Below are 72,089 nucleotides of genomic sequence, written 5' to 3'. Positions count from 1 at the left end.
ATTGAAACTGGGAGCAAAGTTTGCTTCCAAAAAATTGAAGCGAACTTTTACTCTCAAAGTTGGTCAATGTTAAAATGGTAGGTTCCAGTCTTTCTTTCTCTTGTTTTTCATTTCATATAAACGAACAGTTTATGTACACATTAAATGCCATTTTCCTACAAAATGTTAAGGCTGCATTTGGTAAGAGTGCAAGTGCAGAGCCAAGGCAAATTTGTCAGTTGATTTTTGCGGTTGTTTGGTAAGAATACATCTTTGTACTGAAATGAAAGTAAATTTGTTTTTTCAACATTTTTGTATTGAAACTGGGAGCAAAGTTTGCTTCCAAAAAATTGAACTTTTACTCTCAAAGTTGGTCAATGTTAAAATGGTAGATTCCAGTCTTGACAATTTGTGTTTGTACCCGTCAAAATCAAACAAAATATTGCAAACCAAAACAAGTTTGCATTCTCACTTTCTGACCAAATTTTCATTTACATTGATATACATGTGCTTTTAGTACTTTGCCACATACAAATAACAAAGACATTCTTTTTTTATTGGTTTATAATGTTAAAATTCAAAAAAATGTGGAGTATTTTTAATAGTCAGTACTTGCTTCTAGACATGTTCATAAAAGTCCTTATTTTTTTGGCTTGCTGAGTCTGACTCCCAGGCACATTGAATTCTGATTCTGGTGTTTGTCCATAAAAATAGTGCTTCTAGCAGGTATTTTGTGCTCCACTTAAACTTGACATAGATGTATAGAATCATGTCAAAGTGCACTTGGGAGATATTACAGGCTAAGTTTCTTTCTCTTGATATGTATTAAGTTTTAATGCATGTATATCCTAGTTTTATCTTCCGTTTCATGTCAAGATTCCATATACCAATCATATTTCTCCATGTTTATACATTACAGGGTGGACATGTTGTGGAAACTCTTGCTTATGATTTGGTGCTTGAAGCTGCTTTGCGAGCTCAGCATTTTCGTCCCCGAAACTTGAGGTTAGATGGACCTTGGAAGTGGCTGATAACTGAATTTTCCAACTACTATGAAGTTTCAGATTCATATACTAAGCTAAGGTATCTTTATATGAAAATCTGTCAAATTAATCCTTCCACATATAACTTGAAGTCATTGTACCAAACTACAAATTCTCATATTGTTTTTAATTCCATTGTAGGTACCTTTCATATGTCATGAATGTGGCAACACCTACAAAAGATTGCTTGGAGCTTGTCTATGAATTACTTCTTCCTGTGGTAAAGGCCAAAAGTGAGAGAAGTCTAACTCAGCAAGAGGTCAGCTTTTCTATTGCCCAACTTTTTTATTTACACACAATATTTGCGTATACATTTAATCATCTGTAAACATGCAACAGAAAATATAGATTTCTAAAGAGTCGCCAAGAAAATAGATCATTTCCTTGGATGTGATCTGTGACAAGTATATTTCTTGAATATGTGGAGGATATCTTCTGTATCAAGTATATTTCTTGAAAATCAGCAGAAACTCAGTCAAGTGATAACTCAGTTTAACCCAATCTTTTTTGATGTATTGATTGGTCCAAAATCTCCTTTGTTATTTTCTTACACAAAGTGGTCATTCTCAGACTCGAATCAATGTTCTCAGGCCTGTCAGCTGAAGATTTTACCATTGTACAAAGTAATGGCTCTTATTCTTAACAACAATTTGGGTGGAGATCTAAGATTAACCTAAGCCGACCCCATATAGTTGGGACAAGGCATAGATGACAATGATGATGATGATCTAGGAAGAAAATAAAAATCCAGCCCAGTTGGGGGGATCCAGCACTCTAATCCACCTGAGTAGAGGTGGCACAGTGGTTTTAGGAGAAAACTAGCTTTCTAGCCAATTTTATTGGTTCAACGTGGTTTTCATCCATATCTGAGGTCTAAGCTCTTGAAAATCAGCAGAAACTCAGTCAAGTGATAACTCAGTTTAACCCAATCTTTTTTGATGTATTGATTGGTCCAAAATCTCCTTTGTTATTTTCTTACACAAAGTGGTCATTCTCAGACTCGAATCAATGTTCTCAGGCCTGTCAGCTGAAGATTTTACCATTGTACAAAGTAATGGCTCTTATTCTTAACAACAATTTGGGTGGAGATCTAAGATTAACCTAAGCCGACCCCATATAGTTGGGACAAGGCATAGATGACAATGATGATGATGATCTAGGAAGAAAATAAAAATCCAGCCCAGTTGGGGGGATCCAGCACTCTAATCCACCTGAGTAGAGGTGGCACAGTGGTTTTAGGAGAAAACTAGCTTTCTAGCCAATTTTATTGGTTCAACGTGGTTTTCATCCATATCTGAGGTCTAAGCTCTTGAAAATCAGCAGAAACTCAGTCAAGTGATAACTCAGTTTAACCCAATCTTTTTTGATGTATTGATTGGTCCAAAATCTCCTTTGTTATTTTCTTACACAAAGTGGTCATTCTCAGACTCGAATCAATGTTCTCAGGCCTGTCAGCTGAAGATTTTACCATTGTACAAAGTAATGGCTCTTATTCTTAACAACAATTTGGGTGGAGATCTAAGATTAACCTAAGCCGACCCCATATAGTTGGGACAAGGCATAGATGACAATGATGATGATGATCTAGGAAGAAAATAAAAATCCAGCCCAGTTGGGGGGATCCAGCACTCTAATCCACCTGAGTAGAGGTGGCACAGTGGTTTTAGGAGAAAACTAGCTTTCTAGCCAATTTTATTGGTTCAACGTGGTTTTCATCCATATCTGAGGTCTAAGCTCTCATGCAGATTGAACCTAGCCTAACCACATTAAAATGTTTCTCCAAATTATTCAATTTATAATCTTACTACTATGAGAACTGAGAAATGATATGCCAATTTGGTATAAGTTCTTAACAGTGACTAATTTATTTTATACCAACATCAGAGAATTCATTCCACCACCTAATTATAGAGGCTTAGAATCTTTGAAAGCCCTTTGCATTATATTGGGTGGTGGACTGAATGAAATAGTAGAATCTTTGAAGGCCACATTACCAGCAAGGAGGTGGTGATGGAGGTGGAAAGAACTATGATCTGTTGGGCATGCATCTTAAAGGAATTTCATGGATTTAGGCATGTCCATTTTGATAGCCAATCATAAATAGCAATGAATTTGAAGTATAAATTGGGCCTCTTCTGAAATTGTTATAGCAATTTCCTTTCTCTTGTTCCTGAAATTGTTATAACTGCTCCCTTTATCTTGTATTTTGAAATTGTACATGGAAAAGCCCTGCAGTCATCATTTCTCTTTTTGATCAAGATAAAATTTCCTTCTTCAAAAAATAAGTTGTTATAGATGTTCTCTTCAAATAGTTGACACTACATATCTTTTGTTCATTGAGAGGTCCTCTTTGTCCTTTTAATACATATGCCATTTATCAAAACAAAAGAAAAAAAAATCTTAGATAGAGTATTGAAGACTAATACAATAGCCTTTTCAACTTATTCTTTTTGGCAGAGAAGTATATTGTTGGACTGTGAAGCTCAAGTAGAGAATCTTTTAGCAAATGTTTTCGAGAACTACAAATCATTAGATGAGCTCTCTCCGACTGGGTTAGTAGATGTGCTTGGCTCAATAGTGGATTCTGCTGCTCCAGCTCTAGTTCCTGCTGTGAAAGTATACACCCTTCTTCATGATATACTTGCCCAAGAAGCACAGGCAATATTGAGAAACTATTTACAGGTAAATTATGTGCAGGAGATGAAAAAATATATAAATACATATGTAGAGATGGATCATGAAAAAGGCCCATTACCCAATATTGGTCCCAGCTATCTGGGGTCATTACATAATCTTAATTTAATTCTTACTGTATTCTTGGTATGCTATGTCTTGGATGGGCATTGCCTAAAGTTTAAATCAGATCAGATAGATCTCAAAATGTGCTATAAGCAGGGTCCACTAGGTCTAGGGTCAAAATAGACAACACAATCCGGACTTAATTCTTATTGGGTTATTATATGTTTGGTATGTTATTTCTTGGTATGTTTAAATCAGATCTGATAGATCTCAAGATATTGACTATTGGATGACCGAGAAACATAAGGGAGTCCTCAATTTGTGTATAGGATCAAACGGAGTTGTCCCTGATGGAATAATCAAGACCATGGTAGTCACTTGACACTTAAAGGAAATAGAATTAGATCAATATATTGACCTAGTCACTTGCCACTAGGTCTATAAAGGAATTAGAATTTTCTGTCAGGGTCATTAGATACTTAATGTTCGTAGTAGTCATTTGATTTGATCATCTTCCATGGGTAGTCTTGCTCGTCATTAGTGAAAAGAAGAGAATCTGATCAAATGAAATTTGTTTACAGACAGCTGCAACAAAGAGGTGTAGGAGACACATGGTAGAGACTGATGAATTCATGTCAACCAACAGTGAGGGTTTCCTTATGGACCACGTAACCATCTCCACAGCATACCTCAAGATGAAAAACTTGTGCATAAACATAAGTAATGAGATCAAGGCAGACATCAAGATTCATAATCAGCATGTCCTTCCAAGGTATTCCAGTTTTATGTTCACGAATGTGATTTATATATGTAGACTTTTACAACTAGTTAATTTAATATCATTTTGGAGTAGGAATTTTGATACTCTGAATTCTTCGGTAGTAAAAACTGGCAACCATGTGAACAGAATAAGAGGATTTATGAAACAGGACATTCTATATCTTCTGGTTTACTGACATTTATTGTCCTCTTTCCAGTTCGATAGACCTATCAAACATAGCAGCTTCTGTTTACAGCACTGAGTTGTGTAACAGAATAAGAGGATTCCTTGCAGCTTGGCCTCCAGCAAGCCCCTTACCACATGTAACAGAACTTTTGATTGCAACTGCTGATTTTGAGAGGGATCTTGAGTCATGGAATATCAGGTTTGTCAGAGAAACTTCAGATTGATCAGAATGTATTTTGTTAGAGAAACACTTCTCGTATTTCAAGGAGGAAAGAGGAGGGGGAAGGAAAAAATACTGGGGCAAAGGGAAGAAAAAGATTTGTATATTGAGAAGTAAACAAAACATATTAGATAAGTTATTCAATGGAATTTAGTAATTACAAAAAAATGTTATTTTTATCTTATAAATGCACTAACTTTGTTCTGCATCAGCCATGTGCATGGGGGTGTAGGTGCAATAAATTTGTTCCACAATTACATAATGGTTTGGATACAAGATAAGCAACTTTATCTCCTGGATCTGTGCAAGGCAGAAAAGGTCTCTCTCTCTCTCTCTCTCTCTCTCTCTGTGTGTTTTTCTTTCGTGATTCAATTGTGTATCCCATATGTGATTAAAACATCCCATCACAGGCACCATGGTCTGGAATAACTACAAATCATTCCACTTCACCATTTGCTGAGGATATGTACGAGAAAATTAAAGATACAATAAATGAGTATGAAGTGGTGATCAACAGATGGCCCCAATACTCGTTGATTTTAGAGAACGTAAGTGTCCATAGTACATTATTTTTACCAAAAACATATTAGATGATGAATTACTGAAAGATATGGAAAATATGGGAATTTTAATAAAAAAAAATATAACATGTGAATGCGCGGATCATTTTCTGTATCTTTAGGATAATTTTTATTTCATGATAATTATGATATAAAATTTGATTATATTTGTTAATATGCATCTTTTAATAGTTATGCATACGTTTACATACAAAACGTATGTAACTTTCCCTGATTTACTTTGTAGTACCAAGCATTCATAGGAGTGATACAATTTTGCATGTTGTTCATCTTTGTGCACGGTGTATTTTTATTTTAATAAACCTTTTCTAATACTTGAGACATTTTTGGTTTGAAAGGCCATCGCCATTGTGGAACGAGCAGTCATCAAAGCTCTGGAGAAGCAGTACAGTGACATCTTAATGCCATTAAAAGATAGCATCCCCAAAAAGCTTGGAATGCATGTACAGAAACTCACGAGAAGACAATCTGTAACACTCTATTCTGTTCCTAATCAAGTAAGCTATCAATACTCTATATTCCATTTCTAATCACACGAGCTTTTATGTTGCCTTAAAGTTAGTTCAAGTTAGACATATTTTAGAAGAACTTCATTCCAAAGTTTGATTTATTTGGTTTGGTGGGTACCTATTAATGGGGTTTTTCCTGATGTTGCAGTTGGGAACGTTCCTGAATACTATCAAAAGAATTCTTGATGTTCTACACTGCAGACTTGAAGATATTCTTAAATCTTGGGCATCCTATCTACCTGTCACTGGAGACAAGAAGTCACTCTTTGGGGAGCATATGAATGGCATTACAGTCCTGCTAAGAACAAAATACAAAAACTACATGCAAGCAACTGTAGAGAAGCTAATTAGTAATGTCAGTTGTCAATGTTACCTCTCTCTCTCTCTCACACACACACGCACACACACACACTTTGATCCTTTACTTTCCAAACATCTAAAATTACATGTGAGCTACAAAGATATAGAAAAGAAGAGATGGAGACCCAACTTCAACTTCTTAAAGCCTATTTAGTCCTCTTGATTATATTTATATATGCACGATGATTTAAAATTTGAAACTTTGCAATTATCTCCCACTGATACAAAGAAGAGTGGAGCTAAAAGAGATCAATGACCATTACAGACACAAGCCAATAGAGGCACACGGCTTAAAAGAATCCTAGAGGAAACAAAGGAAGCAGATGGTGAAGCTGAAGTCCGCGGAAGGATGCAAATGTTGAGTTCACAACTCATTGACTCCATATCAAACTTGCATGGGGTCTTCTCAAGCAGGATATTTGTAGCAATTTGTCGTGGATTTTGGGATAGGATGGGCCAGGTACATAGTTTTAACTCTTTTTCCAAGATGTATGAAGTTACTTCCTTATAAATCTCAGATGCTGTTTTCTAATATGCTTTACTTGTATAGACTGTTTTGAAGTTTCTTGAGAGCAGGAAAGAAAACCGAATCTGTTACAAAGGTTCTTATTATGCTCTTGGTGTAAGTATCTTTATTGCCTGTGATTAATTGCATTATACAAAACAACAATCATTTCTTAATATTGAGAACTGAAAAAGTTAAAAGTTGCATTCATAGTACAACTATAATCTGAATTGTGAACCACCAACCAAATTGGCAGGGTGCCTTGGTTGTAGAAACCCAATCATTTCACGTGATAGTTTTCTTTACTACTACCCGCAAATACAACCAAAATTCCCCATTTGTTATGTCATTGTCCCACCAAATTCCCAGAGTACTAAACTCATATTTATACAAAGAGCAGAAGCTCAGACTAACGGCTTAAGTTATATTGTGTCTTCTGTTGTAGGTATTGGATGATACATTTGCATCTCAAATGCAGAGGCTGCAAGGAAATGCACTGCAACAGAAAGATCTTGAGCCCCCTCGTTCAGTTATTGAAGCTCGTTCAATTCTTTGTAGAGACACACAAAATGTGACAGACTCATCAACATACTTCTATTGAGACTCAGTGAGCTTAAAAGTTTTTTCACGTCTGAATCATAACAAGGGATGGGCAACATGCTAGCAATCTCATTTGTTTCTCACACGAGATTCTTATCCATCCCCAAAAATTTTCATTAATATTCATTTTTTTTTTTGTAAATTTCTTCCTTAAATTACATTGTCTATTTAACGTTCTTTTTTTGTATATTTCTCATTAAATGGCTGTAATCTTTACAAAAACTCTGATAATAAAAGAAAGAAAATTCCAAGAGGAATGATCCTTTCTTCCTGCAATTTGTGAAGTTTTTCAGGCTGGTTAGTAAGGCATGGAGTGAGGGAGATTTCAGGCCCTACTTCAACCCATATTACTGGATGAGGTAAGTGGTATAAAAAGCTATGTACTGGATGCAGAAATCCATCTGGTTCTTCTGAAATTGGATGCAGAAATCCATCTGGATGAGGTAAGGTGGAAAAAGAAATCCACCTTTTTCTTTTCTTCCTCATCTCTAATCCTCCCCCATTTCAGAAGGCCCCCTTCTTCACTGTTTTCCTTTCTTCTATTACAATCTGCAACAACCTTTGCCATCTTCAAGTATGAGAAAAGACTAATGATTAAAATTAATAAGGCGGCCATTGGACCTTATAATCATCTCAATTTGCTATAATCTGTGCAAAAAAATATATCATATTCGCGTCATTCCGTTCTATTCCGTGTCATTCAATTCTCTTCACTGCATTCTGTCAGTCTTGAAGATTAAAAGATTCTATTATGTGTGATTTTTACCCAAGGATGACATCCTGTTGTTGTATTCTCTCCACGTGGATGATGCCATCACCGTGCCACAGTAACTCAGTAAGATAGTACCTTAGACTATGTTGACAATTAAGAGAATAGCCACATCCATAAACTTTTTTGGTAGAAGTCACATACAGAAAATCAAAATGGAGTAAATCCGACCAAATACAACCCATAATCTTTGCGAGACCAAGAACCAAAACCCAACTGATTAGTTTGAAGTGTTTACCGGTTGGTTACTCCGTTGGAGGTCTTTCCTTGGGTGGGGGCTTTCACCTGGTCCTGGGTTTTGGTCTGTTGTTTTCTTTAGGTAGCTGTCTTCTGTTTAGTGTAGGTTTGTGTTTATTTTTGGGGTTTTTAGGGGGAGTTCTTTTTTCAGATTTTGAGAGGGGGAAAGTTGGTCAATGGGATTTTGGTTCCCATCGACCAAGAATCCCATGTTCTTTTTACAAATTTATGTGGGGATCAGGGGAAAGTTTATTTTCCTAGGTATCACTTAGGGTAAGTGATACCCATCTCCTATTTGGGTAAATTAACTTTCCCGCTACACTTGAATGGGACAAAAATGCCCTTTTTAATGATGGATTTTTATGGCTAAAATGGTCATTGCCTTATTTACATGAGAAATAAAAGAACATGGATAAGTGCACTTACCCGGGTAAGTAACTTACCGAAAAGCGAACGGAGCCTTATTGTTCAACCCACCTTAGAAATCTGACCCTCACCGTGCAGGTCAGATGAATACTGCCCATGGATTGATGCCAAATTCACAGGCATGATGCGGTTTATAGGGGTAGGGGCTACTAGTAGACTAGGAGGGGGCTGCAATTTCAGATTTCTGAGGTGGATTGAGTCCACTTATCCCTTTTTTTTTGGTGAATTGTGAGTGTGCAATTGTTTAGTGACTTTTCGCTAATTGACTGGTTATTTACTTTTTGTTTGAATTGTTTCTGTCTCTTGCTCAATTTGAAGAATGGAGGTATTGTATGATTGGTAGAGTTTTTCTAAGGCCTGCAATTCCATTTGAGGAATCAGAGAAGGTGTCATGGGGTTTGGAAGATTCTATTATGGAAGGTTAAGATTGATTATCTACAAATGGTACATTTTAAGGTCTTATTTAGAGAATTTGAGGCAAAAGGAGCTAGTGGTGCAACTTTGGTGGTCTCAACCTGAGCCCGATCTGGCTCACCAAAGCTTTTACACAGGTTGGGCCAAAAAACTCAAGCCTAACATAAACTCAAGTTGGGCATGGGTTGAAGCCAATTTAACCTAATATGAGCCATTCTAATATTTTATGATATACATATCTACATATTACCAATCTATTCTACATAGAAATTTGATTATAAAGCTCAACATGCCTAAGCCCAAGCCTAATCTGCGATGTTGGGTTAAGCTCAGGTTGGGCTTGGGTTGGTAAGCTTATGCTTAATCTTGAGTTGAGCCAAGCTTGAGTTCGAGGTTTGAGACTTGGGGTTGGGCTTGGTTGACCCTCAACCCGACCCAATCCACCCAAGCACCCCCAAGAAAGAGCGTTTTTAATTTCCTAATTAAATTTAAAACTAATAAAATTTTTATTTTTTGGTATTTTTATCAACAAAATTGCAGTATCATTTCATTTTTTTTAAATGAAATTTAGGTGGATATCAAATTATAAGATTTAATTTTGAAATTAAAATTTCTTACTTTTTGTTGTTTAATTAATAAACATGTATTAATTTGTATAAACTTTATTTTTATGAAAAAATTGGAAATTTTATTACATTTGTGTGGTTTTCAAAAGTTTTTGAAATTTATTTTTAAATTGTTATTAGATAATTTATTTCATTTGAAATAATTTATTTACAAAATTGCACTAATTCATCTTTTTTCCCAATATAAGATAATCAATAATTTCCTTTTCCAAAAGTTTCCAAAACTATACTAATTTATCTTTTGAGGAAATAAATTCCTTTTCCAATATAAGTTAATCAATAATTTCCTTTTCCAATACTGATTTATCCTTAATTGATCATTTGAGGAAATTTTCCAAAAGCACACTAAATTATCTATAATTTTCCACTATATAATTTTATGAAAGTTATGGAAAATTTATTACATTTGTGTAATTTCGAAAAATTATTGAAATTTATTTTTAAATTCTTATTAAATAGTTTATTTACAAAATTACACTAATTTGTCTTTTATTTTCCAATATATGTTAGTCAATAGTTTCCCTTTCCAAAATTATAATCTTTTATTTTCCAATATAAATATATTAATCAGTGATTTCCTTTTCCAAAATTGTACTAATTTATCTTAATGCATTACTACATTTTGATTTCAATTTCCAAAATTACAATACATTACACTAATTTTTGATAATTTTCAATACTTAACGATTAAAAATAAAAAATAATAGTTAATTACACTATTGTTTGATAATTTTACACTAATTTCTAATAAATTTCAATAATTATTGATTAAAAATCAGAAAATAACAGTAAATTGTAATAAAAATTAAATATTAAATAACAAATAAATGCCTATATCTATCAATTTAATTAGGGCACAGATCTGTAATTAAATAACCTATATTATAGCTTATATTATAGCTTGTGTATGCTTATAATGTAACTTATAATATAGTAGGTTTCTTTAGTAATATCCTATAGCTTATGGCCAAAGGCTTCGGATCTGACTACAATTAGGGATGTAAGCGATATTCGAAAATAATTACTGTAATCGAATTGGATTCCAATTTACCTCGACATGATTTTATAAATATTCGAATTTCAATAGAATAATATTATAATATATAAATATATTATAGGGTAAAATACAAAAACCTCCCCTGAAGTTTCTGACAATCATAAAAATCTCCTCTATAGTTTAAATTTAACAAATACCTCCCATAAACTTTTGAAAAAATCAACAAAAGCCTCTCTTCCGTCACTAATCCAAATGGAAAATGTTAGACCAATACATCAGTTTTTTTCAAATACCCATTCTACCCTCTTGTCGATCTCTTTCTCTTACAATCTCCCATTCTTGAACTCCATTAACTAGGAACCTTGTTTAAAACTCCATCTAACCTAAGAAGAGAGGAACCCTGGAAGAATATTTATCATTTTCTCCTCTTTCAATCTCCCGTAATTAAAACTTCATCAACTTTTCTTGACTCTATCAGCCCTGAAACTTACTCCAATCAAGAAGGGAAACATGATTTGACCACCAAAGATTGTCTGGTGAAGAAGTGAGGCAACGTTTCTGGTTTATGCACAGGAAAACACAGATAAAATTTGGACTTGAACTATAGATTAGAAGGTGAACTGTTTTAGGTGATTGTTCTTCATCGAAAGGTTGGCTGAGAAGTGCGTTAATCAACTTAAAGGCCGCCTAATCTTTTAATCACATCTTGAATTTACGATACTGGTTTTCTAGCAGAAATGCCAAATGATGAATTCTTGGGTCAGATTGCATATCAGAAATAAAAATAATTGTTACACTGTTCAACTTTTCCCCTTGTTTTGCTTTTGGGTTTTATGTATTTATGGACACTTCTGAATGCATTTTTTTTTTCTCATTTTGGGTCATACAAAATGTCGATGAAGCATAACTCTATTTGGTCCCCAATTTCTTATCGGTTGGTTGCTAGTTACTCAACTTACAAGCCACCAATGATGTTAGTAACACCTTCAAAAGAAAATGTTAACAAATTACAGCATAAAAGAGGAATTGCTTTCTTGTCCATGAGAGCCTTGGTGAAATGCCGGAGACTCTGGGTAGCAGAGTCTCCGTTTTCTATTTGTGAAATGCAATCCTCATAGCAGGAGAAACGAAAAAAAAAAAAAAAAATCTCTGGTGAGAAATTGCTCGAGGGGGGAACTAGATATTGCAGACAATGAAGAACAGTTGCCAATAAAGAACAGTGGCTGATGAAAACGGTTTCTTAGGTGAATGGAATATTTTGAACGATGGTGCCATGCAAGTGTTTAGTGGTGTTAGGGTTTAAACTCTATTCTTTTGCTCTGAAAAGATGTTCAAAAATTTCAAGAGTGATGTTAATTGAATGAGAGCAGTTTTAGAATTTTAATATATTTTCGAAGATTTCTGTTGATTTTTCAAAAATTGGAAGGTTTTTATGATTGTCAAAAACTTCAGGTTTTTGTATTTTACCCTATATTATATATTAATTATCATTGATTCTAATTATTACACGTACGGTACACCAATACATTACCTACCTACAGAAGGTAATGTGTCTTATGCTCCTATACCTATCACCTCATTGCTTTGCTTGTAAGAAAATACATCATTTCAAATCTCAACAAATCCTTCCGCCCTTGTATTTCCACTTTTCATTTCTTGATGAAACCACTGTCGTCTATCTTTTCTCCTCTCATCTTTACCTTCTTTCTCATAAAACCTGAACTCTTCAATCTCTCATTTTTGTTCTACCTCTATGCTTAATTTTTGAAATATTCAACACTGAATCGGAGATATAGAATAGGGACTGATTGCTCTAAGGACAATCCTATTGTTGAAATAAGAAGCAAGGGACATACAAAATGCCAGCATTTCAAACTTCATGGAGGCCATTAACATGCCAAGGAAGATCACAACTTGGTTGTTTTGAGTTTTTTATTTTTCTTTCGTGTTTTATATTTTTTCGTTATTCTTCAACTGTCTTACAAACTTACGGTATGTGCCAAGTTGATTTTAACTTTCTTTTCTTTGCTTCTCTTCAATATCAATACAAACATGTTCGTTTATTAACCTATCAAATTCGAATCGGTTCGAATATTCGATTAAATAATCAAATTCAAATTTGGTTATGAATTTCAAATATCTATCAGATATCAAATCGAATTTGAATCACCATTTGTAAAATCGAATTCAAATTCGAATATGGCCTGATTCTATTCAAATTCGATCCATTTATAGGCCTAACTACAATAGTTTAGCTTACAATCTAGCATATTATAATCCAATATCTTATATTATAATGTAGCATATTATTATATCACATATGTCATGGGCTTCAGACCTGTAGACTACAATAGTTGTAGCTTATAATCTAGCATATTATAATCTGATAGCTTTTGATGTAGCATATGATATTATATCTGGATAGAGGTTTCAGCTGCCCTAATTCAAAGTTCAGTTGTTTGAAATGCAATTGTATACTTTCCATTTAATACCATTTATTTGTTGACACTTGAGAATGACTATATTTGTTTGTTTCTATTATGTAGGTGATGGATGAGGGTAAATATATGTCCATCATCAATTATGGTGCTCATTGGAAGATCACAAATGGGACGTTATCATACCTAAATGGTTAAATTTGATATGTGGATAATGTGAAAAGTGACAGAATATGCTATCTAGACGTTTTGAATGATTTTTATTCTTTGGCTGGTGTACCTCCTAGAAGCATGGTGACCATCAACTATAAGATACCATGGTGCAAGTAAGAGGAGCATTTAGGTGTACTGGGTTGTGAGAATGATGTGATGGTAATTAATGTTTGCCACCCACGGTGACCTCCGTGAGATAATGTTCTATATTACTTATACTGAGGCCAAGTGTGTTAGTATGGATGATGGGTGTAGTGGCAAGGGAAATGACCAATTGCATGATGATGATGATGATGATGATGATGACTGTTATATAGTGGAAGTTGAAAGAGGTGTAGGTGATGATAACTATGGCCATGATGAGGGGTTGGAATGTAATGATGATGTATGTGATCGTCATGATGATGATGATTTAGGTTGTGATGGAGATGTTGATGATGGAGAATTTGAGGGTTTGGATAGTGATGGGGTGGATGATGATGGTGGGGATAATAAGGGATTGGATGATGATGGTGGGGGTCATGATATATTGGATGATGATGGTGGGGATCATGAGGGTTTAGATGATAATGGTAGGGATCATGCGGGTGTGGATGATCAAGGTGGGGATAATGAGGGTGTTGACAATAAGGGTGTACAAGATGGTAGTGGTGATGGTGTGGGTGTACAGGGTGGTGTTGGTGTAAGTGTACAAGGTAGTGGCGGTGATGCTGATTTGTCTGACTATAAGCCAACCAATGATTATGATAGTCCAAGATTTTGGGATAATACAAGGGGTGAGTTTGATTTTGATTTTTCTAAACCAAGATTTTGGATTGGTATGGAGATTTTCACAGTGAAAATTTAGGCAAGCACTAAGACATTATTGTGTGGTGGAAGGTATAGAGATCAAACGAAAGAAGAATGAGAAGATTAGATTTACTAGAGGTTTGTTCTGCAAATGACTGTGTCTAGAGGATTCATGCATCCCTTAGCCATGATGGAAGCAATTTCATAGTGAAGACCCTTAATAATACACATAGTTGTCTTAGGGTGATAATAAATAGGGAAGCAACAAGTACGTGGTTGTCTACAAAGATTGAAGGACTGCTAAGAGTTGATCCTAACATGTCAAGCCATGTTCTTAGGTCTGAAATCAAGATGATATATGGGATAGAAGTCTCCTGGAGGAAAATACATAGAGCCAAATTTAAAGTTGTTGATAGGATCAAAGGGCCATTAGCTGAATCATATGCAAGACTCATTTAATACTATACAACCTTACTTGCAAGCAACCCTAGGTTTGTTGTAAAGTTACATGCCCCACTTGCCTTAGAAGAAGAAACATTTAGCATCTTCAAGACGGTCTTCATATGCCTTGTAGGTCCAAAGAATGGGTTCTTGGATTGTTAAGAAAGATTGTTGGGCTGGATGGTTCCACACTAAGACTGGTGCAATAGGGGGTATAATACTCTCAGTTGTAGGGCTTGATGGTAATAATGGTATCTTTGCTATTGCATATTCTGTGGTGGAGGCTGAAAGCAAGGATAGTTGGATATGGTTTTTGGTTAAGTTAAAAGATGCTTTGGGTATTGATGACCCGCACAGGTGGACATTTATGTCAGATAAACAAAAGGTATGTACATAGTTTATAGTTGTTTGTAATGAAGGCTTATTTTCCTATATTTTGTGTACAACTTGCATTAACAACTCTTATGCTTGTTTGCAGGGTATAGTTGAGAGAGTATCAGTTTTCATGCCTGGTTCAAACTAGGGGTGTCCACGGTTTGGTTAATCAAACCGTGGGCATATTTTACAAACCGAACCGGTATCATCGGTTTTTGCATCAGCCCGAACTGAAACTGAACCAAAACAAGCAGTTAACCGGTTAATCGGTCTTCGATTTTTGTTTTTTTTTTTCATTTTTATCAAAAAAACCAGTGAGACTGTTTACTATCTTCAGTTTTCATTTTTATTAAAAAATCAATGGGTTGCAAAGGGATTTCATGGGGACTATAGTATGGGGAGGTTGTTTATTGTTTAGTATATCAGCCCTGGCCATTTTATGTTTCAATAAGTTTGTAAATCTGTAATAAATTAGTAGACCAGAAACTAGCCATTCAAACTGGCCATTTACCTATCAAAAAAAGAAAAAACACTTGGACATTCAACAAATCATTATTTCTCTCAATAGTGATTAGTGAGAGCTATTCGATCACTGTTTAGTAGTCCAGAAATTGGCCATTTGATGTTTCAAACACTTGGTCATACCTGTCAAACAAAAAAAAAATAAAAAATAAAACACGTGGCCATTCAATAAATCACTATTTCTCCCCATAGTGAGAGCAATTCAGTCAGCTTACAACATGTTTAGTAGATTAGAAACTTGCATTCAAACTGACCATTTGATGTTTCAAACACTTGACCATTTACTTGTCAAAACAAAAAAACAAAAAAACACCTAGCCATTCAACAAATCATTATTTCTCCCCATAGTGAAAGCTATTCGGTCACTGTTTAGTAGACTAGAAACTGGCCATTTGATGTTTCAAACACCTGGTCATACCTATCAAAAAAAAAAAAAAAAAACACCTTGCCTTTCAATAAATCACATTTCTCCCCATAGTGAGAGCAATTCAGCTAGCTTACAACCCATTTAGTAGGCCAAAAATTGGCCATTCAACAAACCACTATTTATCCTTCTCTAAAATAAATATTCAATAATACATTCAAGTCTTTTTCCATTCAACAAGTTTTACAAATCTCTACAAAAAACATTCAATAAGCTATTTCTTTCAACAATTGGCCATTCAACAAGGTTTACAAATCACAAGTTCACAATCATAAATATTAAACAAGATCCACAACCATTAAAGTTTAAATTCAATGAGGTCCACAAGACCACAACCATAAACATTCAAAACCACCTCCAAGGTTAACAAATCACAAGTTCACAACCATAATCCATAAACATAAACAAGGTCCACAAACCACAACCATGAAAATTTAAATTGAATGAGGTCCATAAGACCACAACCATAAACATTCAATCATCAATAGCAATAAGAGGATGCTCATCACTGATACATGATATCTCTGCAAAAAAGATTGAGACAAACACCAATTAGAAGTAACATAACAAAATAAAGATGAATAGGAAAAATAAAATAAAAAACAAAAAGCTTAAATGATTCCATACCCTTTAGTTCTTCTAAACTCACCTCTAAATGAAGGTAGTCATGTGATCTTTGTAGCCAATCTTGTCCACAAATGATAGTTTCCACCATTCTTGGAGTTAGAGAACTACAGAATGAATCAAGCATACGGCCTCCAATGTTAAAAGCCGACTTAGATGCAACTATAGATACTTGCATAGCTAACACATCTCGAGCCATCATAGAAAGCACTTGATATTTAGACAAATTAACTTTCCACCAAGCCAATATGTCATGATTTATTTTTCGGATCTTCACATTCTTCCCCTAAATATTTATCCAATTCTGTTTTGGTATCTACACCTCCTTGGCCTGCTTTTTGCTTTTTATACAGTGATTTCATAAAATCAGCAACATCTTCTACGCTATCAACTTCTATCTCATTTGTGTATTGAATTTGATTGCTTGATTGAACATTATGAGATGACTTAACTGAATTATATAACTCAAACATGGAGACCAAAACATGCTTCACCCTCTCTCTCAACATTTGAGCATTATCAACATCATAGGATTCATTACTAACCCAATTCACATACTCCAATTTACATTGAGGGTCAAGAATCACTACAATGAACAACATAATGTTGATATTCCTCACATTTGCTCAATAATTTTCAAACTTCTTTTTCATCATGGAAGCAATCAAACTAACACTAAAATCATCACTAGCACACCTAGAAATAACAAGCCCAATACCATAAATTTCTTTCATGTATTCATTTTCAGTTACATAAAGTGACCCAAACAATTTCAATGTAGTTTCATAGAAAATTTTAAGAAAAGGAAGCAAACACCGAGCATATTCCCAATCATCATCATTAAGCAAATCCTTATTTTTTGAACTAGTAAGCTCCTCTACGTACTTACTATCAACAGTCTCTAACAAATTAAATGTCTTCTGAAATTTTAAAACAGATTCCAACATCAAGTAAGTAGAGTTCCACCTAGTATCAAAATCTAGGCAAATAAGACTCTTACTCTCTATCTTTTCTTTCTCTACACAATCCTTAAACCTTTGCAATCGTGATGGAGAAGGCCTTGCATACTTCACTGCAGAACGGATCTTAAAAATAGACTCATCCAACTCTAACAACCCCTCTTTGACAATTAAACTCAAAATATGTGCACCACATCTCATATGTAAGAACTCACTCTTTAAAACACTTTCCTTCCAACTGTTGAGTTTCTTTTTCAAGTATCGAATTCCCACATCATTTGAGCTTGTATTATCTACTGTTATAGTGAATACTCGTTCAATGCCCCAATCAAGCAAGCATCTCTCAATTGCCTTGCCAATTACTTCTCCTGAGTGACTAGAAATTGGACAAAATTTTAAAATTATTTTATACAATCTTTAGTCATCATCTATGAAGTGAACAGTGAGACACATATAATTAAGATTTTGACAAGATGTCCATGGGTTTGTAGTAAGGCAGATCCTCGATGGCAATTTCTTAAAATATTTCTTCAACTTCCTCTTCTCCTCCATAAAGAGATCATAACAATCTCTAGTTATTGTTTGATGTGATGGGACTATAAATCATGGTTGCATGGTACCACAAAAAGTCACATAACCCCTCCCGTTCCACATGCTTAAAGGGAAATTCATCTACAATAATCATTCTAGCTAACCCTTCTATAATCTTCTTGCTCAAACTTGTAAGTTACAAGTATTGGTGTGGTGCCCCCCCCCCCCCCCTTTTGCATTTTGATATGAAGACTCCAAAGTTTTTTGTTTATTGTCCACATTTAAAGGATACTTCTTGAATATAGTCAAGTGATTAATCAAGCAACTTGTACCACTTGCACTAGCACAAGCTAAGTCCTTACCACAATAGTTACATGATGCTCTTTGATCACTTTTAACTTGGCAATCTATCTTAGTGAAGTGATCCCACACTTAAGATTTTTTTTCTAAAAATAGAAGAAAGATTAACCTTTGAATCAACCTCCATAATAGGTGGATTTGATGCATTTTGATCATCACTTTGAGGTTTATGAGGAAGATTTGTGCTTGTGTTATTATCACCCATACTTGACATCTAATAAAGAAAAAGGATGAATAAGAATGAATGAATAAGAAAAAGAATAAATAAGAATAAATGAAAAAGAAAAATAATTAATAAGAATGAATAAGTATGAATGAACAAGAAAAATAATTAATAAGAATGAATAAGCATAAATAAGTAAAAAAAAGTTGGAAATTTTTAAGGCCCAAAAAAATTTCAAGAAAAATAATGAATATGTATAAATAAAGATGAAACATCCATTGTTGAATATACAAAGCAAGTAAGCAGTTTTTACTTGATTAAATAGGTATCTGTTAAAGTTAGCAACTGGTAGGAATTGATCTTTCAGCAAAAATCATATTATGCAATAGAAGCCATCCATACAGAATCATCGGAAATCCATAACTGAAGTTTGTAGAAATATTTATCCTATTCTCAAGTAGAAGTGCATTCTATTAAAATAATACAAATATCAGGAAAACCACTAGCACAAGTTTGATTCCGTATACAAGTTAAAGGTGCTAACAACAATGCAAAACAAATCATCACAGCTTTCTCAAATCTCCTTCTGAGTTCATCTTAGTATATTAAGCAGTAGCAAAACCTCTGTTCAAAGAGTAGCATATTGTAAAATATAGAAAGTGGTGGAACAACTCTAATATAACCTATTTGTTCATTCTTGTAAAATACTAAAATATATTAAGTAAATAAGAAGTAGCAAAGCCCCTGTTCATTCTTGAAAATTAATCACATAAATAAGAGTCCGGAACTCCCATTGCATGCCAAACATTCCGTATACTTATAGCCTATTTGAACCAAGATTATTATATCTATAATCTGTAGCATTTTCCAAAAGCAAAACATACATAACTAAGACTAAGAGTCCCGAACTCAAACCAAAAGAAAGATCCTATTTAGTGGTATCATTCAACATTCAGAATTTTAGACATGAGACATTCATAAATAAAACAAATTTATATCAATTATTTAAATATTTTAACTAAAAAAACCATTTACCACTATTGAAGTAGAACCGATGACGGCAATGGCAATGGGGGAGAAATAGAACTAGTGACGACGACTGGAGAGCTCAGAGGAGAAATGGTTCGCAGGTTCAGTATTCTGATTGTATAAGGAGAAGAAACCACAGCCCTAAGCCCATAGCCATAGGAGACAGCAAGGGGAGAGAAGAGGCGATGACGACATCGGAGAAGAAAGAAGAGGTGATGGAAGAGGAGTGATGGCCGGCGTCTTAGTTGCTAGGGTTTGCAAAATGCGACTTGTGAGTTCTTTGTTCAAGGCTCAAAGAAAGAAAGAAGAGGGATTTTTTTCATGTTTTAGCCTTTTGCTGGTGTTCGAATGTAGGAATTGGGCTTGGGTTGAAAGAGAAGGTTAGAGACTCAGAAGGGCGCAAGCTGCAGGGGGGTTGGGCCGCTAGGGCAGGGAAATATAAAATATATATATATCATCTATAAAAACCATCCGGTTTAGTTAACCGTTGGTTTTTTGATAGGTTAACCAAAAACCGAACCGATCCTTTAGTTTTTTCTAAAAATCAAACCAAACCCGAACCAACCGGTTCGGTTAACCAGGTTTTTTTTATCGGTTTTTTGGTTTTTCGGTTTCTTATGGACACCCCTAGCTCAAACCACAAGTTATGTTTATGACACTTATATAGCAACTTCAAAAGAAAAACTTCAAGGGGAAGGAATTGAAGGATGTTGTTTGGACTATTGGGAAATTATATACCTAGTCTGACTTTGTTCAATACATAGGAGTTATCAATATCCTATGCATACATGCACATGAATGGCTTAATAGAGTCCCCCTGACACATGTTCAGACATGGGTTTGACACTATAGTTAAGTCTGAGGACATAACGATTAATTGGACAAAGTCATTTAATTCGTAAATTTGGGAGGCTAGGACAATGCCTATTGTTGAAATGTTAGAGGATATTCAGAAAATATGGATGTAGAAGACCTATGTGAGACATGAGGCATCAATTGCAATTAGGTCTGAGTTGTTGTTGAAGGTGCAATCAATCATTGATAGGAGGAGGGAAGCTAGGTGATGTTTAATTGGTATATACTTTACACCCTTGTTGTTTAGTGTTGTTGTCTTGAGTAGTTCATTGCATATGTACTTATTAATTGTATAATGTACTTGTAGGTCTATAAGGGTTTTCCAGTTAGGACAATATAAGTATCAAACTTTGGGGACTGACTTGGTTGACAATGTCACCAAGATGGATGCAAAGACATGCACCTGTAGGGTTTGGGATATAAGTGGCCTACCTTGTGCTCATACACTTGCGATGCTTACTTATACAAGAGGTAGGGTAGAAGATCTATGTGACAAAACCTTCCATAAGGCTACCTATGCAAAGGTGTACAATCACTTTATTCATGCTCTTCTGGGGTAGAAATACTGGCAACAAATACAACACCACCTAATTAGACCCCTCACAGTGAGGAGGAGTCTAGGTCGACCCCCAATCAATAGAAGAAGAGAAGAGGATTAGGCAGGCCTATCATACTATGCCCCACTAGAACATAAGATAATCAGGTGTTCTATTTGTGGTATATTTGGGCACAACATAACAAATTGCCAAGTCCTTCCTCCCAATACCAACAGGGAGACTCTAGAAGTAATATTACACAAGCAACAATCCATATGAACTTATTACCATGTATTTGTTTGTGTACTAAGTAAGGTATTTGAATTATAGGTACAAAGGCTTGTTGCTGATCAAGCTAATCCTACCCATATAGTGAGAAGGAAAATCTTACCACCCAAGAGAGGGGCTATCTACACAAGTTGATGGTTACTCATCCATGTCCACTCATACACCTTCAACCTATGAAGTTGGGTTTTCATCAAGATCAATAGTTAGTAGTACAAGGGGAAGGACTCCCAGCTCAAGTAAGGGTGGCAGAGGGAGGTTGAGTCACCCAAACATACATGGTCAATCATCAAGCAAATAGGTTTGTTGAAATGACTTCATACATGTTTAATTTCTTGGTGTCAATTATATGAATTTAACCAACTCAATCCTATTGCATATGTAGACCGAACAACCTAGGAGGGGTGGTAGGGGGAACCTGCAACATCTAGACATTACTCCATCAGGCAAATAGGTAAGCATACTTAATCCCACAACCTATTTAAGCTTTGATAACTATTAATTAATCAGTTGCATTTTATATTAATTTTCCTACCAATTCATGTGTGTAGTTCGAAGAGCAGAGAAGTCAGGAAATGAGATACTCCCAGTCTTGAGAGCCTATAGGAAGACATGGGTTCTTTTTGAATGACAACCACTACCCAACTCAGTGACAATTGTGTTTTTTAAATGGCATACAAGGACTTCTTTTTTTGTGTGCAATTTGACACACCCATGGATACATTGATATCATTTTTTTATATGTTTGAATATAGCACATTCCATATATGTTGGTTGTGGGATGAATAGCCACCGAGTAAAGTGAATGAATGGGTGGCATGATTGATATACCACAAAGGGACTTTTTTTGTTTGTAGATAATGGTATTACCATGAATGAGCTATTGGGTGATTAGCACTTATGATGTATCTTATGAGTTATTGGTGATTAACACTTATGATTAACAAATGTTTACATATTATGATGTCTGTGTGGTTGATGTTATTAGCAATTGTCATGATTAGGAGGTGCTTAATGTTATGAGGTGTATGTGTTTTATTGATTAACAGATGATGGAGCTTTCATTAGCAGGTTTATCATGTGGAAATGACTGACACTAGTGGGTTTATTAGGTGGGAATGACTGTCACTGGCAGGTTTATCAAGTGGCAATGAGTGTCATTAGCAGGTTTATCAAGTGGCAATGATTTTCACTGATTTTAATTAGTGAAACCACTGAAACTTTTCATTGGCATGGTTTCTTTAGTTTCTTTAGTGTTTTGATATGTTGTTTGTTGCCTAGGACCATAACTTTTCATTGGTATGGTTTTTCACTCTTCAGATGTCTAGGGTTGTAACTTTTCAAGTGAACCTAGTGACCAATTTTATCTCATTCTCGCACTCCCTATTAGCAGACTTGAGAACATTTGTAAGATGTTCCCATGATATGATGGGAACATCTAAAGCATACTTGAGAAGAATTCAGTTCTACAAGAGACTTGTTTTCCATCATATTCCTTTTGTCTATAGCCCATAGGAGCCTAATCAGCCCCACTCCTTCCATTACTTAGCCCTGATATGTTAAGTAAATGTCTTCTAAACAGTTGAGATATGTTAAACATGTTAACTTAGCCTTAGTCAAATCATTTAAACATCTTCAAATGCCTTACAACCGCTCTGTTCTACCATTCTAAACAGATGTCTTCTAAACATCTGCCACTAGTCCATTCCTTTCCTATGATATGTTAGACAGTTGACGGAAAATCTCCCGACCAAAAAGAAAACTAGAAGATGGCAAGCATCTAGAGAATGAACTTCCTAGAAAAGTGTAACTAGCTTTCTCACTCATGCCACTGTAACTACACTTAGATAAAGATTGGTAAACGTCTGGTGCCATATGCAATTTATACTTCATTGAAACAGGGGCAATGGAGTAAGCATACTACCAAATCTGTAAAATTGTTCTAGAATACTATGGTAGTGCATGGAAGATCCAACTTGTCAAGATTAACCCTTCTCCACCAAGTCAGGGAACAATATTCTCTAAAAGCACACCAACATTGAAGCCCTCAAACTCAGGTATGGCTTAATCAGCACCAAGTCAAGATCCTGGGCAAATTGGGAGTTGACTAAACAATATGAAAACAACATATCTTCTCCTAGATGACTTCCCTGCATGGTTCCTTCAGAACAACCCAAATTCTTCATATTTACCATATTCGTTATCCTTTCATAGGGTGGCAAACCAATTTCATCAAGGACAATGCTTGTTGGATCTAGGATACAAATTTATCCTTCAAGTAACCTCAAGACTTAACAATCACCTCTTTCTCTAAACTGGAATCAAAAGAATACTCTGATGGTTGGTGATTAACAATCAAGGGGTTATTATTCTCACCTTGATCTGTCACTTCCAATTGAATTAAAAGAATACTCCTTTAGTTGTCTCTCTTCACACCAAACATCTGAAGAAATTGCCCCTGGATCCCAGCCCAACAAACTTTCGTAGGTATATGATGTTAAGTATTAGCTTGGATTGGGTTTTATTATTACCAAACCACACACAAGTGTTTGTATGTTTACACAAACACAACAAGTTCTATTTTATAATCTTCTCAAATATACACGCATATTGTGGCTTGAGTAGAGAGAGGGAGAGAGAGAGAGAGAGAGAGAGAAAGAGAAAACCACACAAGTGTTCTATTTTTTCTTAATTTTACACATGTTTGATCATTACATATTCAAAACAACAATGGTTGATCATTGCACCTTCAAAGACTAAAGAAAAAGTAGAAAACCACATCATACATATTTGGTGCGTAAATCCTTAATACACTTTAATAATTTATCACAAGCTGACATTCTATCAAAACTATCCTTCTCAAACTAGACACAACTGCTACAACTTTGTCTAATGTATCCCTTGATGACTTTTCATTGCTTCCAAAAGGTCCTAACCCATCTCCCTTCATGGTTACACTCCCCATGCTATGCTCGGCATTCTCCACTAAAGTTATCCATGAAAAGAATTTACAGCCACCTACATCCTACAAAAATAACTGGGGGTTCAGATTTGATTGAGAATAAGTCAATAAGAAAAACAAATAAACAAATAGGGATTAACAAAATTTTTCTTACCCGAGGCTTTGTGCATACCCAAAACCATTTCCCTTAGCTGTCTAGCCTTTTAGATGTGAATACTCTATATAGCCCAATGCCATAGGGACACATCCTTGCCTCATCTTTCCATAAGAAGAAGTTGCATCATCTATCGAGGATGAACTACAACGAATACACATAGGTTATTTAGCATATAACATGTACATAAAATAACTTACATAACTTCTAATTTACATAGTAGTGGCACCCACAGAACTGTCGACCAACATTCTTAGTCTTTCCATGCCTAGCCATAATAGTGACACACTCTCCACCGCATGGACACACAACATTCATGGTGAAAGATCAAGGAAATACAATTGGTATGCCTAAGATCAAAAAATAAATTATTTATGAGACATTTCGTCGAGCAAGCATACATGAGGTGTTCACAGGATAGGGGTGACAATGTGTGCGAGATGGAGCTAGGGGGCTGGGATGACTGTACGTGCAGGGTGAGGGTGGGGGATGGGCGTGTGGTAAGGGGGGCTAGGCATGCATGAGTGATGGTGGGATGGGTGTACTGTTACAGTCTGACACAAGCTTAGCTTTGCCTAGGCTTGGCAGGCATACATTAAGGGACATCACCGTCATTTTTGCCTATAAGATTTTTGGGAGATTTGATGTTATCTTCAGGTAGACCACCAAAAACATAACGTACTCTTTAAGGAGGGGTGGTCGACCTCCTTGGGTGCCTAACCTTGGCACTCCTAGACCAATTTATCTTGTGGGCCGGCCCTGGTTAATGGCTAGCATGGCTACCAGGGTTCCTCTTGGGCGCACACATGCTCATGGGGACAATGCATGGATCGGCACTACGCTACTGACACTCAAGGGAGGCTTGGCATCCGGGCCTAGCTCAAGCATGACCCTTCACCACGCCAACCCCTTGCCTAAGCTGAATGAGCTATCCCGTTGCCCCTAGCGCACGGGTGTGTTCCGGCCCAATCGGTTGCCTCTCATCATGGCATACAGGTGCCTACATCATCGGCATACGGGAGACCCATCACATCGGTGCCCAGTCACCTCTCTTCGGCGCATAGTCGCCTCACATCCTGGCCTTCCCCCTTTAGCACGTAAGAGGTGCCTCCCATGGACCGGGTAGAGCCAACCGAGTGCCCCGACCATGTGACTTGAGGTCATGATCCAGTGCTACTGACCTTGGTGGAGCCATCTCATCGGGCAACTCCTAGCCTCCAAGTGCACAAAGGCTTGTCCTAGCCTACCTTGGCCTGGACGCCGCACGGGTTTCTTCCACTATAGAACTACCCCCGTGATAGTTGGTATCAGAGCAAGGTAGCAATTGCTGCTGCAGTTGTCAAAGCAGATTAGCCCAGAGCCAATTGAAGCGGTCATCCCGACAAGCAGCACGTTGTGGGGTGTGGTCCCTAGGCACTTCCACTTGGGTTCAAGCAAGCATCTTCACATCAGGCCTGGCAAGAGGCCATTCTTCGTGTCCCCATTCCAATGACCCCAAAAACAGCACCCCTGTGGGGGCAGACACATTGGTTGTTGTGTTCATATGGGGGCAGGCGCGTGAACCTTTTCGTGGAAGGCATATTGTGGTGGTTTGAGTGGGGGAGTGCCATGCTTTCTCATGGACATCAGTTGATGTTCATTTTAGTGAGTTGTGGGCAGTGCACCTACATCTTGGTTTCATGTCAGATGAGCCATTGTTTTGTAGCTTTGTCTGAGTCACTACTAAGGCGGGGACAGCAGTTCAAAATTGGTTGGTGTCAACGGTTGGTCAAGGAACCCTGGTAGCCATGCTAGCCATTAACTAGGGCCGCCCCGCAAGGGAAATTGGTCTAGGAGTGCCAAGGTTAGGCACCCAAGGAGGTCGACCATCCCTCCTCAAAGAGTACGTTAAGCTTTTGGTGGTCTGCCTAAAGATAACATCAAATATCCCAAAAATCTTATATGCGAAAATGATAGTGATGTCCCTTAATGTAAGCCTGCCAAGCATAGGCAAGGCTAAGCCTGTGTCAGACCGTAACAGGCTCCCCCACTCAATCCATTGTCGTCCTCGACAATGGCTATTCTTGTTAATGGGCGTTTGTGACCCGCACCATCCACTTGCCTGCTAGTTCTTGGGCTCACCTGGCCAACCCGGGTCTTGCTTATATTGGTGTCCATTTATGGGGGCGGAACCATTTCACCATGCCGACCTGCCTAGACTTCACCCCCAGTGTTGAGGTTACTCAAACCGCGCGATGGCTTTGCCATTGAAAGTGTGAAAGAAGGGCCCTCGAAGAAATTGGATGTGTGCTTCGCGGAGGTCCACCCCATGTATCATCTTTACCTCAAGGCTCGACCGTCTTCTTGGTAGCTTTTTGGTGGTGCTACCAAACACGACGTGATAGGTTTACTCCTGTTGTTGGTCTGTGTCCTAGGTACCCTTTCACCATGCTAGCCTGCAGACTTCACCTCATCGTGTGTGGGTTACTCAAACCTAGTCCATGGCTTATGCTCTCTTGGCCCTCCAAACTGCACTTCGCCTCACCGACTTGGGCTACCACTTCACTCTGAGGGGGCCCCAATGTGTTGCTGCCTCAAGGAGATCTGACCGCAATGAACGCGAGTGGTGGCAACTTTTACTCATGATGTTTCCGAACATGCACTCACCTTGTGATGTGCGTTGTTACTGCGAATGTTCCACCTGTTTGTTGAGCTGAGCATGTCCTTCGATGCATTGCCGATGTAGGGCCGCCATGTTTCAACGATCAATGTACCCACATTCCTATCATTCCAATATTGTGGCTTCAACCGATGACCCATTTGATGCAAAACTGCCACTTCAGTGCATGGACCGGCACTGCACTACCGACGCTCAAGGGAGGCTTGGCATGCGGGCTTGGCTCAAGCATGACCCTTCACTATGCCAACCCCTTGCCTAAGTTAAATGAGCTATCCCGTTGCCCCTAGCGCACAGGTGTGTTCCGGCCCAAGCGATTGCCTCTCATCATGGCACACAGGTGCCTACATCATCGGCATACAGGAGACCCATCACATCGGTCTTCCCCTTTAGCACATAAGAGATGCTTCCCATGGACCGGCCAAATCCAACTGAGTGCTCCAGCCATGCGACTTGTGGTCATGATCCAGTGCTATTGACCTTGGTAGAGCCATCTCATTGGGAAACTTCTAGCCTCCAAGCACGCAAAGGCTTGTCTTGGCCTACCTTGACCTGGATGTTGCACGGGTTTCTTCCGTTGTAAAACTACCCCCGTGACAGTACGGCAAGAAGGGTGGGGCGTGTGAGAAGGAAGGGCAAGTTAGGTGTGAGGTAAGGGGGATTGGGCGTACGTGAGTGATGGTTGGCCAGGCATATTACAGGGAAGGGTGGGTGGCAAAGAAGGGCGGGGGATGGGTGTGCATGTGACAGGAGGGCTAGGGCTGTGTGCTATTTTGTCGAACAAATGCCAGCCTGCATCTGTTCGAACCCAATGAAGATGCCATTCAAACCTATTAAAGATGCCAATCAATGCTTGCATCTGTTTGACGAGTGGACTAGACAAGCCTCTCCGACCACCTTCATGATGAAGATGTTAGTCAAGTAACAAACCCCACTCAAGAACGAGGATGGTTTGAGAGAATGAGATTGAGCTCTCCTTTCTCCTTCTCACCATTGTCGGTGCTGGTGCTAACAAATAACAGCTCAGATTCATGTAAGGGGACGCTGGTGACTATCAAAGGCAGAAGCATACATGTGCTAATGCAAGAAATAGTTCAGCCCTAAATGAGCCCAAAATGAAATGAACTGAAATGGAAAGGTTTTTTTTTTTCAACCATAAAAGGGTATTTTAAGAATTCTAGATAAAATAATCAGTCACATGCAAATGATGTATGACAGGTAAGTGAGGTGTTTGACAATTGTTAAAAAAAATTAAGGGTAGTTTAAGACAATATATAAACAATAAGAATACAATTAATCAATTTCGCAAACAGTAGGAATAGTTTGAAAACCGCATTTGTACAGTAGGAATATCAAAATCAACTTTGTGAAGTCCATCATCTAACCTGAATTATCTGTCTTCTTAACCCGCTAAATTGCTACAGCGGTCACCTGACATAGCTACCATAATAGCAAATCAAGGAGTATAATGCACCCTTGTTCCACAACCAAACCAGCCTAGAGACGCCACCTGAAACTACATACATCAAAACCGACTCTCCTTCCATTAAAAACACCAAAACTGATTCTTCCATCCCAACATCCAAACCAGCTCTCCCCTCCCATTAAAAACATCAAAACCAACTACTCCATCCCATTAAAAACAACAAAACCAAAACCGACTCTTCCATCGATTATTCTTAATAGTTATTCTTAACAATATATTTTGGAAACTAACTCTAGATTTTTTTGGTTGCTTGACGGAATGACATCGACGGTTACAATGGGCTTGGAAATGAAGTATGCTCCGCCTCTGTTTTTATGCCAAGCTCTACCCAGGATCAAGTTGAGTCTCGTCTGAAGCAAAAAATGATTGCAACACTTGCCCCTATTTTGGCCTATTCAAGCATGAGTATGGTTAGAAAAATAGAGGAGCACAAACAAAAGCAAAATGATTTAGAGAAACCGATAAGACCCAGTTCTCCAATTGTGCAAAAAAACAAAAACAAAAACAAAACTAACACCGCTAGAATGAAAGAACACAAAGGAAAGATGTTGAAAAGGAAGAAGGAAAAATCGGAGGAAAACCAATAGAGAAATTTTGCTTAGAATCCTACCGAGCCAGGTTCTTTCTAAATGTCTTTTTTCATATACGTTCATTCAAAAAATGTGATTCATATCAATTATGCGATTCCCACTTCTGTCCACGATCAGGATATGCAGCTTCTATTCAGAATATTTGTGAGGTGGATTGGAGAGCAAGGAGAGGCCTGCTGTGGACCACGGGGACGTTACTCTTTTAAGTGAACAGTATAATATCACATCAATAACTCTTTTCTTTGATAATAGTGGGATTCCAAACCACACCACCATTGGGACTAGAGGTGAGCATATGCGTCTGTTCAGTTTGGTTCCTTGGCAGAACCTGGAACCTACCTTATAGCTAGGGATCGGTTCTAGGTTTTTGGAACTGTAACCTATCCTGTGAAGGTCAGTTCCGAGGTCAATTCTGGCCTTGGCAGTTCTAGTGCCGGTTCCACTAGGGTCTACCCTGGAACCTGTTCTTTCTTTACTCCTTCCCTTCAACCAAAAAAAATGAAAAATGAAAAATGTCCTTTGAAAAATTGATTTCAATAATGATAATATAAAGTTCAAAACTTACATTATCTTTTTTTATTAAATTGAGTAACTTAATATGTAGATTATCATAATATAATAATATATGATTGAAAATTTTTCATTATAATTTAAGTTTTGTAAATATTACGTTTTACATTATTTATTATACATATACAAATATTAAAATGAAAACAAATGATCAAATCACTTAAGTAACTCGATAGTCAAGTGAGACCATGGTTTTTGTAACCATGAGTGCTTGGGCTCAAATTTTCACATCCTAAAAAACATTTTGGGGTTTATTTCAAGGAAAGTTCAGTTTCAAGATCGGATCCACCGAGGCCAATCAAGACCGGTTCATCGGATCAATTTGGTTAGGTAAACCCTAAACACTGGAACTGACCTGGGTGGGGGTCGTTTCCAACAAGAATTTGGAACTAGACCCTACCCTGTAACAGATCAGGTAGGGTCGATTCAAGACGGTTCAATGTCAGTTCCATTCAACTCCAAGTAGAACCTACCCATTTGCTCACCCCTAGATGGGACAATTCATCCAACGCACCAACTGGGCTACCTCTCAATTGATGGTGAGGGTTGATATTGAGAATGATTTCTTATCTTCAATTATTTAGGAAAATTTTTATGTATGAATGTCCTCTTTGTAGTTTACTATTCCTATAGGACTATGAATAATTTTGGACTTTGACTAAAAGTTGGAATGCCTCTTCAGGTAGAATGGTGTTGGTTGGTCATTGGACAATTTGTTAGTGGGGTCCTCAAGGAGGAATGATTCAACATCCTCTAGGTCTATCCAAGAGACTAGGTTGATGAGGGAATGGAGTGAGAGTAGTTTAAGTCTGGTTTCTTCTTGAGAGAGGTTTTGCTTGAGTAGTGGTTTGGAAGATAGGATGGGCTCAAAACGAGCTTATGATGAGACAGGTAATGAGGATTTGGTAAGGAATGTGGAGGAGAGGATGGATGGTCATCTAGAGTTGCTGAAAACTAAATCCGTCAGGATGGATATTAGGTTGGGCAGGTTAGAATCTAGATTGGATTTGGCTTTGAAGAAGTTGGATTCTGGTGATGTGTATTTGAATGATTTAAGTTGGGGGAAGACACTACAAATGGATATGGGTATTCAGATTAGAGAAGTCACTGAAGGGTCAGAGCTGGATGCGGGTTCATGGCTAGTTAATGTTTGTTTCTATCATGATAATGGTATAGATTATGGTGGTGATTTTTTTTTTCGTCTTTATCTATTTTACTCTATTTGTTTTGCTCTTTTTCTTGGTCATTTTCATTTCTTCCTTTTTATTTTTTCTTATATGTTTTTTGCTCTATTGTAGTTGATGATGGGGGATCTTTTGTGCTACAACAAGGGATGGGGAATGTGGAAACAAAGGATGAGGATCAGGAGAGTCTCTTCTTTGTTGATTTTCTTGTGGTAGTGGTGGTTGTCCCTAAATAGCCACATGGTAATGAAGATATATGGGTATAACTATTGAGAGGGCGACCTCTCCTTGGTTGTTAGAGGCCTTAGGAATCTTGTTTCTCAACATTCACCATATTTCTTATTTTTGTGTGAGACCAAGATTCCTGAGGAGAAGAGGAGAAGGCTACTCACCTAGCCAGAATTCTTAAATTTCCCCCATCAAGTTGTGATCTCCCCTATTGGCTTACTGAATATTGGTTGTGTTAATATTTTATGTGCAAATGGTAATTTTATTGTGTTGGAATTTCTGAATGCTCCTAGTTTTTTAATTGAATTGTATTTTTTATTTATGGAGAACCTATTATGAGTAAGAGAAATGATTTTTGGCATGTTTTTCCTGGTTGGTCAAGTAGTATTAATGTTCCTTTTGTATTATAGGTAATTTTAGTGAATGTGTTGTGAACTTGTAATTTCTGATAATGGGTTAATTTATTTTCCTCTTGTTCCTAATAGAAAAAATTGGCTTGTGCCTCATGCTTTTGTTACTTTCATTAGAGATTTTGTGTTATAGGAAATATTTCCTAGAGGTGGTGGAATTTCTTGGTTTAAGTTTGTGCGTGGTTTGGGAAATTTGGTTAGTTCTCTTGATAGAGTTTTGGCTTCTCTAGATTGGTTGTCCCTTTTTCCTTCTACTATTTTGGACCTTTGGTCTTAGCTAGGGCTCGAATCATCATCTTTTGATTTTAGAACTGAATCCTATTAATGGGAAAAAGCCCAAACCCTTTAGATTTTGTCAAATATGGTTAGATGATGAAAATTGTTCTAATATAATCAAGAATGCTTGGAATTTCTGTGTGGAAGGTTTTGTGGCTTATAAAATTGCATTAAAATTAGATAGGATTAAGAAGGATCTTAAATGGTGGAACAAAGAATTCTTTGGGGATATTAACCTCAAGTTGAACAATCTATGATAGAAAATTTTAGATTTGGAGTAGTATGAATGTAATTGAAGATTTGAAGTTGTTGGAGCAAAAAGAGATGATTTTAAGGCTTTAGTAATCTTATTGGAGGCAGAACTTTAGGCAAATTTGGTGAGAGGATGGGAATAGTATTACCAAGTATTTTCATAGACTTGCCTCTACCAAACTTAAAAAGTTAAAAGAAATAAAATTGATTGGATTAAGTTGGAGGATGGGAATATGGGACTTGGATTAATGATCAAGATGGTATTGTTAAGCATGGTGTTCAATATTTGATGATTTGTATAAATTATAGGGATCACATAATCTTTAATCTATTTTTTATCATTTTCTCCCATTATTTTGGATGAGGAAAATGAAAGCTTAATTTCTTACCTGGGGAAGAGGTGATCAGGAATGCTTTGTTTAATATTGGTAGTTTAAAAGCTCTCTGTCCTCATGGTACTCCTTCTTTTATGTATTTTGTTTCATATGAACCAGAATATTATTGATCTTGTGATCTCCCATTATTTTAATCATATTTTCATTACTTGTGATCTTATCATTTTATGTAATATCATTTATAAAATCATTTCAAAATAATTGACTAATATGCTAAAGACTCTTTTGAACAAATGTATTTCTCCTTTTCAAAATGATTTTATTCCTAGCAAGTATTTAATAGATATTGCTATAATTACTCTGGAAGTTCTGCATTTTATGAAAAAAAGTAAGAGGTTATGGGTTTGTGGCTATTAAGGTTGATATGATGAAAGCATACTATAGGATTGAATGGGATTTTATTATAACGATGAAAGCCTTGGGTTTTTCTGATTATTGGTGTAATTATTTTTTTGTATTTCTACTGTCATAATTTATTTTATTACAACAATCTACGGGTTTTAATGTTCCTTCTAGGTTTCTTTTGTGAAAATCCATTGGAGGATGTATTGCATTTATTTTTTTTTTAGCATTTTTCTAGAGTAGTTTGGTTTTCTTTTCCCTTGGGTTATTGGGTGTTAGATTGGATTTTTCTTTTAGTGGTGATGTATTTTTATTTTTTATTTTTTAATTTGTTGCCTATTTTTCCTCCCTATCTTTGAAAAAAGTCTTTTTATCCTGCCTTGTTGTTGCTAGCTACAATACTTGGTCTATCATGAATAAGAATGGGGTTATTTTTAGAGGTAAGAACATTAATTTGGACCTTGCTATTGATAAAATTAAAACATTGATGATTGCCCTAATCTTCATAATTCCAAAGCTAGGTGTCAAATGGTTTCCAACCTTCTAGGTGAAAAAGTTTTGAGTTTGATTCAGGGAGATAATCTTTTTGTTGTTTTTGTGATGGTGGTTTTGTTATGAAATCTTTGGGTTCCTATGGTGTTGTTTGTTTTTCTTTTTTATCAATAATAGAAAATTAATTCATTAATTAGAAAAAAAGATAATACAGAATACAAATGGAGAGATAAACTTTCTCAACTCCCCCAAAAAAATCAAAAAAAAAAAAAGATTACAATGTGGTCCAAAAACATAGTTTCTTTCCCACACCTTATTTGGCCAATGTATTGGACAAACAGCTTGCATCCCTCTTAACCAAATTCAACTTAACTTCCATTTCTTGTGTCAAGTGCCTAAACTTCCTATTCTCATTGTTGTGCCCCCATCATCCCCACTCCTCCTTTTGGAGTCAACTGATAAAAAGCATTAAATCCCCTTTAGTTATTAGTTTAGAGAGATTTAATTCTTTTGCTCTCTCAATTCCTTCCATAACAACTAGAATTTCAGCTCTAAAAGAATCCCCTACATCAATAGAAGCTGAGTATAGAGCCATTATTTTACCATCCTCATCCATGAAAGCTCCTCCTGCACCTAAAGGTCCAAGATTACATTTACTATTGCCATCAAAATCCAGTTTAATGAATCTACTTGTTGGGGGAATCATGTTGGCACTATCATCTCTTTCATGGGAGCAAAGTCAACCACTTCTCTCTATTTTCTCATTAAATCAGAAGAAGGAATTCCCTCAAATAGCTTTAAAGTTTTCACCCAATGGATCACCCTAACTATAATGATTTCAATTAGGGCATCCTTACTTTCCTTGTCTTCAAACAACCTATGATTTCTCTCTTTCCATAATTCCAGAAAACTGCAGCCCTTGTATATCTCCATAAAACTCTTCCCCTCTTATGCTAACTAACAAAGGTAGGGTCAAACAGTCCTTGTACATTTGGAAAGGGGTTCCACCTCCACCCAAGCAAGAAAAAAACTACTCCCAAATAGACAATACAAGAGGACAAGAGATTAATAAGTGATGGGAAGGCTCCCTGTTAGTCGTACAAAGAAGACACCAATAAGGAGATAAGCACCAATTAGGTATTTTCCTTTTGAGAAAATCACAACATTATAATTCTATCTAGAATTACTTCCCAGCATAACCCCCCAATTTTATGCGAAATAGGCTTAACCCAAACCTCTTTCTCCAAAAAAGGTTGGTTCCTAGTGTTAATTAGCCTAATTAGGGACAAAAAAATTAAGGCACAAGTGAAAGTACTTGGGGGGAGCCCAAATTCAACTATCATTATGTGAAGGGTCTAAATGAACACCTTCAAGGTTTTGAAAATTCCTTTAGGGTTGAATTACCCAACCAAACATGTTCCTAGAATCAAGGTTTTAAAAGGCTAAAGGTGTAGCTGAAGTGTAATGGCTTGGAAAGGTGAGACATAAGCCTTAAAAATTAAGAAAAAAAAAATAATTAAAGTTTATAAATGATAAAAATAACATGTAAAGTACCAACTTAGAAAGATGGAAGGTACAAATATCCATAAAATAGAATTTATAAGCAATAAGTTTTAATTTTTAAGCATTAAATAAAATAATAATTAATCATCTAAGAATTATAAGCATTTTAAATTTTATGTTTAAAAATGCAATCTTATGAAATTATTCATTTGAAGAATCATCCATATAATGGACATCAGATTTATGGTCATCCAACAGTTGGGGAGAAAAAAAAAAACAATGTAGATGGTTTGATTTATGCAAAAAAAAATCAATAAAAAGAAAAATAAATCCATTAGGAAAAGAAATGAGAAAAACAACAAGCTTGGGATGTTAAATTAGAATATTTAGAAAAAAATCGACTTCATTTATCAAAAAGAAAGTAATAACTTGATTGACCCTTTTTTGCATTGAACTCTCTTAGAATAAAATACTAAGAGAAACTAATAGAACTTGATTTACCATATAGGTTTTTCAGTTTTACTCTTTTTATTTGGCCCATAATTATTGAAGTGTTTTTTCTATATATTTTGAACTATAAAAAAATGCATAAAAATATATATTTTTGAATGAAATCACTAAATAATGATGATACTTGAGAATTATGCCTTTTTACACCTCATGCCTCGAGGCTTAAGGCTTACACCTCATTCCGAGAAAGGCTTAAGCCTTGAGGAAAAATCCTGTGTGACTCACCTTAAGGTGTACGCCTCATGCCTCAAGGCTTAAAGCCTTTTAAAACAATGCCTAAATTTTGATTACTAGAGCAAGTTATGCCTGATATAGTTTAGGAAAAAAGGCAAAATCACATGGATAGACGTCTAAGGAGAAGATCTTGTAGCCCTAACCAATAGACCAACATCCCAACCATCAGCAACAAGACCATGAATACTGATAATAACCTTCACCCACAGCTTATCCTTTTCAATTGGCAATCTCCAAAGCCACTTAGCAAGTTATTGAGACTATGCATTGTAGATAAGGGTATGTATGTCTTTTTATTTTATTTGTATTTGGGTGCTCATTTAATGATATAAATGTAATTTCTTCTCTTGCTAAGTAAAAAGAGATATTTTGGGTGTGAACAGTAACACATCCTATTTCTCACGAAATCTCTTTTCTCCTTCTTCCTCTTTGTTCTCTCCTATTTCTTCTTCTTCCTATACTCTCATTCCAACTTGGTATTAGAGAAGATTGGGATATAGAAAAAGCATTTCTCTACTGATCTTTGAACCCAAGAAGACATGTTGACATCATATCGCCACCAAATGACATCAGCAGTCCGTACCCTTCAATCTAGTTCAGCCTTGTGCGCTCTTATTTTAGAAACATTTTGGTATGGGTATCACCTCCATTTGATGCTTTTATGCTTTTTCTGAATTTTTCAGCCAATGTTTAGGACTTTTTCTTCCTATTTAGAGTTGTTTCTTTCTAGAGACTTACTGCCCTTATGTCGTTTTACCTTTACGGAGATGTGGGAAGTGGTTCTACAATTTTTTAAACCTAGCTAATTATTAGGATATCTTATTCTCTTCATATATTACCATCAAATTTGTTTCTGGTCTTCTATTGGCTCTGAAACGAGTGTCGACCTATTTTAGTGGGTCTATTGTGTGTTAATTGGTTGTTGGATTAAACTAGGGTTGTTAAGTTGCTAGTCTAAGCCCAATGGAATTACTTAAAAGAAGTACATACCATTTCTAGAATTTTCCCTAGAAATGTTGATGCTTCTAGTATGGTAACCATTGTAAAACTTAATGAAATCAACCATGATTTTTTAACCATTGTTGACCCAGACGATCAGACCGTTCAGCCCGGGAATCGTCTAGGCAACCGCTTCCATTTTACTCCAAACTTAATCCTTAGCCAAAAATCGTTGAATTGGTCAATAACCCATTGACCCGAGCAGTTGAATCGTTGGCCCATTTAACCCATTCAACGGTTTTGGCCTTTTCTTTAATTTTTGTTGTCAAAATGGGTCATATGTTTGAACCGGACAGTCGAACCATCAACCTGAAAACCAGTGACTAGAACAATCTAGATTCTGAGTCATTTTTTGAAACATTGGAACCAACTTCCTAGAATGGTCCCAATCTACCAAGCTTACCATTGTGGGAGGTGAAGTCAAAATCTAATGACCCCAAGTTTCCTAAGTGGGAATAGGAAAATTCATTGGTTATATCATGGCTGGTTTGTTCAATGTGGTTACATATTACTTGCAATTACATGTTTCTCTCTACTACTAAGGACATTTGGAATTGTGTTATTGCCACTAGACCTGTTCATGGGCCGGTTGGGCCGGGCTCAGGCTGGGCTTTGACTCTTTATTAACAGAAAAATGTTAGGCCCGAAGCCCGACCTAATAAAAGAAACTCAAATTTTTCCCTATTCAAATGGACATTTTCTATTTTAATTTAGATGTTTTCCCCCCTATTTAAATGAACAATGGGCCTACAAGTGAATCAACAACATTCTCAAATCAAAAAATTTATTCAAATGGACATCACATAGGGTTTTTACTTGGGTTTAACTATAGGTCGGGTCGGGCCGGGCTATTTTGGCAAAGCCTGAGCCTGGCTCGAATTTTATGCGGGCCGGGCTTTTTGGCCCGAGGTTAAGCCTGCGGGCCAAAAAGCCTGTTCAAGCCCATCTAGGGGTCAGGCCGGGCCGGCCCGTCGGGCCACCCGGCCCATGAACAGGTCTAGTTGCCACATACTCCAATGTTAGGAATACAACCTAAGTCTACCAACTTTGAAAGAAAGCCTAAATACGTGTCAGGGGGAGAGGACTGTGGTTATATACCTTTCTTCCTTACAGTCTCTTTGGGAAGAGATGGACCATCTAGAGGCCTTGGAATGGAAGCATCTTGAAGATGGTGAATAATATCAATAATATGTTGAGAAGAACTGAGTATTTTATTTCTTATCAGGCTTGAATATTGAGTATGATTTTACTCAACAACACATTTTGAGTGTAAATATTGTTTCCCTTGACAATGCATGCTCCTTGGTACAAGGAGAGGATTGTAGAAGGGTTACCATGATGAAAACTTCTATAGTTGATCATTTGTGCTTATAAATCCTCCAAACCCAAGCTAAGTGTAAATAGATAGGGTAATAATGAGAAAATTGATGAGGTGGTATGTGAATAATCTAAGAAGCCCAAACATATTAATGACCAGTATTGGAACTTTAATCCACATCTGAAGCCTAAGAAGTTTAAGGGAAAGTTTAATCCACCCAAGAATAAGTTTCCCTAAAGTGAAGGGAAAGTTTGTCATCTGAAGAAATCCCTTTATGAACTCAAACATCCTCCTAGAACTTGGTTTAATACATTCAAGAAGGTTGTTCTTAAAATTGAATTCACTCAATCACAAGTAGATCAATCTCTCTTTATAAGAAGAGTTAATGGCCAAGTGACTCTGATGATAGTATATGTTGATGACATTATTGTCATCGAAGATGATAACTCTAGAATAGTCCAATTAAAGTCATTTCTTGCTTTTAAATTTGATATCAAGATCTTGGGAGTCTTAAATATTTTCTTGGAATTAAAGTGGCAAGGTCAAAGGAAAAGTTCTCCATTTCATAGAGGAAATATGTATTTGGCATCCTTCATTTGGTTGGCATGCAAACTAGTTGAAACTCTTATTGACCCCAATCATAAATTAAATGTTGATGAAGACACTCTTCCAAACAAGGGTGTCTATTAGAGACTTGTTGGTCGGCTTCTCTACTTATACTTGACCAAACCTAATATTCTATGTCATAAGTGTGGTAAGTGAATATATGCATAATCCCAGAACTTCATGTATGCTGACAGTTAACAAGATCCTTGTCTACTTAAGGGGGTGCCCAAGCAAAGGAATGTTGTACTCCAACCATGGGCGTATCAAGGTTAAGGCCTATATTGATGCTAATTGGGTAGGTTCTATAGATGATAAGAGATCCACCTTTGGTTATTGTGTATTGGTGGAGGTAATGTTGTGTCTTGGAGAAATAAAAAGCAATTAGTTATAGCTCGATCTAGCGCAAAAGCAGAATATAGGGCTATGGCTCACGGTATATCAAAATTACTTTGGCTAAAGACCTTTTTATTGATATTGGGAATCCAAGATAAACTTTTAATGAAATTATACTGTGATAACTAAGCTACAATAAACATTGCATTAATCCAGTGCAACATGATCGCACAAAACACATTGAGGTTGATAGACACTTTATTAGAGAAAGGGTAACTAGTAGAGAAAAAATGTGTCTTTTGTCAAGTCAGAATATCAACATTGTATTAATCCTAGGCAAACTAGGCATGATAGATATTTATGCTCAACTTGAGGAAGAGTGCTGAGATTATGCATTATGGGCAAGGATACTTATGTCTTTTTACTTTATTTGTATTTGGGCACCCATTCAAGGGCATAAGTGTAATTTTTTCTTGCTAATTAAAAGGAGTTTGGCTTTGGGTGTGAACATTAACACACCCTATTTCCCACGAAATCTTTCTCTCTTTTCCTTCCTCTTCGTTCTCTCTTGTTTCTTCTTATATTCTCATTCCAACTCAAGCAAAGACATTTCTTTCTTGTATATTCCCCGACCCTAACCCACCAAATCTCTAATTTTTTTTCACAATTTCCTAACTCATTCTATGTTTTTTTTTTTTTTTTTCTTTCCCTGGCTTCCACAGAAAATTCCTAATCAATTTCTCTAACTTTTGCTTATTCATGGAATTTTGAAAACAAACAGAAAATAGATCCGCAGATTGGATAGATCAAATGAGTGATTCTTCCCCCAAGTACAAATAGCTTTTCTTCTAACAAGCCAATCTCTTAGTAAACCTTTCAACAATCAGATTACAGAAATTACTCCCCCTTGAATCTTCCCCCAAGGAAGCCCCAAGTAGTTATCCCCCCTGGATTTCCTGAAGTTATGATATAGTCTGATTCGATGTTGGCGGTGAATGCACTTTATGGATCTGTAGTGAATGTCCCGTGGCAATGTATTGAATTGGAGGATTGTATTTTGTCTCTCAATTAGAGAGGCTAAATCTTTCAGGGGGGTAACTGTTGGTCTGATATTCCACTCCTGTTTCTTTTGAACTATATGTGCAATATTTCAGATTGTTAGTTATTCTCTCACAAAAAAAGTCCCATCATCCTTCATTGAAACCCATCCACTAGTTACTGCTGGACTCCCTTCCTCTGTCCCTCTCCAATTGCAGCAGTCAGCCCCCGGCTCCCTTGGGGAGACCAAGCTATGATTGTTATCACTCAATAGAAGGGCAGCTTAAACACCCAGAAACCATGACCTGAGAATCTTGGTCCTTTCATCAAATCAATCGTACTCGAGTATACCGGCATCATCCAAGTAGCAACTTCTGCCAAGTTCCAAGGTCATGGAATCAAGTAATCGACGCGATCAAAGTTGGGGATAAGCTGCAATACCATCCACCTAAAAATGTCCGAGGCAACGCATTAAATACCTGTCCTAAGCCTCATGGAAAATAAACTTGTCTTCTGAATACCTGTCCCAAGTCTCGTGCCTCAAACATGGTCTCCAGTTTGAGACTCGGCACAGATTTAGTATTTACCCATGCATTAGTATAAAAAGCAGTAACGGGTAAATACAAGAAAGAAATCACAAGAGAATTAAACCAAGAGAGATGGGGAGCAGTCGAAGTTTTGAAAGAGATCCTGCTGTTCCCCAAGGACCCCCCCCCCCTCCACACACACACACATACAGGATAATTTCATAAATACAACTAGCGATGGTCAGCAGTCTTTGCTTGTTGCTGGATCTGCTGAAGAAGAGTTGCAGCCAGTTGCAAAGTTGCCTGGAGACGTTTCTGTGGATCAGTATCAATCTCTTCTTGAACGCCACTATTCTGCAATGGTGGATTACCCAAGGATTCAGGAACATTGCATGTCTGGTGTAGCAACTGCCCTTGACCAAACTGTGAAATTGAAGTGTTGGAAGAAGATGCATGATTCTGTGAAGTGGACACCTGTGATGATCGGAATGTATGTTCAGTCTGATTTACTAGGTTTGTCTGTTTAAAATCTTCTCCTGGTGAAAAAGAGGGTTCACTCCCTGATGGTTGTTTTTGTCCAAGAAGAGACGCCAAGTGAGCAAGATGTTCGGGTTGTAGTGATGGAACTGGTAATGGCAGAGACACCTGAGATTTGCTTTCCTGTTGAGTGAATGTACTGCTGCCAGATAAAGGAATACTTGAAATTCCAGGTGCATAATGACTCGACCTTGTTTCTTGCACAACCCTAGGTTTTGAGGAATGATATTCCTGGGTGACAGAAGAATCAGCAGGATGGATGGAAGTATTATTGGGTAAATGAGAAAGTACATTTCCAGTAGCAGGTTTTGAGTTTCGCAAATCTTGGGTAGACCAGTTAGATGGAAACATAGGGTTCCTAATCTGAAGCAGTTGCTCGTACCTATTCTCATTACTCTCACTAAGAACATCAGGTAGTTTCTCAACTGAATGAACTGGCCCGGAAGATGAAGCTAAAGACGATCCAGGCATATCCCCCAAATAAGGAAGATCTTCAACACCAGCTTTCCTCAATCTAGGGTAAGTTACAGATTGGATAGGTTCCGAGGAAGCATTGAAATAGGCTTGACTTTGACCATGGGTAGAGGACCTGATCTCAGGTGAAACTGACCTTGGGTATAGCATATCCTCGTGAAAGGTTGGAAGCTTGGAATCTATTGCTTCAAGTGGATGATGGAAGGACCTGAAATTAGAACTGGGGTGCTGGAATCTTAAGATGACACCAGAGATGCTCATTTTCCCTGGCACTTTCAGCACCTTTTCAGAAAAATCAGATGGTGGTACAAGAAACAAGGTGGTCTTCTCGCCCAATTTAGCAACTGCTACTCGCTGCTTTTCCCCCAAATAATGCATGAATTCATTGTACAGTGCAATGTCAGAGTCAGCTTCTGGAACAAAGAAGACCACCCATGTACTAGCAGCTTGACGGAAATGCTTTGCAAGCATATCAAGACCTGTCCTTGCTGTGCAGTTTAAAAACTCAGGCCTACAACAAAAGCTTATGGTCAAAAAGTGGCATGAAGAGAGAATCTGTCATTTCAGTTCATCAACTTTGATCAGTGAAAAGAAGTGCTTCATGCATGCAGGCAGGCGGACCATACTCATTCACACCTCTAAATTATTTGTTGAGATCTGGACAAACCATATGTGGACATAAAATAAATTAAACCCAAATTACAGCCATAGCAAGAAAGTGGAAGCATAATTTTGCTACCAGATATGGCATAGTTGGGAGAAACAATACTAGAAGATTCATGGCCAACAAAATATATAGCTAACAGAAAGTGTTTAGAGCATGTTAGACCTCCTCGAACTTCTTCCTTGTGCGATAAATTTCTTCCTTATGCTAATTAGAACATAAATCCATACATAATACACTACTTAAACGATTTTACTTACAACATCATGTCAAGGACTTTTCCCACTGGAAAGCAGCGAGCACGACAGACTGGAGTTCCCCCCTTTGCTATTGTCCCTTCCCATTTCCACTCTTCAGTAAATGGAGACTGATGTAAATCAGAATTAAATTTTTGCCATTTAACAGGATTAGGGAAAGAACCAGAAGGTCCTGAACCTGCATCAGAACCATTATAAGAGGCATTCAAATGGTCACTTCTTTCCCCATGAGGACGCATTGAGTTCATTGAGCGATCAGGGATATGTTTGTAACCAAAAGTACCAAGTTCAAAGTTTTTATCATAGGCCTCACGTTCAGGAAAGTCTGAGAATGCCCTTGGCAAACAAAGTGGCTTATCTTGTTCTATATCAGAGAAAGGATACTCTGGAAGCTCTTTATCCAGAGGAAACGACCCTGTCTTTAGTTTCTTTGCTTCTGGGAAGAGGCAAGCATCTTCTGGGAAGTCCCAGCGGCCTTCATAAAGTCGACTTTTTTGAGGAAGTCTTTCTGGAGAAAAATCACGTCTATGAGCAATCCTGTCTCTTGCAGGACTACTTCTGCGTCGTCCATATATCTCTTCTGGCACTCCTAGATCAGACCCTGTTCTTTGCACCCTCATCTGCTCACAGGGACTTCCACCAGAATGAAAGGAACCATTCCTACCAAAGCCAATGAAACTGGAATCTCCAGACTCTGAATTAGACATGAAACAAGAAGATACTTTTTGTGCATCTCCTGTTGAACTACCAAAGTTCCTATCTTGAGGATAATTCTCAATGGATCGCCCAGAATGACCACTTGATCTGAAACGAGGAGAGGAAGGAGCATTTATTGAGTTCCTCCCATGCTCAGGCTGACCAATGTCACTCTTTGCAAAGCATATGTTTACACGGGGATTATTAAATAGTTTCCCCTGAAGAGCTTCTTTTGCCCTGCAAGCTGCTGCTAAACTCCTAAATTGCACAAATGCATAGCTACGACCCGGAAATGCAGTAATCTTTTCAATCTCACCAAATGGCAAAAAGGCTTTTCGTAGAACCATTTCATCCACATTCAAGAAAGCTGGAAACCCTATCCACAACACCTCACTTGGTTCTGCATTCTTATCCCCCATTCTAGACTTGTCAGGATAAAATGGTTCAGGACTATGACGACGTGTTCTTGAATCCCTCTGAAAAAGTGGAGTTCCACATTCAGCAGAGCGCTGGTCATCTCGCCGTTGCAGGTTGTCTTCATGTAATGATGTTAATGGTCTTTCCTGTAATTTAAAAGCTCTTGAAATAAGAGAAAATTATGCTTATACAGGGCGGGAAAGTAATATTTTGGTGTACTAAGCAATTTAATTAAATAATAATTCAATAAAGTGTACACCCTTTCAATTTGCCTAAAGGCCACAAGCTATTCAAACTGTCAATGTTTGAATTGATCATCCCACATGAAAAGTGTAGCAAAACTATGAACAAATGCGAGACAGAGGTTGACAGGATAAAAAGAGGGTATATAACATGGCAAGAAACAAGAATATATGCTAACATGCTTCAATTAGACTTGTAGAACTACAAATTATCAAAGAGGGGTAAGGGAGGAAAGACAAAAAACCAAGTTGCTGAAACTTCAATCATGATTTTTATCTACCAAAATAACCAAGTGAAAACTGAACTGCATATGCAATTAATACAGATAATACATTCCCAGTGCTTTGTGGAGAATAAAGCAGTATAAGATAAAGAACAAATTGTTGCTATCAGAAAGGAATCTAAGTGAACAACATGGAAAACAATTATAGCTGCTATATGAAAGGAGTGAAAGACAACTAAGATGGTTGTGCAATGCACCAGGGAAGACCAATGATAATATGAGTTTGTTTAGCTAGAAACGATAGCAACAATTATAGTTGCTATCAGAAAGGAGTGAAAGACAACTAAGATGGTTGTGCAATGCACCAGTAGAGAATGATATTATGGAAATTGATGAGTCTAAAAAGAGCAGAGGGAAGACCAATGATAATATGAATTTGTTTAGCTAGAAAAGATATGATCCCCATTGTGGATACCAGGCACCCATTTTTTTGCGAGGGTAGTGGCAAAGCCAGTGGGCATCACTGAGTGGTGACTCTATAGTAATTATCGTTGACATGAGTTGATTGTTATTAAGTGAATTACAATTAGCTTATGGTTTATTTTCTTCCACTATTTGCAGGGTGGGGGGACTCTAGTCCACCACCACAAACCATGAATACAAGCCACACTAGCCAAAAATAATGCATAGGTATGTCATCAACATACTAAAAAGAAATAATAAACAATAATAAACATCATAACATTTAACCAAGTATCCATTGTTTTTACTAACTGAACATTATTGGTTATCAAAAGCAAGAGGAAGGGAAACAACCGGATATCCATTAGAATAAGAACCAAGAACACACATCATAAGAAAATAGAATCAGTTTAACCAAAAAAAAAATCCAAGAATATCATCACCATAATCATAAAAACATTGTCCCAACTATATGGGGTCAGCTACATGAATCCTGTTTCACCATTCAGTTCTAATCAGTGTCATGTCCATTGTTGAACTGTGTGCTCGCTCAAGTCATTTCTTACTACTTCATGTCCTCTACAGTTTTCCCTAGCTCTTCTAGACCCTTCAACTTGCAACATATAAACTACTAAGTTCTTACGGGTGTTGTAGATGATCATCTCAGCATGTGAGCAAACAATCTTAGTCTACTTCCTCCCATTTTATCACACCTATTGGAGCTACTCATAGGTTCCTTTAAATGGCTTCGTTTCTAACCCTGCCCTTTCTAGTTTCTCCACTTTTTTTATGAATAACTTAACTTTATCAAAAGAATGAAATAATCGTAATGTTTACAATGAAAACCTGTAAAGGTTGTCAAAGCCCCTTGCCCTACCCTTTATGCTATTCTCTATCCCTCCAATCAGTACAAATTCCCCAAAACATCAGATCCCTATTAACACCCTACCTTGCCAATGCATCAAAAAAGATATTGGCTGTCTAAACACCCATTTACAGACTATTAACTCTATCACTCCCCAGTTCCTAAATTTCCTTCCATCTCAACATTTGTGAGATGTCCCAAACACCAAAAAAAAATCCCAAGATACCCAACAATAATAGCTCAGGAGGCCAAAATCAATAAAGTTCACTGCTGTCCACTCCACCCCTAGCTAATCAGTCTGCCAGTTAGCTGAACACCCTCTAATAGGTACTATAAGCCCACCAAATAAATAGCTCCAAGCAGAAATGAGCCATGTTAAACCTGCCTGGATCCAAACCCCTCCTACCAATGGACCCAAACCCTCCAAACAAATCTGTAGAACATGACAATGTTTCACCTAAATGCTCCACCAAGATTGAGTTGGGATCATATGTTCCAAATACGTACTCAAGACCACAAGGGCCTCCCTAATGTTTGCTAATATACCCACTCCAGAAGGGAGGGATGATGGTCAGTACCCCATAGAATAAGGTGTTGTCATATCAGATGCAAAAGCACAAGCCCATAAATAAGTGTAGCCTATAAAAAAGCTCAAGTAAATTCGCAAACCCTAAGACTGAAATGTCAACATCATTACAAATAATTGTTTTTCTGATAAATAAAAAATTATTAAAATCAAAATTGCAAAATCAGATTATTAGAAATCACCCCAATAATATATGAGAAACAGAATCAAACACAAAAGCAAAACAGAACAACCCAACATACATTACCCATACAGCTATTTGAAAATCACCCACAAAAGACAAAACCACCCCAAACCAAAACAAATTGAAAGATAACATCCCATTTTTTGAGAGCCCTGCTGAAAGCTTATGCAAATCATCAAAGACGGCATGGTTTTCAAGGTGCCAAGGCGAGGCTAGGCGACTGGGGGGCGCCCTGTCGCCTAGTCGCCTAGGCGATGGATTTTTTTATGTTAAAAACATAGATCCTAGGGTAGTTCCCTAGGTACCATAACCATATTTTTTAATAATTATTCATGATTTTCATAAAAAAAGTATAAATTTCATATTAAAGTATAGAAAATCAACATATTCATGAGAAGAAAAGGAAGAAGGAAAATAAAGTTCAAAAAATATAGGGGCTGAACCCTTATTTTTGTTATAGGAAAAGAACAAAATAAAAAGTATTTGTTATAGTAGTAGTAGTAGTAGGAAGAGGAAAATGTGCTGATTAGATAAAATTTTAAGTTCTTCCTAACTTATTGGTTCAGGTTTTTAACTCTTTGAGGGTTCAATACAGCATTTAGCAATGTTTGTGTTGATTAAACCCCAATAAATAAGAAAATAATAAAAAGAAATTAGTATATAAACACACAGAATGATTATTTTAGTTTAATAATATCTATTTTATAATTATAATCTCAAAACAGAATGAATAAAAAAGTATTTTATAGTAGGAAGTAGAAAACTGCTTGGCAATTAGGCGAGGCGAGGCAAGCCTCAAAGGGCGCCTTGTCACCTTGACAACTATGAAAGACGGATGTTTTTTTCTACACCCATACATACCAAACAAAGCCTTTAACCTCCCACCACATCCCCTTTACTCCCCCTACTATAACCAATCCTCTTCCATTCACCATCTCCCCAAACTCCAGAGTAAAAAAGTCTTATCATCTTTACCCCTCTTCAACTCCAAAAATATTTTCCTTGCAAATTCTTCCCCACCCAGAAAGGAAAGACCCAAAATTTTACTAATTCAAACCTCTTCTTCTACAACTTCATCCAGATCAATTTTCTTCTCAACTGAACTCATGGTTTAAAATGTACATAAATTTCCTAATATTTCCATGACATATTTCCATTTTCATGGATACTGATGAGGGCGGATTTGGCCCTCTAGTCACATCGTGACACATGGCATCTTGGAACAGTTGGATGACACATGGACACCACCTAAGTGATGATTTGGAGTCCCAAATCGCTGTCCGTCTTCACTCCGGCCTAGCAATTTCAACAACTTAGGCCAGTTAGGAGCACCTCATCTAGGGCCGACCTTTAGCACCTCGTCACTGGCCGATGTGACCTCAACACAAGGATCGACCTCCCTCGAGGGCTTGCCAACCTGGCTGAGGTCCAGGAGGTGACCTACGAGTTGTGCTCGCCGACAAATTCGGTATGCATATCTCGACACTCCCAAGATCCTCAGAAGTTGGCCCATGTACCAAGTGTTCCGGAGGATGGTCAACGTGCATGGCGGTTACCTCCGAGATCTCGGACCGGTTAGGCACGACCTCTTAGAAATCTCGGATGCGGTGCGTGAGGCCCACATCAAACAATGCCTATATAAAGGCACCAACCCTAGTGACACAAGGGAGACACGCGATTAAGTACATTCTAGCTCTCATACTTTCTGATTTTTAACTCGCAATCTACTACAAGAGTACTAAGTTAAGCATCGGAGCGACCTCACCGGGTTAGCCACCCCGGGTCCTCTGACATTGTTTCTTTGCAGGTCTCTTCGAAGAGCTATCCAGCTCGGCACCGAAGCAGCCTCCTAATTCAATCCAGTCAGTTCAGCATCCAAGCCTTTATCTAGCAGAAATATTCTAGCTCGACCTCTGAGTCATCAGACACCAGAAAGTAGTCTGAACAACAGGGTGCTGCCAAAAAACCCTTCATCAGATACCGACACAAAATATTGCTGGAATTGACATATCCCCCAGTGAAAGCTACCATTATTATGTGTAGTAGTAGTGTTATTGTCCACCTTAATAGGCATGATTACCATTTTGAGCTCCAATTATTGATCAAAAAAATGATTACTATTTTGAGCCAACTAAAAGTTCTTTTCAAACATGAAGTTAAGTTCAAGCTTTTATTGTATAATAAATTATTTGGTTTATCTAATAGAACCATTTGCACTTTCCACGAGTTTAAATTTTGCTTTAACTCACACTATCATGTTTTTTTAATGATTTAGAACAAGATAACAATTTAAAAGGGTCTGCCATGCATCTTTTATCATTACATAAAATAGCATTCTATGTTTTAGCATATTTCACAATGTTTCCGCATGTCATAATTCTTACAAATATTTCCATACAACGTTTTTGTTATGTTTCCTATATTTGGATGATCAATATTTCCACCAACACCGACATTTTAACCCATGACTTAACTCACCTGATCCATAATCTGAACACCCTCACTCTCTTGCACCTCCAATCCTTCTTTCTAGTCCAAATCTTTCCCAAACTAGTGTTATGTGGTCCACTAGAATTACTTCCCAGTTATTTCACTCTTCTAACAACCAACTTCATATTACAACAAGGAATTTGCTCCAAGATTAACAGTCATGCACAACTCCAACATTATCCACTTACTCACATCTAACATGTTTAATGGAGCATTCTAAAGATCATAAAGGAGTCCTCAAAGCTGACAATTTCTCCAACCATGCAACTAAAGAGTCAAGAAGATACAATAGTCATGCGCAACTCCAACATTATCCCACTTACTCACATCTAGCATGTTTAATGGAGCATACTAAAGATCATAAAGGAGTCCTCAAAACTGCCAATTTCTCCAACCCTGCAACTTAAGTGCTAAGAAGATAAATTGTGGAAGATAAGAAAAATAGAAAAATCAATTTCCATGTAATAGTGTTTTAAATATAAATTAGGATAGTTATTCAAGTTTTAAATCTAACAGAACTTTGCTCCAAGAAAATCCCACATAATTAGGATATTCAAGTTTTAAATATATATTCATACAACTTTTAATTGACAAGAGCAGTCCGTTGAATTGAAACTCTCATTAGCTAGTTCCATGGACTGTGGCATCTTAAGTTGATAAAAAGCTGACATTGGAACTCCTTTGATTTCTTTGAATAATTCTGCCAATAAAATAATATCTCCAATGGTAGAAGGCTAACACTTGTCAAGACCACCCACTCTAACCTTCCCATCCACTACCTCTCAATTTTTGAGATTCTTGCCAGGATAAGGAACTGAATAGAAAAACTTCAATGAAACTTCCTTTAGGAGGGGGAGAGAGAGAAAGACAGTCACCTTGTTAACTGGAGAAGTGTGTAAGCCGAAAAAGGAAGGTGGGTTGGTGTTGGGGCATATTTAAGAAAGAAATCAGGCTCTCCTTGGTAAACTGTTGTGGAGATTCAAGACGAAGCACAACTTTCTCTGGGCCTTTATTATTTGCAGCAAGTACGGTAGAAGCAATTTGGTTAGGGGCAGCTCTCAGCTGCTCCAGGCTTCTCAGCCTCAAACCCTTGGAAAGGTATTCTTCAGACTTTTGATTCCTTTTCTCCTTTTCTTAGAACCAATCTTGGTAATGGGAACCAAATTAGATTTTGGACTGACCTTTGGTGGGGCCCCAAACCTCTTAGTGAAGCTTTCCCTTCCTTGTTTAGGATTGTTCGTGATAAACAGGTTCTAATGCCTTCCATCATTGCCAAAGGAGAATGTAGGAATTTCCTATAAATTTAATTTCTGTAGAGCTTTAGAAGACTCAAGAAATCTCTGATGTCACCTCATTGATTTCTCTACTTTCAAATGTCTTAATCTCCTCTTCTACCTCAGATAAGCTCATTTGGTGTCTAACACCTAATGGCTCCTTTACCTCTAAATCTTACTTCCACAAATTAATTGCTAACCTTACCTCTCCACCCTTTCTGGACAATAAATCCTACTTTCAAGAAATCTCTGATGTCACCAATTGATTTCTCTACTTTCAAATGTCTTAATCTCCTCTTCTACCTCAGATAAGCTCATTTGGTGTCTAACACCTAATGGCTCCTTTACTTCTAAATCCTACTTCCACAAATTAATTGCTAACCTCACCTCTCCACCCTTTCCGGACAAAAAGATTTGGCTCCCCAAAGTCCCTCTTAGAGAATCCTTCTTTATTTGGGAGGCAGTTTGTGGCAAACTCAACACTTTTGATAATATTCAAAAAGAAACATTGTGGTGGACTTTACATCTCTCCCCATGTATGCTTCTTGTGCTACAACAGTGGGGAATCAATAGGACACCTCCCCAATAAATGTAAAGTTGCTAGGTGCTTTTTTTTTTGATAGATGAAAAGTTAATTCATTAGTCAAAGGATATAGCAGCACAAATAACCCAACATATAGAAGCATGAGGTGCAGCCTCAAAAAACAGAAATTACAACCTCAATAAACAGAAATTATAAAGCAGCCCAAAACAGATGTTCTCTATTAACTCCTTGTTTTACAAGAGAATCAGCCAAAGAATTTGCCAACCTTCGTACTACTGGATTTTGACAGTCATATTCCTTTACACTATCATGTTGTTTTAATAATTTTGAACAAGATAATAATTTTGAGGGTCCATGCATCTTTTATCATTACATAAAATAGCATTCTATGTTTTAGCATATTTCACAATGTTTCCGCATGTCATAATTCTTACAAATATTTCCATACATACGTTTTTGTTATGTTTCCTATATTTGAATGATCAATTATTGATCAAAAAAATATATATTTGAATGATCAACCACCACCGACATTTTAAACCATGGCATAACTCACCTGATCCATAATATGAACACCCTCACTCTCTTGCACCTCCAATCCTCCAAATCTTTCCCAAACTAGTGCTTTGCTGTCCACTAGAATTACTTCTAAGTTCCTTCACTCTTCTAATGACCAACTTCTCATTACTACAAGGAATTTTCCCCAACATACAACAGTCATGCACAACTCCAACATTATCCACTTACTCACATCTGACATGTTTAATGGAGCATTCTAAAGATCATAAAGGAGCCCTTAAAGCTGACAATTTCTCCAACCCTGCAACTAAAGAGTCAAGAAGATAAAATGGAGAAGATACAACAGTCATGCACAACTCCATAGCATGTTTAATGGATCATTCTATAGATAAAGTCACGCACAACTCCAACATTATCCCGCTTATTCACATCTATTCCAATTTGATTTGCAAGTTGAATTCCTTGCATTGCAGCTAATAATTCTGCTCTAGTCGAATCTACTGAACTGGCTGGGCCTGAGAATAAGGCTAAAACATTTCTGTCCTTATCTCTCAGCAACCCACCTATACCTGAAGGGCCAAGGTTACCTTGGTTACTTCCATCAAAGTTCAATTTAACAAAACCTCCAAGGGGCAAACCCAATCTGTAAATAAACCTTCCTTGCAGGAAGAACTCATAGCCACTACAGCCCAATTTCTCCAAAAGTCAGCAAAGGAGAAATAATGAAACAACGTTGTCATTTTCAACCAATGTACCACCCTTGTCAGAATGCAGTCCTTGACTTCTGAGAAGCTTTTTTCCTTCCCCTGAAAGATTATGTTGTTCCTTTACTCCCAAAGAGTCCACAGTGAAGCTGCTCTAATACACTTCCACATCAACTTTCCTCTTTTTTGTAGGCCAAGAAAAGGCTGAGGACTCAAACAATAGAGCTACTTCTGTTGGCAAACTCCACCTGCACTCGAAAAGAGCAGAAAACCAAGTCCAAATAGCTGCAACAAAAGGGCAGGATAAAAATAAGTGAGAACAATCCTCGCCATTAAATTTGCAAAGAAAACACCAGAAGGGAGAAATGCATAAGTGAGGCCTCTTCTTTTGACCTTCCATGAAAAACTTCCCAGCAAAACATGAAATCTTAGGGGGAATTGGCCTAGTCCAAACTTCCTTAACTAGGAAGATTGCCACGGTGAAGCCAAAGTAGCCTATCGTGATATACCAGTATCCCAGCCATTTTCCAAACAGCCACGAATACTACCAATTACCGCATGCCACAGCCTCTCTCTCCCTCTCTCTCTCTCCAATGGTCATTTCCCCAGAAGACCCATATTCTTCTTAACCCAGTCATCCCTTCCCTTTTGTCCTACATACAACCACCCAAGAGACTAAGTGATCCTTTTTGACCTCTCCAGGTTCAAAGGAAGTTCCTCATTAACTTCTCCAACCTCTTAGATTCCCTAGAGGGGTTCTAAAGATAGAAAGAAAGTAAACTGGTGGGCTATCTAGTGTGACCTTAATCAGGGTAACTCTACCTCCCAGGGAAATGTAGTTCTTTTTTCACATCGCCAATCTCTTTCCAAACTTTTCTAGAACTGGATTCCAGAATCGACTTTCCTTGGAGTTTACCCCTAGAGGGGGAGACCTAAATAGGAAAAAGGCCAAGAAGAGGTAAGGCAGTCTAAGCACTTAGCACTCTACAATGTCCCTTATAGCCCAATCTTTAAATTGATGCTTGCCACACAACTCTTGTTCCAGATCACTTTCAAATTGTTCACAATTTCAAACAATTTGATAACCCCTTTTAGATTCTTCACATTCCTTAAATCATCTCCTCCACCAAAAATTACTATGTCATCAGCAAATTGGAAGTGAGTAACTAGCATATTATTCCTACCTATTCTCCGACCCCTAAAGACTCCATCTTCGTCAGCTTTTGAGATTAATCTACTAAACTCATATGCTATAAGGGTGAAAAGGAATGGAGACAAGGGATCACCCTGTCTTAGGCCTCTAAAATCTGGAAAAAAGTCCTTCATTGCACCATTAACTAGCACCAAGTAAATGATAACTTAAGCAGCCAAAGATCACTCAAACCACCCATCTCCAAATCCACAAATCCTAAGTATCTCTAGAAGTAAGGTCCAATCTACCAAATCAAAGGCTTTCTCCAAATCTAGTTTACAAATGAAGCCTTGTCAACCAGATCTCGTATCTTCCACACATTCATTGGTTATTAGAATCTGATCAGATATGTGCCTTCCCAATGCAAAAGCCCCTTGAACTTGACTAATAAGAGTCGGAAGCACTTCTCTAGGCCTTTGATAAAGTACTTTAGCCAATATTTTGTATAAATTGGTCACTAGGATAATCGGCCTAAAGTCTTGGGGTGTCTAGCTTCTAGTTTCTTTGGGATTAGCACAATAAAGGTCACCAAGCTAAATGGCCTAAAGCCTTGTTGCAATTTTTTCTTGACACACTGTCAAGGTGAAGTTACAGTTGGATTCTTCCTAATACTATTGAGGATTTCATTATTCATTGGCAAGGGCTGAATACCAAACTGGACAGGAAGGGAAGATGTTATTGGAAAGCTACTATCCATGCAGTTATGTAGAGTATCTAGGAAGAACAAATCGAAATAGGAGTCTTTGAAGACAGATTTTTTCTTTTTTGGAGATTTTAAGAGGCTGTGTCCAAGCTTTGCTTAATACTTGGATGGTTATCAGCAAGGCTTTTGCTGGATTTAACCAGGGCTCTCTGCAGAGAAATTGGCCAGAATTAATGCTTATAACCCTGATTAATCACCAGCTCCCTCTCATGCTTGACCCTAGACAAAAAGAGATCATGTGATAAACTTTGATGGCAGTTTCAGGAAGGCTCAAGAAGATCCTTCTGAAGCAGGAATTGGGGGCATTCTGTACAGCTTAAATGGGGACCCGCTATCAGTGTTTAGTGGTGCTACCAAGGGAGAAGATGCAGCTGAAGCAGAGGTCTGAGCCCTTCTTGAAGGTCTTAGAATTGCCAAAATGCAGCAGATCAGACTCCTAGCAGTGGAAGATGACTTGAGAAATGCTATAAAGTGGGAAACTGCCCAAGTTACTTTTCACTGGAAGCTATCTCATCCTGCATTTCAAATTCAAGGGATATCTTCCTTTTTGCATTGCAGCCTCAGATGGATCCCCAGAGAAATGAATCAAGTGGGTGATGGTTTAGCAGAATCTGGGTTGGGAAGGGATTGCTTGTGCAGTGCAAATACATTGCCAATTAATTAGTGGGCTTTGCATTTTTTTTTGGCAGACAAGGCCTTTGTACATCATCTCATGTGCATCCCTCCCTTTCTTTTCAATCAATATACACTATCTTCTCTCAAAAAATACTACCAATAAAATAACGACAATTGCACACTGTAATCTTGATGCCACTAACGGGAATAAAATTTTCCTTGAGAATATATTACAACACAACAAAGCTCAGCTTACTGAACAATGCTATAACTCAGTAGTTTTAACTGATATTAGCACCATCAAGAAGACCTCGATTGTCAAATTCAGGTAACAAAAGCAACAATCAAAAGAAATTACTAGACAAGTACAGCTTTGCATTCATAATTCTGTCATTAAAAAAAAAACGATAACTAGAAGAGTGGGTTCAAGGAAGAGATATGCTTGTTAGTTACATGGTGCACTAGTGTCTCTTAGAAGTTCAAATTCTTAATTCAGTTATGAAATCATTATTTTTCCAGGTTGGATATTTCCAATAAAATTAACATTCTCCACTGCATGAGTATTAGAAACACATGACAGTTCTAACTGAAATTTGGAGGCTTGACATATACATCTAAGAAGAATGAAAATTTGAAAATTTCTCCGGAAACTGATTTTTCTGACTCAGGAGTTTTTTTCCCCCTTTAAACAATTACACAGACAAGTCACTTTTTTGATAAGCAAGCTGAAAAAGTGTAAATTCATCAAAAAGTGGGCAAGCTCCCCACTAGAGCACAAAACAAAGGTCTTTTACAAGAAGACAGGAAAGATCTGATTATACATCCTGAGAGCCCAGACCAAAAATTACAAAAGACCACCTATTCAAAAAATCTGAGATAAGAGTATCTGCAAACTGCTTTAAAACCTTTCCCACCATACAAAAATCCATTCAATTTTACTGATGACAGCTTCAATAGGTGCTTCCTTTTCCTCAAACACTCAGTTGTTCCTCTCTTTTCACACTGTCCAGCAAAGCACAGTAGGGAGCATCTTCTTTTTTTTTTTTATCAACAACTGTGGATTGAATTAATATCAAAAATATGAGAAAATTACAGGGCAAGGGGGCTAAACAATCATAGCTCCCAAGAACAACCATTAAACATCAAAAGAACAAAAATTACAAGACAACCCAAAATATAGAATGTCTATTCACCCCTTGTCTAACTAGACCATCTGCCAAAGAGTTTGCACTTCTTTTTACCCATTTGTATTGAATTTCCATGATCAGACTGTAATTCCAAAGTCTAAGATATCCTCTTTCAGCTTGTTAAGATATCCTCTTTCAGTTTACCACCACTTCAGAATCTCCTTCTATGATCAGCTTGTTAATATGCATATCCTTGACTCTTTGTACCCCTTCAAGAGCTGCAAGAATCTCAGCTCTCAAAGAATCTCCCACCCCAACTGGTCCAGAGTACATAGCTAACAGCTTCCCTTGTTCATCTCTTATTACTCCTATTCTGGATGGCCCTGGATTGCCCAAGCTGCTGCCATCAAAGTTCAGTTTAACAAAGTCATAGGGTGGGGGGATCCAACAAACAATTGAGACTTCCTCATTGGAACAAGTTCTGCTATCTCCTTCCACTTTTTTTGTAGCTCATCAATTGAGAATTCTGCGAACAGAGCCAAGGTTCAGCCAGTGTATAACCCTAATGTGGATGACCTCCAGCATTGCTTCCAAACTTCTCTCCTTATCTATAAATATTCCTGAATTTCTCTCCTCCCAGATAGTCCAACAGACTGCAGCCCTCATACACCTCTACATAAACTTGGCCCTTTTTGTTGGCCGAAACGGCAAAAATGTGAATAGGCTTTGCACATTTGAAGGGGGGTCCACCTGCACCCAAACAAAGAAGTACACCACTCCCAAATGATGTTAGTGAACCGACAGGAGATTAGTAAGTGATATCCAGACTCACTATCAGCAGGGAGCATCTTCACCCTCGTTGACAGGCCTCTTCTATGCCAAGAGGCTAGGAGAGGGTATATCAGGAGGGGGCACCCAGCTAGAGTCGAAAAGCTTCAAGAAACGAGACCAAACCAAGTACATGAAGTTACATGGATAAAGAGATGGGAAATAGAGGGCTGGACCTACAGAGGTTGCAACAGTTCTCCACCGGAAGAAAGCTACCTTGGGAGGGACTTGGGCGGTTGGGCCCTCCAGAACCAGCCCCATTGAACAGCCTCCCTTGGGGTAACATAATCCTGTAGCATGAGCTTGAAGAGAAGGAACCCAACCTCTCACCCACCCATACTCTCCTATCAGATGCACTAGGGGATAGCTGAAAATCATTCAATCTGGAAAGCAAAGAGCTGAGGTCTTCCACCTTCCAGTCATTCAAATTCCTACGAAAAGCAGGATTCCACACCACCGGAGCCCCAGAACCTCATAATAGTCTGATACAAGAGCCTCCCTATCTGCTGCAATTGATAAAAGGGACGGGAACACTTCACATAGAGATTGGTCGATACACCAAATATCCTTCCAGAAGAAAGTTTTGCCACCCCTCCCAGGCAAACTTTACATTCCTCAGAAACTCCTGTTTATGTTTCATAATACCTTTCCAGAGACTGCATCCATAAGAGGCCAGATTGTCACAAGTCTCCCACTCATTATTAGACAAACCATATTTCCTTAGAATTACCTGCCACCACAAGCAATTCACTTCCACCCTAAACCTCCATAACCATTTGCAGATGAGAGCTTTGTTCATAAAGTGCAATTGCCTGATCCCTGCCCCTCCCAAGTGTTTAGGTTCACAAACCCAACTCCATAAAACCCAGTGGATTTTCTTTTTTATTGGGTTCCATCCAGAGGAAGTCCCTTCAAAGATTTTCGATAGTGTCCACTATGGCCACTGGCTAGCTAAAAGAATGGACTTGAATAGTTATAGCTAGAAGCTATTCATTAAATCATATTTACTGAACCTAAAAAATAACTACAGTAAAACATAAATGCATTCAGGATTTTACAGTAACTGATCATTTTCTGTATACAGCATACTTAAAGCCTCGTATGCACTAGAAGAAAGAAAACGTCAGTAACATTCACTTAACCAAACAAATCTACAAATGATAATTTGTCAGTTGCACTTACCTGCAGATACACAACTTCACTCGTATTTCCTACATAAGGCGACACCTAGGCAACAAGGCGCCCTTGGAGTCTCACCTCGCCTAATTGCCAAGCAGTTTTCTATAGCGTGTTATAACAAACTTTTATATTCTTAATTTTTTGAGGTTATAATTATAAAATAGACATTTTTAACTAAAATTTTCATTTTGTGTGCTTATATACTAATTTCTTTTTTGTTAGGGTTTAATCAACACAAACATTGCTAAATGCTGTATTGAACCCTCAAAGACTTAAAAACCTGAAACTAAGTAAGAAAGAACATAAAATGTTGTCCAATCAACACATTTTTTTCTTTTTCTTTACTAATTTTGTGTTTTTATAGCGTGTTATAACAAACTTTTATATTCTTAATTTTTTGAGGTTATAATTATAAAATAGACATTTTTGAACTAAAATTTTCATTTTGTGTGTTTACATACTAATTTATTTTTATTAATTTCTTATTTGTTAGGGTTTAATCAACACAAATATTGCTAAATGCTGTATTGAACCCTCAAAGACTTAAAAACCTGAACCTAAGTAAGAAAGAACATAAAATGTTGTCCAATCAACACATTTTCTTCTTTTTCTTTACTAATTTTGTGTCTTTATATGCTACTTTTTTCTTCTTCCACCTTTTCTTTTCTTCTTTTCCTACAACAGAAATTGGGGCTCAGCCCCTATATTTTTTGAATTTTCTTTTCTTTCTTCTTTTTCTTCTCATGAATATGTTGGAATATGTTGATTTTCTATACTTTAACATGAAACTTATACTTTTCTTATGAAAATTATGGATATTTATTAAGGAAATATGATTACGGAACCTAGGGAACTACCCTAGGATACATGTTTTTACTTAAAAGAATCCATCGCCTAGGCGACTAAGCACCCCCTATCGCCTAGCCTCGCCTTGGCGCCTTGAAAAATATGAAGCTTGTATTATGCATCTTAACAGAATGTTGCCAATGTTTTTTTTTTTTTGGATAAAAGGTAAGGTAATTTTGTTCATCAAAAGTACAACATACAACCAGAGAAGTAAACATAAGCCATCCTCCCGAGCAGATAATCAAAGATCCCACACACTTAATGAGTTTAGAACCAAGAACATATTCTGATTACTAAACTCAGGCACAGCAGATAACCATGAAGCTATCCTAGCAACAGTACATTGATTCAGAGCATCAGGAGTCTTTTTGGTTTTTAAATAGTCTTTTGTTCCTTTCCTGTCCAGATAGAGCTGATTACAGCAGCTGGAATACACTTCCAGAGGCATTTGCCTTTTTTAGATAGGCCTGGGAGAACAGTGCAGAAGATCCTTCACCAAGCCCGGCATAACCCAAGTACCCAACAAATACCAACAGCTTAGAGAAAGTGAGACCAAATCTTCCAGACAAACAGACTGGATGCAAAAATGGTAAATGGACTCCTTTACTTGTCCACACACCCCGCAACTCAGTTCTTCAATATAGGTACCTCTTCTAGCATGGTTATTTCTTGTCAGGCATTTCCCGAGAGTTGATGCCCAAACCAAGAAATTGATTTTGAAAGGAGAGGAGGGAATCCAAACTTGTTTAAAGGGAAACTCAGATCCCCTCAAGTTGTTTAAGCCATCAGCAAAGGATTTAACCGTAAACCTACCACCAGCATTCCATTTCCAAGTCCACTGATCATTTGAAAGTGGACAAGGAACAGGAAAAGCCATGATTTAACATATCCCCGATTTATCTTGTACCAGATTCTAACACAATCAATATTCAAATGTAGTAACCGTCTGCACTGCCAAGAACAGTAATACTGTAGGACTTCGCATTACATATCTGTAGGGAAATTAATGGGAATTTCCACATGGTTTTGCAATTTTAATCTTAAACAATTTACTTGATTCTAGCTAAATTATGATTTTGAGAAATGGTAAGAATTTATTAATGATCATAAAAAGAAAAACGGATAAGAATGAGGTTTCCTCAACAGCCAATTACATAGAAAAACATTTCAACTTACAAAGAGGATTACACATTGAAATCATTCATCCATAAAATATTTCCCCAATGATCAATGAAATGCCCAAAATGAAAACCCTGGAACAGATGACTAATACAAGCCCACTTGATGAAAATCCTCAAATGCATTAGACAAATTATGTTCCTAATCTAGTCATTCAAGAAGATAAAGGTCCAAAAGGTTCTGATAGGCAGATTTCTGTTCTCCGGTTTCTGCTATTGTCTTGTGATTACAAGTGTACATCATGCTTGTTAAGAATGAGAATCACTGTCTGTCAAGAGCATTTAGTTGTACCATAAAAGGCTTTGTAGTCGATGCTTCATGGTGTCAGTTGCAATTTCTTTTTCTCAATCTTTTGAGTTAATGGATGCTGTGGATAATATGAATACATGTAAAAATAATGAATCAGTTTTGTTTCTGATTCACACATTGCATATTCTAATTGGACAGAATTAGATCCCATTAGATCTCACACTTCTGATGCACTCAGTGATGCCAAGAGACTGAATATTTCTGGACCTCTGGGTCAAAGGTAGTTTTAATGGTGTAATTAGCCAGGAACCTCAGTTTTGTTTCAAATTGCATTTTGTCAAAATGAAGCAAGTAACCATGTTTCTTCACCTCAGAGCACCACAACAAGATCTTAGAAAAATTTTGTATCTTGAAAGGAAATAAATGTGCAGACTCAGATTACAAAAGCAGTTAAGTTAGTAACTAATCAAACATGGAGCAGGAGCAGCTAAGATGCGTGTCAAATATCTTTTGTTCACGGATCAGAGACAATCACAAATATAAAACATCTTTCCCTGGCTAATTTGCAAATTTGGGAGTTGGCACATTTTCTTTGTTAAGAAAAGTGCATGTTCTTTGTCAATACCATATAACAGTGCATGTCTTTTGCAATTTGGGGAGTTATGGTATACATTCTTTGTGCAATTTGGGGAATTAGTTGGAATCTGGTACACATGCATCATGGATATAAAATAAACTTTTTGTCAGGATTACTAATTTAATGCAATCAATTATTGCAGTCACTAGAGCAAAACTTTACAAGAGATATTTTTTTAGAAAAGGTAACTTTCATTGCAAAAAGGCAAAGGGGAGGATGTACATACATACAAACCAATCAGACCAGAAGTAAAAGAACAAAAGAATCCTTGCAAAAGTTAGAAAGGTATCCAGGAAAAGGGAATATGGTTATGTGGACTGTTTCAGCAAATAAGTTTGTAGGGGACAGGAATTGCATAATGCATATACAATTTCATCTGCTAGACTGCTATCAGCATCAAGTATGTTACTAATCCCCCACCAAACAGTAACTGTTGTCCATCTGATTGATTACTTATACCATTGTATCTCCTAGACTGCTAGGAGCATCAAGTTTAATTTTTTTCTCATCTCTTTTTAATTCAACTTGAATATTTGCATTCTGTCATGGTAAACATACATTGGCATTTCTCATTTGGATGACAAATTGACAACCACTTCATGTACTTAAAAGTCCAAAAGAAAGAAGACCTTCTAAGGTTGCTTGTTCTCCATGTCAAGCAACATTGCTTGAGAAAATTGTTACATATTTGAAGGCCCCACCCAGGAAGAATTGACAACTTAATCTGTGCATTGCCAGCTCATGTACTTTGCTCTAGCTGGAAAATTTTGGGGGATTTATCACCTTTTTGAGGTCTATTGGAATATTTTGAAGGAACAAAAGTGGCATGTCTTAATGCTAAAACATAAAAATATAAAGAGAAAAAGAATATAACGTTTTCTCAAAGGTATTCAGCTTTGGTCTTCCATTGCAAGAGATCCCCCAGTTTTGAAATTACAAAATTTGTTTTTGATGGTAACAGGATCATCCCCCTTCAAGTTTATGAATATATAGATACTTTACCCATAAGAAAAAGGAATTAGCAATCCCACCCTCAGAAGTAATCAAATATCACTACTTAGGTCATCCAATTAGAGAGCCTGCCGATACCAGAAAAATATCAAGATTACCTACAGATGGTCAGATGATCACAATGACTAGTGCAAGCTCTATATGGATGCCTACTGAAAGCATGGTTGTCAAGGCATAAATGGGTTCCTAGGTGACAAAGAGTGTGCCTAGGCAACAAAGCGCCCTTGGAGGCTCGCCTTGCCTAATCGCCAAGAAATTTTGTACATTGTGTTATAAAATACATTTATATTCTTAATTTTTTGAGATTATAATTATAAAATAGACATTATTAAACTAAAATATTCATTTTGCGTGTTTATATACCAATTTCTTTTTAGGTTTAATCAACACAGGCATTGATAAATACTGTATTAAACCCTCAAAGACTTCAAAACCTGAACCAATAAGGAGGAACTTAGAATTAGGGGTTCAATCCCTATATTTTCTGAATTTTCTTTTCTTTCTTCTTTTTCTTCTCGTGAATATGTTGATTTTTTTTACTTTAACATGAAATGTACACTTTTCTTATGAATTTTTTTTTATGAATATTTTTCTTATGAAAATTATGGATAATTATTAAGCAAATATGATCAAAAATTAGATTGAAAAGCTTCAAAGGAGTTTTCTTTGGAAAGGCTGGGAGGAAGAGAAAAAAGTGCACTTGGTGAGTTGGGAGCAAGTCTGCCTCCCCAAAATTGAAGGGGAGTTAGGCATAAGGAAGCTGAAACTTTTTAACTCTGCTCTCCTCTGTAAATGGATTTGGAGATCTGCTGTAAAACCTGATGCTTGGTGGAGATCTCACATTGCCAGCAAATATGGTGTGAGTTGGGGAAATTGGAGAACTAGAGATCCTCCTCCTAACTGCGGTAACTCTCTATGGAAGGGGAAAATGAAGACCTTTTCAGATCTGGCCAGGGGGGTCTTAGTTAGGGTGGGTAATGGTAACAGGACCAAATTCTGGAAGGACCCATGGTGCTCAAATGTTCCTCTTGCTGAGTCCTTCCCACTCCTCTTTCAGTGTGCTTCAAATCGAGAGGCCTCAATTGCTAAGTGCTATAGCATTTCTGGTGGTTCATTTCTTTGAACTCCATATTTTCGAAGAAATCTTTTTGATTGAGAGGTGGAAGAGGCAGTAAATCTCTTGACCCGTCTTCAAAATCAAGATCTGGATTATAATTCGAAGGACAAGTGGCTTTGGAGGTGGAATTCTGGTGGTTTGTTGTCTGTAAAATCTTTGGCTGCTATGCTTGGTAGGAAGGGTGTTCCTGATTTCCCAGCTCGGCAAGTGTGGAATCCCATCAGCCCGACTAAAGCCAGCTTCCTAGTTTGGACTATGGCTCTAAATAAATTCCTTTCTAAGGCGAACCTTGTGAGAAGGGGAATCCAGGTTTCAGACTTGTCTTGCAGTTTATGTGGAAGCAGTGCTGAATCCACTGGTGATTTGTGTATCCACTGCCCGTTTTCTGCTTAGTTGTGGAACCATTTCCTCAACCTCATTAAGGTTTTCTGGGTGATGCCGAGGTCGGTTAAAGAGTTGTTAAGCTGCTGGCAGATTAGGGGTTTGAAAAAGAAAAAGAATACTCTCTGGAAGTTGATTCCAATGGGTGTAATCTGGTGCATCTGGACCGAGAGGAATAGAAGGGTTTTCAATAACAAGTTTCTAAGTCTGGAGGACTTAACTCAGAAGTTAGTGGGCAAGCTGATTTCTTGGTTGCCTGTGGCTGCGGATTTTAGAAACTGTAATGTGCCAGATATATTATTTTCTGTTTCTTGATGGTTCATGTATTTGCTGTTTAGATCAGTCAGCCTGTTCTGGGACTGATCTCAGCCTCCTGTGTGTCTCTCTTTCTCAATAAATATTACTTTACCTTTTTCCGAAAAAAATTATTAAGCAAATATGATTATGGAAGCTAGGTAGCTACCCTGGGATATATGCTTTTTACTTAAAAAAAATCTGTCACCTTAGAAACTAGGCAACAAGGCGCCCCCTATCGGCTATTATAATCATTTCCCTTTTTAACCTCTTTACTTTCAAAAAGAAAAACATGCTATTACCCACAAAAATATACATCTCCACTATTATGGAAAGGGAAAAACTCTGTTATTTTGGGCTCTTTAAGACTGGTTTTGCATAAAAAAAATATGAAGCTATATCTGTTACACCAAGTCGTCATCACCATCTAAGACTTATCCCAACTAATATGGGGTCAGCTACATGAATCCTGTTCTGCCATTCCACCTTGCTCAGTACCATATACATTGTTAAATTGTGGGCCCCTAAATCATTTCTTACTGCTTCAACCCATGTCTTTTTTTTAGTTAAGTAAAAAAGGATTTTTTTAAAAAAATAACAGGAAATATACAAAGAAGATTCTGAAAAGGAGGTGCAAGATGCAGCCTCAGAAACAATCAAAAACTCAAATTACAATTGGGCCAAAAACATATATTCCCTACACACCCCTTGCTTGGCCAAGTAATCTGCTATTTAGTTGGCCTCCTTTACCAAAGGATCCTTAAGAGTCATATTATTTGTTAGCCATTTAAATCTTTTCACAGCTTCCCTATAAATCCATACAACAGTGTGTATTTGCCAGCCACCCAACTACTATCAGACTAGAGTCTCACTCAATTACCAATCTGTCACAAGCAGCTGTCTTGCAAACTGCGCTCCTTGCAGTTATATTAAACTTGTTTACGAGGTTAACTTGTTAAACCAAAGCTTTATAAATCTTGCATAAGTATTACATTAAACTTGTTTATGAGGTTAATGGCTAGACAATGCCAAGTTTCTCTTGCTTTCTGTTTTAGTTATAAGAGTCCAAGAATTCAAGGGGCACTAGATTATTGCTTTTTCTTTTGCTTTGGTTATCATATTTTAGATGCAAGAACAGTAATTAAATTCTCTGATTAGATGAAACAGTGTTAGAACCATGTCAACACACCAAAACAAATTCTGACTCAAGGTATTAACAACTTAATTTAGCAGGTCAATCATTTGTATGTCACAAGGCAGAAAAGGGCAGAGACCACTTATTTTTGCAATAAAAAAAATTATATCAGTTTTTTTCCTTATTCATCTTCCAAGTTAATTGGAGGTTTCCATAAACAGTATTTGAAGAGACCTGCTATTGCCTTTGAATTAGAAGGTGTCATCTTATGGGGTAGAACCCTCTTTGCTACTTTATGGGGATTGAACAAGGAATTCTTTAAAAAAAAAAATGAGGTTGCTAAACAGAGTATGCAAGGATATTAGGTTATTTATTATTGACTAGGCATTGATGCATGAACATTAAGGGCATAAATAGGTTGGATTCTAAAGATAATTGGGAGGATATAGTGTATCACTAATTGTAATTTTTATGCATAGACTGTGAGTTGCTTCCATCCTCTTTTTTTACATTTTCTCATGCATAATCATGCCTTTCCCAGGGGAAGAAACAGGCTGAAGAGAACTAGGTTGCATTTTGTTTAAGTCACTTAATGAAATTGCAGAAGTCAATGTTTTCAGTGCAAATTCAATAGTGTACTCTGGAAACTAATGAATAAAAATAAATAAAATTTACAGATTTTTTTTTCATTTCTTCCTTTTATTCTTGATAATCCAATACAAAATGTATTGTTATTAATTATTATGTTAAAAGAACAATAATAAAATAAAATGTGAAAGAACATCAACATGGGAAATTTCAGTAACAATGTGCTTTTAGCAGGCTCCCTCTTGTTTGTTTCAATATTCAGAAAGGCAATCAGAACGCTATTTGTTTAGTCCAGAAAAAATGAAAGGGAGAGAAATCCAAAGCAGATAGTTGAGGATTGCTTGAAATCTCATCACATCCCAAAAGAATTAAAGCATGATAGCTAATAAAACAAATGAGGACACAAAGCCAGAAAAATAAATGAAACCAATAAAAGAAAACAGTTTATTGAATTCCTCCCAAGTCTGGACAATAGTGAAGCATAAAAGCCCAATACAGAAACATTTCTTGAATGCAGGCAAGCAAGCTTTTATGCTTGGAATGCAAGCAAGCATATTCTACTTACCAGGTTAAGCTAGGCATCCATTTTTTCACCCTTTTGGATCAGTACCAGACTTTTATGGACTTTTTATTCACCGATTAATATTGTCTATCTTGATATGAATTGTACATTTTCAAAACAAATTATACAAGCCCATTTCTGGACTAGAGCAGGTGCTTAACCTTGCAAATTAGTTCTGTTTGCTTTTTGCTGCTTTAATTAACTAAGAATCAAGAACAAGATGACTTCATGAGAACCAAGTTGGCAAGGTTGGTGTACCAGTCAAGAGAATTTTATGGTTTTCTGTTCTAGAATTGTAATTGTAACTACAAACAGTAAGAAATGAAGAAGGGGAAATTGGTGATCTTTTTGAGGGGAAAATTAGCTAGCATGAATCCTAGACCAGCCCGTTTAGGTGGGCATATAAAGGCATAAATATGGTACCATCCTTACAATGTATTACAAATCAATAGGAGAAAGAGCATGGCAAATAAAATGCCAGACTATTAAATAAGTTCTAAATTCATCCTTTCAGCCTTTGTTGATATGCTTGAAGAGGTGGATTTTATAAATAATATTTTTGTATGCTTTAAAAACCCAGAGACATCATAACACTATTCTTTTGTTTCAGAACACATCTAATTAGTTTCACAATCCCATGCATAAAATGCTTTTAATTGATGACAATAAGTTAAAACAAACATGGAGCTCAAGATCCTTCTTGCACATTTAAAACGAAATCGGTCTCCCTTGAGTAACAAAATCAATAATATCTTAAGTCCAACAGAATAAAGGGTTAATTGATGCTACTAGTGTATAGGAAATTGAGGATCTGGTGCTCAAGATAATAACTTCCTTCTGAAGGTGAGAGTATATAATTTGTATTACTGAAAGTTAAAAGGTGTATATGGGAGGATGTACAAGGGGACCAAAAAAGACAAGGAAAAAAAACTCTAGCCTAGACCTGCAAACCCATCTGCCATAGAATTCAATTCCCTACGAATCCATCTAAGATAGGCTTGCAGAGAAACAAGATCTCTGGTTTCGTTCAGAAAATGTGCCCATTCCATTGCATAGGCCCTTTCTAATTGCTTTGCTCCACATTATTGCTAAAAATAAGAACTTGGCATCAAATGATCAACTTCATTATATTGATTACTTAGGGTTATCCGACCAACAAAGTTTAACAAAGGCTTGGTTAATAAAAGAAAGCGTGTTCCATTTGGCAAATCAACCATTTAATTAATCAAGGAAGAAGTTAATCTAATTTAGCATTCCAGAATTATTAAGGTGATTTCCATACTAGTGTGGCAACATTGATTAGAGAAAATACATTTTATGTAAGGTTAACACATATTAGTTCTTGGTAGCCTGCACCATGCCAATTTAAATAATTGCATTCCCAAAACACCAATCCAAATATGAAATATGTAATTCTATTCAAAGTCAATTCATATAGGATGTCCATAGATTTAGTCTCACGCTTAAACACTTCTTTATCCCCAAAATAGCAAATTTGCAAATGGAACCTTAAGCAGCCAAAGACAGAGTGAGCCATAATTACAAGTTAGTTCATTTTCTATGAGATTCTACACACTTTCCCTCGTTTTCTTGATTGATATCAAGAAAACATGCATTTCTTTGGAGAAATTAATTCGGACATTAACATTTTCAAGTGTTAACATTACATTACAATTATGTCGACCTCCCCTTGGATTGGTGAGTGATAATGTATTAAAAACAAATCCCAGAATGTTAAGATGCTTCCTGTGATAATTGTTCATGGTGTTCCTCTGAGGAAGTTATCATTTTATGATGGCACATAAAAGAAAGAAGCTTTAAGATGCATTTCTCCCATATGATTTTAGTTTCAATTTAATCGAAGATGTTCACCAGATAAGGGACGAAGTATTTCTATGATTTAGATGGGTGCCAAATGCTGAATAACTGTTCAAATAGCTTATGTGATTTCCAAAAAGAAAATACCCATTTTCTAGTTCTTGACAGCTGCTTAAAATTAAATCTTGCTTGATATGACCGGGGGAGCTTTCCCCTGCCTTTCGTAGCTTTCTTTCTGTGTTGTTTCCCTTGTTATCCAAAAAAATAAATATTAATAAATTTAAGCAGATACCCCATATAGCAGTCAAAACCCCACCAGTTACAAACTCTCAAGGTAACTAAAAATTGCTGGCCTTTACGTGGTAACAATTAGTTGGAGAATAAATTAGACCATTATTGATTGCACAGACCACTGTATCACAAATCAGGACTTCCAGTCATTCATTTTCCCCTTATCACATATTACCTCCCAAACATTTGGACACTACCTTTTTCTAGGCAAATGCATTCCTTCAAACATGTAAATCAACAAAACATGTGGAACAAAAGCTTCATTTTCTTCATCTCTCATTTATGCAATAACAGAGCCCTCATCCTACTAATTGTAAATCTGCAACCCCTCACAAAATTGCTGGGCATTATTGTAAATCTTGAGACCATAAGACTTGAGGAACAACCCTTCTAAATAAACACTCTCAAACCATTAAAAAATATAATCTTAGTCTCAGTGATAAAATCTAAACAAATGGAAAAGCTCCTGCTATGCAAAATAAAATGGTTGATTCAAGTATTGCATGGACCATGGGGTATTGAAAGTAGTACATTCAGATGCTGATCATAGCATGGGTTGAAATGTGTAATTTATGACAGCATTTAGTAGCAGATGGCTACTAAAGTCAGTAACCTGGAGACATGCAACTCAAGTTAATTAATTTGTTCAATTGAATCATGCTTTTCATGTGGTAAACTTGATACCTCAAAATTAAACTTCAAATTACTTATACTTTTAGATGATGGAGCAAAAAACAATATAAAGTACAACAAAAGCAGAAAAAACACAATGAAATAGAGGACGGCATAACTAACCGCCTTGGCAAACTCAATTTTAAGTGGCATTCCTGCAACAAGAACCCCTTGAAGTGTTTTCATTGCAACAATTGCATCTTCATCTCTCCTAAAGTTAACAAAAGCGTAACTACGACCAGGTTGGAAAGCAATGCTATCAAGTTCTCCAAACCGCAAAAACTGCTCTGATAAAGCAGACTCATTTAGGTGATGAGACAAATTCCCAACCCATAGGTGTCGGGATGGAGGGTTGCTCCGCCCTTGATGACCCTTCTCCTCAAACCTTGGCGAGTACTCCCTTCGGAATCTATCTCTTCCTCCCCTACCAATCTGCAACAAATGGCATAAGATCATCATGGTCAGAAAATCATCTTTAAATACCAGTTCAATTTCAATTCAATTCAATAATCAAATTATGGAACTAACAAGAGAAAGGATTCACTCTAGAACAACCAAAAGGAAAACAAGAAAAGGAGGACATCTAGTTTGAAGCACAAAAATAAAAACAAACATGGAAAATTAAATATATTCTCTCATTCAAATTGAAAATTAAACAGTGTATCACTTGTGCCCAACCAATCTACAGGAAAACATACATCCATCATGCTCAAACAATCTCTTAATAAATGAACTCCTATTTTGTTTCACACCAACAATAGAAGAAAATTGCAAGCAATAACATTGCCACTCAGCCACTGAACTGGAACATTTCCAAAAATGCACACCCTCTCCCAAACCAATCAGCAGTAAAACGTATATAGCCCTAAATGTCATAAAATAATCACTTAACTCAACAGAGACTTTGATCCCAACTATTTAGGGTTAGCTATGTGGATGTTGTCTCATTATTGCACTCTATCACACCAGAAAGTAACCTCCAACAAATTAATCAAAATTCACTTCATAACTCCATCCAATAAACTAAGCAAAACGAGTTCAAGCTAAGTTTTGGAAATCCGAAAAAAGAAAAGGAACTAAGAGAACAGATTGGTTATAATGCCTTTGAGTTCAAATAAAAAAAATATATACATTCATTACTGCCTTAACAATTCACATCAAAACCTACACTCAACAACGTCCGAAAACAATCTATGAATCAACTAGTCCAGTACCAATTTCGCTTCATCAATCAAATCAATGAACTAGAAAGTAATATGATTTTTCCCTAAAATTCAAAAAAAAAATCCAGAAGAACCAAGTAAAGAGATTGAATCATTGGTCCTTTAAACTACATAAAGTACAATATACGCACTCATTACTTCCTTTCCTAAAAATCCATAGCAAAGAAGAAACTCATCAAGGTCAGCAACTATCCTTTGAATAAACTAATCTAGTTTCGACTTCATTCAAATAAAGTTTATTCATCAACTGTGTTATTTATCTAATAGGTCAAATGGGTTCCAACTAGAAGTCAGGAATCTAAAAAAGCAATTTAAAAATAAAAGAAACTTCATACAGGAAAAAGGAAACCTAGAAATAAATTTGAAATCTCATCGACCTTGGAACTTGAACTCAAACGTGTATTCAACCCAAACATAGATAACGAAATCAAATCTATTAGACCAGTCACATAAAACTGAACAAAAAAGAGAAAATCTGCAACAAGATGACAGAAACCCTAGTAACACACTAACGGATTTTAAACTCACCATTTTATCAAATCTTTGTAGTCGAAGAAAAGGCAGGAAGCTATCAGCCTATCACAGAGTGAGACTGGGAACTGCGAAGGCAATCGACTCAAGGGTTTTGAGGCCACTGACACACGTGGTGGTGGCGCGTATGATGAGAGATTTCTGTTTGTTAAATAGTGTATGAATCGTCTATGGGAACAGAAGGATAATGGACGAAAAATAATCCGCCACGCCAACCTAATCCCATGGCTCACGTGTGATTGGCATAGTGTACACATGGGCCAGGCTTGGGCCAGACCTTGCCAAGTCCTGATGCGGGCCTATTATTAAATGGACCTAAAAGTCGGACGCGTGTCCATCCAGACCACATTGCTTAGAATACAACTATACCAGGAGAGATTGGCTTATCTGCTGTCACCAAAGAGAGTAGGCCCTGTTTGGCATCGTTTCCATGCAACACGAATTCTTTTGGTATAACACATGAAATAACTTGTAATTGGCATTCCTATGGCACAGGAAAATATGTTCGTGAAATGAGGATTTTGTCATTTCTCACGAAATTGACAAACGTGCTATTCCCATGCTTATTTAAAAAACTGAACATGTGTGCGACCTCATTCACATGTAAATGGGGTCATTTTGGTAAAACCACAAAACATTAGAATCTCATGCAATTGATAAGCCCTAACCTCTTGATAGGCTACATTTTCCTTTTTTCCTCTTGATCCATCAATCCTTCCTTCATGGTTAGCTCAATGAGACAGTTTATATGAAACCACCTCCAAGGTACTATAGTGATCCCTCTCTCTTGTCACTAGATTGAAGAAGTCTCTCTATGGTTTGAAGCCAACTCCCCAAGCTTGGTTTAAGTGGTTTTGTAGTGTTGTTGTTGTTGTCGGTTATAGTAAGATCTTATGACTATTCTCTCTTTGTCCATAGAAGATTTCAAGGCATCACCATCCTTCTTTAGTATGTTAATGATATGTTGTTGACTAGGGATGATGATGAGGGAATTAGAAAACTTAAATCACTACTTTATAGTTCATTTCATATGAAGAATTTGGGTGATCTCACCTACTCCCTAGGACTTGAGGTTCAAATAAATGATCAAGGATATTTCATATGTCAACAAAAGTATGTATCTGATCTTATCAAATTAGTTGATCTTGTTAATGACAAGCACGTTAATATTCCCTTGGAATTAAATGTCAAGTTATCCAAAATAAAGGGTTCACTACTTCTTAATGCTACACTTTATCTACAACTTGTAGGCTTCTCATTTATGTTACTATGACTTATCCTGAAATCTCCCATGTAGTTCAAGTTGTTAGTCAATTTGTTTATGCCTCATGTTAGTCCCATTTGGATGTTGTCCGTTGGATTATTCGATATGTTCATGGAACCCTATCTTAGGGCTTGTTCTTTTTCTCGCTTCCCTATTCAATTGAGGGCATATGTAAATGCTGATTGGCTATGTTGTCTTCACACTAAACGCTCTTCTACAAGGGTGGTGTTCATGGATAATTCTCTCATTTCTTTGAAATATAAGAAACATCAATCTCCAAGTCATCTATAGAAGTAGAGTATAGAGCTATGTCATTTGTCTGTAATGAGATTGTCTAGCTACAATCCCTATTCCTCTTTATGCCGACAGCATTAGTGTTATCAAGATTACCTTGAATCCAATTTTTCCACAAGAGAACTAAACATATTGAGGTAGATCATCACTTTATCAAAGACTTATTCCTTGTTAGTTCTACTTTTCGTCCTTATGTAGCCTCAGATATGCAAATTGTTGACATTTTTACCAAGGTTTTGACCAGAGCAAGACGTCTCTTTCTTGTGAGCAAATTGATGCTTATAACTTTGTATTAGTTTGAGGGAGAGAGAATGTAGAGAGTATTGATGTAGTCTACTATTATAGCCCCTATTGTATTGTATCTTTTATTCTCTTGGCTTTTCTCTTTCAGCCCTATAAGGATTTTCTTATAATCCTTTAGGACCATAATGTTAGATAACATATGCTCTTAGCTCCAATCAGAATGATGTATATAAATTTTTATTTGTAAATGAATAAAATACACTGTTGTTTCAGGTTGATACTGGTATGTTTCTGTGTATTACCCCTTAAATTGGATACTTAAGAGACTCATGTTACTTTAGAATGTTCTCAGCCATTAGGTAGACTTTGAGAAGGTTGACACTAGTGTGTTGCCAAGGAGTTGGAGCAGCA

General features: G+C 37.0%; 2 protein-coding genes and 1 long non-coding RNA gene across 3 annotated transcripts in view; 1 reads left to right on the top strand and 2 right to left on the bottom strand.

Annotated features, from left to right (window-relative positions):
* Window positions 1–7,758, top strand: part of LOC148874919 (portal protein) — a 13,786-nt gene extending 6,028 nt beyond the window's left edge. Inside the window, exons 11-22 of the mRNA XM_088963875.1 lie at window positions 899–1,062; window positions 1,164–1,281; window positions 3,480–3,704; window positions 4,343–4,533; window positions 4,739–4,906; window positions 5,140–5,245; window positions 5,338–5,475; window positions 5,847–6,005; window positions 6,166–6,372; window positions 6,643–6,837; window positions 6,928–6,999; window positions 7,328–7,758. Of these exons, the coding sequence (XP_088820001.1) occupies window positions 899–1,062; window positions 1,164–1,281; window positions 3,480–3,704; window positions 4,343–4,533; window positions 4,739–4,906; window positions 5,140–5,245; window positions 5,338–5,475; window positions 5,847–6,005; window positions 6,166–6,372; window positions 6,643–6,837; window positions 6,928–6,999; window positions 7,328–7,483 (1,899 nt within the window). The 3' untranslated portion in view covers window positions 7,484–7,758. The remainder of the gene's footprint in view (window positions 1–898; window positions 1,063–1,163; window positions 1,282–3,479; window positions 3,705–4,342; window positions 4,534–4,738; window positions 4,907–5,139; window positions 5,246–5,337; window positions 5,476–5,846; window positions 6,006–6,165; window positions 6,373–6,642; window positions 6,838–6,927; window positions 7,000–7,327) is intronic.
* Window positions 7,759–16,366: 8,608 nt separating this feature from the next.
* Window positions 16,367–18,088, bottom strand: LOC148874918 (uncharacterized). The gene is made up of 3 exons (XR_016110941.1): window positions 17,778–18,088; window positions 16,803–16,884; window positions 16,367–16,677 (listed from the first exon to the last, which is right to left on the bottom strand). It is a non-coding gene; the product is annotated as an uncharacterized LOC148874918 (long non-coding RNA).
* A 22,441-nt stretch (window positions 18,089–40,529) lies between these two features.
* Window positions 40,530–70,036, bottom strand: LOC148874917 (RNA recognition motif (RRM)-containing protein). The gene is made up of 4 exons (XM_088963873.1): window positions 69,875–70,036; window positions 68,247–68,555; window positions 42,496–43,751; window positions 40,530–42,082 (listed from the first exon to the last, which is right to left on the bottom strand). Exons 1-4 carry the CDS (start codon window positions 69,875–69,877, stop codon window positions 40,792–40,794), a joined length of 2,859 nt encoding a protein of 952 aa, XP_088819999.1. The 5' UTR covers window positions 69,878–70,036; the 3' UTR covers window positions 40,530–40,791.
* Window positions 70,037–72,089: the final 2,053 nt, after the last annotated feature.

The sequence above is a fragment of the Nelumbo lutea genome, chromosome 1 (genome assembly GCF_056320005.1).
Source record: "Nelumbo lutea isolate HS-2025 chromosome 1, American lotus-T2T, whole genome shotgun sequence".
Classification (NCBI taxonomy): domain Eukaryota; kingdom Viridiplantae; phylum Streptophyta; class Magnoliopsida; order Proteales; family Nelumbonaceae; genus Nelumbo; species Nelumbo lutea.
The sequence above is the reverse complement of the archived record's forward strand: the minus strand, read 5'-3'. Positions and strand labels throughout refer to the sequence as shown.

Bases quoted from the DNA above. Each gene is read 5' to 3' on its own strand.
- LOC148874917 (XM_088963873.1), bottom strand. The intron at 43,752-68,246 runs GTTAGTTATGCC...TTTAAATTACAG, and splicing joins AAATTGAGTTTGCCAAGGCG to GAAAGACCATTAACATCATT. The intron at 42,083-42,495 runs GTAAGTAAAATC...CTTTTGTTGTAG, and splicing joins AAAGTCCTTGACATGATGTT to GCCTGAGTTTTTAAACTGCA.